This window comes from Stenella coeruleoalba, assembly GCF_951394435.1.
Source record: "Stenella coeruleoalba genome assembly, chromosome: 1".
NCBI classification, from domain to species: Eukaryota; Metazoa; Chordata; class Mammalia; order Artiodactyla; family Delphinidae; genus Stenella; species Stenella coeruleoalba.
Window position 1 is genome coordinate 153,515,825 of NC_137169.1, and position 72,089 is coordinate 153,587,913.

At 37.7% G+C, this 72,089-nt stretch overlaps 1 protein-coding gene across 1 annotated transcript; it reads left to right on the forward strand.

The window, feature by feature from the left end:
• Positions 1-11,756: 11,756 nt before the first annotated feature.
• FH (fumarate hydratase) lies at positions 11,757-54,866 on the forward strand. The gene is made up of 10 exons (XM_079905257.1): positions 11,757-12,019; positions 23,848-23,982; positions 31,990-32,100; positions 33,952-34,128; positions 36,992-37,174; positions 39,354-39,519; positions 40,656-40,859; positions 42,439-42,566; positions 50,663-50,816; positions 53,332-54,866. Exons 1-10 carry the CDS (start codon positions 11,888-11,890, stop codon positions 53,472-53,474), a joined length of 1,533 nt encoding a protein of 510 aa, XP_079761383.1. The 5' UTR covers positions 11,757-11,887; the 3' UTR covers positions 53,475-54,866.
• The last annotated feature ends 17,223 nt before the right edge of the window (positions 54,867-72,089 follow it).

Genomic DNA, 72,089 nt, shown 5'->3' on the forward strand with positions numbered 1-72,089 from the left:
TATTTATGACAAACCCACAGCCAACATAATACTCAATGGTGAAAAGTTGAAAGTGTTCCCCCTAAAATCTGGAACAAGACAAGGTTGCCCACTCTCACCACTTCTATTCAACATGGTATTGGAAGTCCCAGCCACAGCAATTGGACAAGAAAAAGAAAGAAAATGTATCCAAATTGGAAGGGAAGCAGTAGAATTGTCATTATATGCAGATGACATGATTCTATATATAGAAAACCCTAAAGAGTCTGCACAAAAACTAATAGAACTGATAAAAGGATTCAGCAAGGTAGCAGGATACAAGATTAACATACAGAAGTCAGTTGCATTTCTTTACACTAACAATGAAATATCAGAAAGAGAATGTAAAAAAAATCCTTTTTAAAATCGCATCAAAAAAATAAAATACATAGGAATAAACCTGACCAAGGAGGTGAAAGACTTATATGCTGAGAAGTATAAAACATTGTTAAAGGAAATTGAAGATGATTCAAAGAAATGGAAAGATATCCCATGCTTTTGAATTGGAAGAATTAACATTGTTAATATGACCATACTACCCAAAGCAATCTACAGACTTCATGCTATCCCTATCAAATTACCCAAAACATTTTTCACAGAACTAGAAAAAGTAATCCTAAAATTTTTATGGAAACATAAAAGACCCAGAATTTTCAAAGCAAGGAAAGGACAAACCTGAGGAAAAAGAACAAACCTGGAGGTGTAACCCTCCCAGACTTCAGACAACACTACAAGCTACAGTAAACAAAACAATGTGGTATTGGCACAAAAACACACATACGGATCAATGGAACATAATAGAGAGCCCAAAAATAAACCAACTGACCTACGGTCAATTGATCTATGACAAAGGAAGCAAGAGTATACAACGGAGAAAAGACAATCTCTTCAGCAAGTGGTGCTGGGAAACCTGGACAGCCACAAATAAATCAATGAAGTTAGAACACTCTTTCATACCAGGCACAAAAATAAAGTCAAAATGGCTTAAAGACTTAAATATAAGACACGACACCATAAAACTCCTAGAAGAGAATATAGGCAAAACATTCTCTGACATAAATCATAGCAATGTTTTCTTAGGTCAGTCTCCCAAGGCAATAGAAAAGAAACAAAAATAAACAAATGTGATCAAATCAAACTTTAAAGCTTTTGCACAGCAAAGGAAACAAAACGATAAGACAACCTATGGAATACGAGAAAATATTTGCAAACAATGCGACAAACCAGGGTTTAATTTCAAAAATATACAAACAACTCATACAACTCAATACCAAATAAACAAACAAACCAATTTTTAAAAATGGGCATAAGACCCAAATAGACATTTCTCCAAACATACAGGTGGCCAACCAGCACATGAAAAGATGTTGAACATCACTAATTATTAGAGAAATGCAAAGCAAAACTACAATGAGATATCACCTCACTTCTACTGTATAGCACAGGGAACTATATTCAATATCTTGTAATAAACAGTAAAGGAAAAGAATATGAAAAATAATATATATGTATAACTGAATCACTTTGCTGTACAGCAGAAATCACTCCAATCAGAATGGCCATCATTAAAAATCTACAAATAATAAATGCTGGAGAGGGTACGGAGAAAAGGGAACTCGCCTACACTGTTGGTGGGAATGTAAATTGCTGCAGCCACTATAGAAGACAGTATGGAGGTTCCTCAAAAAACTAGAGTTGCCATATGATCCAGCAATCCCACTCCTCGGTGTATATGCAGAGAAGACCATAGTTCAAAAAGATACATGCACCCTAATATTTATAGCAGCACTATTTACAATATCCAAGACATGGAAGCAACCTAAATGTCCATCAACAGATGAATGGAGATATATATATATATATATATATAGTACTCAGCCATAAAAAAGAACGAACAATGCCATTTGCAACATGAATGGACCTTGAGATTATCATACTAAGTGAAGTAAGTCAGAAAGAGAAAGACAAATACCATATATCACTTATATGTGGGATCTAAAATATGATACAAATGAACTTATTTACAAAACAGAAACAGACTCACAGACATAGAAAACAAATTTATGGTTACCAAAGGGGAAAGGGAGTGGGAGAGGGATAAATTAGGAGTTTGGGATTAGCAGATACAAACTACTATACAACAAGGTCCTACTGTATAGCACAGGGAACTATATTCAATATCCTGTAATAAACAGTAAAGGAAAAGACTATGAAAAATAATATATATGTATAACTGAATCACTTTGCTGTACAGCAGAAATTAACACTACACTGTAAATGAATTATACTTCAATAAAAAAAGAAATGATGACTTAAAAAAAGAAAAAGGGCTGCAGTAGTTCAAAGCTTCAGATATCAGTATATTGCCTTAGTATTTCTGCTTCTGCCGAGTGCCTGTGGGTGATTTCCCACTCATTTGATGTGTAGAATTAGCGAGGTCTGTCTGTTTCTAAAATAGGTGTTCCCTTGATGTCTATATGTCCCTTACGAGACTAAACTAGTTATCTTCAACTATTTGCTCTCTTTCAGCCTAGGAGTTTTTTTCCACAACACGTGATGTGCCCATTTTGAACGTTATTCATCTGAAAGACAAATTCGTATGGAAGTACTCATTGGCAGATCAGTCACAAATAACATAGCCTGAAGTTTACATATAATTCTCTGCTTGATAACTGTAAACTTTCTCTTCTACTCAAAAAGCACATCTGGTAGTATATTATTACCTGAGTAACATTCTGACTGCTTTAATTATTTTAAAAAATCATTTAAAACTTTCAAAACCTAACTCTTCTGTATGACGTATTGTTGACCCACGTCACAAATGATCTAGTTAAAACAATGTTTTATGATATTGAGATTAACTATGAGGATGCTGATAACTGTTATTCTATGATGTTTCTAGATCATTAATGAGGTGGATCAAGTAACTTTCCAGGTCTGAGCCAAAGAAACACGCATCAAGCAAGTAGATAAGAGATTAATAATGAATCATGTGGTTCTATGCAGCCTATAAGAAACATGCTAGTGGACTGATAGGTAATGATCATTATTACTTTGGCAGCAAGTCCCAGCTCTTGTCTCAGTTCACTCTCAGTAGAACAAGTAAAATTACTTTGTATTATTGTCTCCCAGGAATTTCCCCAGTCCCTGTAACAGGGAGAGTCAGTATTATTTGACTGTTTCTCCAGTTAGGTGACAATTTTCAAGTCTCATCTTGTCTTTTCCTTTTTTTCTCTTTTTGAAAATACAAAACTAAATGAAATTTGAATTATAAAGTAGCTACATTTCATAACACCTGAATAATGTGGATTTGATATTCTTTGGGTTGGAGGAGAACGAAAGAGATAACTTTTTGCTTGAGGTTGGGCAGGAGGAAACAGATCTGAGTAGAGTAACATAGTCAATAACTTTATAAATTGAAGGATGGCATGAGGGCCTTGGGTGTCTGATAAGAGAAAGGGCATCAAAAGCTTGAACAAAGTTTAACTATTACAAAGCTACAATTTCGACCACGGCTACTTGTCTTTCTATTCTTCCTAAATGTCAGGTAGAAAGAGTTGCCTCAGGAAACTTAAAGATGACCACACTCTTTTTCTATGGAAGGTTTTCTTGAGGGAAAGAAGGAATTAATGAACTTGTTTTCTCCCTCCTCTGAGCCTGAAGAATGTGAGGCTGTGGGACAAGTTAGGGATTTATGGGGTAACTGTTGTGTCAGGAGCAGCAGCATTTCTTCCTCATTGGGATTTGATTATTTGTTAATCCCTAAATCAGGTCCTTCTCCAACAGAATGACTCCAAGCAGAGCATACTTTACAGTATGCTTTACTTTACAGAAGACACTGAATGTTTCCACTTTTCTCTACATATATTTATAAGTTTTAAAAATCTGCATTGTTGGGAACAATAAAAGTTTATTAAAAATTAAAATTTCGAAGAGATTAATTAATACAATATTTGCTCTGTTGTTTTCATCATTGTTATACTGTTGAAGTTGAGATGAACTCAGCTTGCTCAATAATTATTTATTCATTTCACCAGGTCTTTGGCACTTACAGCTCTATGTCTTCTGTCTTTGCAGGGCTGGCTCTGCATGTTTAGGTCTGAAAAGAAAAAAGCTGTAGTGGATGAATAGAAAAGGAAATAAATATTAAAATAAATTAATAATGGACCTTATACTCTATAATGTGCCATAAAGTTAGGAGTGTGGTTAACTTAACCCTCTCTACTTGAGGTCCACTAAAAAAAAATTTTTTTAACAGAAGAAAAAGGAAAGATCATCTAAGACTGAGCCCTGAGGCACTTCCTCATCTTCAAGTGAGGAGCTAGCAAAGAATAGCATGAAGGACTAGCTAATTAGATAAGGGAAGAGGGGGACATTCAATACTGCAAAGATCAGGAAAGAGATATTTCCAAATGGAAGGAGTGTCAGTTGCATCACTGCTGCTGAAAATATCGGACACTGTCCATTGGATTTGCAACTTGATGGTCATTGGTGAACTTGACAAAAGCAGTATCAGTGGAGTGATGTGATCTGAAGGCAGTCTCTAGTAAACTGAAGAGAGAATCAGAGGCGAAGTGTAGATGGTGAGCAAATATGCCCTAGAAATGGAGAGGTAGTTGAAGTGGGATGCAAGTTGAGGGAGTTTTGTTTGGTTTTGCTTTTAAACATGGGAGATAATACAGCAAGTTTACAGTATTAGTTTATGGCAGTGGTCCAATAAAGAGAAATAAACTGATGATGTAGGAAGAAGAGTAGAAAATTAAAGGTGCATTGTCCTTGATGGGGTGTGGAATCCAGCACATTAGTAGATTTTTTTTCTTTATTTTTCTTAGGGAATGGAGAGAGAGTTGCTTAGTTTTATATTTATTTATTTATTTTGGGTTGTTAATTTAGTGTTTTTCAAAGTTACTGTACATCCACATAGCTTTAAAAATCAAAAAATTCTACAAGATAGCCAACATAAACGGTCATCATCCTCTTTATCTCTCTGTAATTTGTCCCTGCACAGAACCATCACTTCCAACTCCAGGGTATATATATCCGTATCTCTAAATAACATGCAATGTTATGACTTTTTGGTTGTTTTAATTTCTGGTTTTAGGTATTAGATCATGACTTCCTATCATTGAAGATGAGGATTAATGTTTTTCACCACCTTTTCTTTTCTCCCAGCACCTATACTCTTTCCATTTCTCTATCAGTATTGTTACATCAACAGTTTGGTTAGATTGATATTTAACATTTAATTTATTATAACTATGGCCTGTCAAATTTAATAATGATTATGTTTACTTTCCTGAAAAATACAACTATTTTTATTTCTCAATTTAAAAATGGTATCTTTTTCTTTGCTGAATTTTCAAGGACATCATAAATTCAATCTCCAAAATCTCCCCCATTTATCTAAATCTCTTATGAATACATTCAAGGGTTTTAGATATTTTATATTCTTGAAGAAATAGCTCCTGGATGCTCTAATCTGCTTCAATCTGGGATGGTTGCTCTCTGTGTTAAGTGCAAGCTGTCATATCCTCATCTAGGGATTTTAAATATCTATCAGATATGTTGGAGACTCTACTTCTTGAAGCCCATGACTTCCTCTTTCTTGGTTTACTCCCTATTTTTGGTGAAGCCCTTTCTCCAAGGATTTTCTGAAAAAGAGTAAATGGTAAGTAAGTTTTTTGAGACCTTGTCTATGTGAAAATATTTTTATTCCATCCTCACATTTGATTTGGCTAGGTATAGAATATTAAGTTGGAAATGATTTTCCTCCAACAATTTGAAGACATCAGTCAGCTATTCTCTAATTTCCAATGTTGCTGTTGAGAAGTCATGAAGATTCCTAATCCTTCAATCGTGACTTATTTTTCTCTCCAGAAGCTCTTCTCTCTGCTCCCAGTGTTGTTACATTTATTGATGACATGACGGATTCTGGCCTGTGTTCCCCATTGTTCTGGCACTAGTGGACTTTGTTAAACTAATTACACAAGGCAACCATTAGACCTAAGTGGCTCTAATGCTTTTGTGGCCTATATAAGCAAACCAAAACCTAAGCCTGTAAGTGCTTCAAGGTTAAGAAAGTGAAACCTAAGAATAACCAATCACAAACAGCCAACTGGCTTTAAGCTATAGCTAATCAGATCATTTCCTTTGCTTCTGCACTTTCTCTATGTAAGTCTTTGTCCTGGCTTCTACCGGCAGATTGCTCCTAATCACTTCTGGTTTGATGCTGCCCTGTTATAATCCAGTTTTTCTCAAATAAACAAAAATTTTAACCTGCCTCCACTTCTATTTTAACAGCTTTACTCTGAAAACTCATTTCTGCTAGTTCTAAAATATTTTCTTGAATTTGTTTAATAGTTTCTTCCTCTTTGTTTTTCAACATTATTCAGATGTTGGACATACTGAACTGTTCCTCTAATTAACTTCTCTCTCACATTTTCCTTCTCTTTGAATATTTGCTCTACTTTCTGTAGACTTTTACAGCCATATATTCCAACATTTCTACTAAATTTTTTCTAAGAAATACCCTAGTAATCTCCCAGGTTGGGAGGTATCTTAAATTAGAATCTTCAGAGTTTTTATTTATTATACATTATTATATACAGTCCTCTATTATTATTATAGGATAATAAGAATATTTTAACTGATAAGCATAGAAACTTACTATAAATTTTGTCAACAAGGTGTTTAGATTTAGAACAAAGGAAAGAGAAAACCACTGCATTGTTCATTTGGCCTTCATGGCAGGACATCAAGTTCCATAACTTGAACAGAAAGCAAAGTCAAAGAGAAACTCAAACAAACCATGCAAATATCAACAAGAATAAAGCAGGTCAATATTGTCATCAGACAAAGTTCAAGGTAAAAAAAGAAAAAAAAGAATTAAAAAACCATGCACACAAATCTCTAAGCAAAATAAAAACGTATTTTGCATAGATAAAAGCTTGCATCCTAAAATGAAGATGTATAGTGTCAACTATTAATTTAAAGGCACTTACATTACATTTTCATTATTAAGTAACAAAAATAAATTAACTAAGTCAATGTTTCCCAAATTTCAGTCATTTGTATAGCACCTTCACAATATACTTAAAGTTTTGTTTCATCTTATGTACATTTTATTTATATAAAAATGTAACATTATACTGCTGCTGGAGAAGGGAAATCAGGTTCATTGATAAATAGAAGGGAAAAATACAAATAAATTCTAAATTGTAGCTGAATTCTTCACCTGTGGATGAACTTTAGCCAAAGGCGTTCCCTCTCTTTTTACAAGAGATATTAGCAAGTGTTGGAGAAGTGTAAAATAAACATTTGCACATACACCTAAAAGACTCTTTCTTACAAAATAGAGATCGAAAATGGGATAATGGCCAATGTTACTTAATGTTGCATTCCTGGGCCATGTACAGGTGGCAATATTGGTTTATATCACACCCTTGCAGAAACTCTGAACTAGACTTAAGTCAGGAAGTTGTGGTGAAGAAAAGGAAATACAAAATAAACCAAAAGAAAATAGGAAGAAATTAATAATCAAAAAAGCACGTTCAAAATAACAAGGAAAAAAGGAGTTGACATATATTGAGCCATTATTTGATCTCTAGAAAACACAAATTGTCATGGGAAATGTGAAATGAAGTGGGCCCCTTCCCTGACAAACTCCTTGAAATGGCTACCTTTTCTCTACTTTGAGAAGTAGGCTCACCAGAAGTCACAGGAAATTAATAAGGTGAGAAAGATGGGTCCAAGAGGGCTAGAGCAACTAGTTGCAACTTTTTAAAAATTAATTTTATAAGTTCTATAAAGCCAGTGTGCAATATCCCCAGAAATTAAGAGGAACAGCAAACAAGGTAGCGCTGGCTCATTGGGCTTAGTGACACAGTGTGCCAACCCAGTAAAAGGCAACCAAATACCCCTGGGATAAATTGTAAACAGGGTTCCAGTGAGCAGGGAGCTACACATATGACTCCTTATATAAAGAATAAATGTAAATTGGTCTTGCTCTTCCTGAAGTAGGCAGAGACTTTGAATGGAAATGAAAATGAAGAATAAATGTAAAGTACTCCTCTCTTAGTAACATAGTACAACTATAACCACATTAGCAACCTTAAGTCTAGCCTGAATTTAAACCTAAGCAAGTCCCTTGAGTGTGGCAGTCAAAATCAGCTGAAATTCTGAAAATGGGACATAATGCTATGAATGTTGAACAAAAAGATTTAATTTATAATCTAAGCTTTATACTATTTAATATTTCTGTTGCAGAAAGCTAAGAAAGAAAACTGAAGAAAAGAACAAGAGCTAAAAAGTATAGGAAGAGAAGGTTGCTAAAGTCTTCTGGGAAAGTTCTTTCTTATTTTTTGGGGACTGTTTCTGGAGAGACCCTCTTTCACTGAAAGTTATTACATGCAGATTCAAGGTTTGGAATTGCTGTAGCCATCTTGTCAAAATCTGAAGATGAAGCCTACACAAAGAAAAGGGCAGAATGAAGATAACATAAGAGAGATAAAACTACAACAGTGAGATCATCTAGTCTGGAAACTGTTCTATCTGTGGATTTGTAACCAAGCAGGACCCTATGTGACCTTCCTGGGACAGAAGCGCTACCAATGTTCTCCACCTGCCTCTTGTTTTAGAAAAGCTTTAGTGTCCCAGGTTCCCCTGAGTTGCAAAAGTCTGGCTCAAGAATTAATGATTGAAAAAATATGAACATGTAGTAACAAAAAATAGTAGTTGAGCCAGGAGAACTGGTGACAATTTGAACAATAAATCAGGCATATAGCAGAATCTTTAGTTCTTCTCTGAAGGGTATAGATAGCAGTATCTGATGCACATTCCTGAGTTGTTTTACAGATACCAAAACCACCACCAGATGGAAGAAGCTAATGGCATGATGACCATGAGCATGTAGCTCCAAGACATGCTGGAGCCTGAGGATTGATAATGTTAATCCCTGTGACACCACCCTGTTACCTCACCATCAATCAATCAGGGTATTGTGCATGAGCTGATCATGCACAATTCTCTGTGACTCCTCTCCCTCATCTCCCCTTTAAAACCCCTTCCCTGAAACCCATCAGGGAGTTCGGGGGGTTTGAGCATTAGCTGCCCATACTCCTTACTTGCTTGTGCCTGCAATAAATGCTGCACTTACCTTCACCACAACCTGTTGTCAGTAGATTGGCTTTACTGTGCACAGGCAAGCAGACACAAGTCCAGTTGGGTAACAGTTTTAGTTACGTGAGTCCATCTGGGCTGGATATCCAAGACAGCTCACTCACATGGCTGAGAATTGATGCTGGGTGCCAGCTGTGAGCTCAGCTAAGCTGTTGACTAGAATGCCTGCCTGTGGCCTCTCCAGGACAACTGTCTTAGGGCAGTCAAACTTTTTACATGGTGGCTGACTTAGCACAGGGTAAGTGTCTCAAAAGACTCATGGGGAAGTAGCACAGCCTTTTCTGACCTATCTTCAGCAGCACTCAGATTCTATTTGTTATCAGTGAGTCATAAGACCAGGCTAAATTAAAGGGGAAGATACTATTTAGACTCACCTGTGAAAAAGTCACACTGTAGAAAAGCAGATGGGATGGGAGATATTGCTGTTGGAAAATAAATTTTGCCACACCCATTTATTTTTTTTTTTAATTATTTTTAATCATTCTGCAGTGCCAAGCTCCATTTCCTGAGAAATATTAATAATGATACAAAAAAAAATCACACTATGTGCCTGCAAAATAGTTAAGATTGTGGGTTAGTTAGATGATACTGGGCATCAATTTTCTCTTCTATAAATAGGAATAATAATAGGACCTACCTCATAGGGTTGTTCTCAGTGTTAAAAGAATTAATACATATAAGTGCTAGAAAATTTTCTAGATCATAACATGTATCAATAGGTGATTGTTAAAAGGGATTAAAATAGCCCATTTATAAAACATCTGTCAGTTAACATTTTAAGTTAAAATGTATGGTGGAAACAGAAGATACACTCAAAATAAAATGAAACAGAATTATCTAAAATAAAATGAGAAACATACATCAGGCAAATAACCACTATACAACTGGCATAGAAAACAATATTTAAAAGAATTTAAAATAACAAGTAACAGAAATAAAGAGTGATGTTCCCAATGAAGAGAGACTACCTATAAAGAAATCATTGGAGCATTGTGTATAACAGCAAAAAATTACCCTTCATTAAAAACTGTATAAATAAAAAGTTTTACATTCATTCAATGAAATACTGTTAAGTTAAAAGATTATTAAGAAAATGTCATACATAAAATGTGCTAAATTCATGTGATGGAATACTATTAAGTAAAAACATCATGGCTAGATGTTAAAAACAGAATCCGGTTATAGAATAGTAAAACTGTAAATTTTTAAAAACCGTTGTTTGCATACCAATATGCAAACCAAAAAATACACTGGTGAATATTATATCAAAACAATGACAGTTTCTGGGAAGATGGGGAAGAAAATGCCACTCCATTATTAGTAATTTATTTTATTTTACAAAGGGTATGAAGCAAATATATCAAAATGCTAGCATTTCCTAGGAAATGGGAGTAATTATTAGTAAGTGCTTGTTTCTGTAGTTTTCTGTCAAACCGATGACAACGCTAACAATATTACCTTCACACTAAACTTTGGTGTGCTGTCTTCTTATTCAGTGTTGTCTGTCTTTTAATGGTGGAAAGCATAACCATAAGGGATGGATGGTTCATTGTTTTCTAAAACCATTCCACTGTCTTTTACTCTGAATTTTTTTTATTCTGAACTTCTAACTTCTAAATAAATCTTGGTTTGTTTGACAGAGGGAGGAGATACTGAGATACAAAGAGGTGAGGGGGGTGGTTCTGGAATGTTTAGATGGTAGTTCAACTATTATGCTCTTTCATTTAAATTTTCAAATTTTAAATATATACGAGTCAAGTTCGTAAGCCACAAAATAACAAACAGTGTTACCTAGAGGTTTTACAGAGACTAACTCTAAGAAGCTTGGCTCTGCAGGTCCTGGACTTTTGACTTCTGGACATCATCCAATGGTTCTCTTTCTTGATTAACTGTCATCTGGTTCCAAACAGTTCAAAGAAGAAACGAGAGAAAAAATTGTGGTTCCTATGCAATTTTATATCTGTTCCTGCTTTCCTATCATCATCTATAAAAACAACATGCCTTTAATCTGAAAATATATGTTATCAATGCAAAAGACTTGGAGAACCTGTATGCAAAAAATTAAAATTCCGAAATCACCTATGATTATGGACATCTTCCCCATTACATTTAAAAAAAGAGTTCTTAGAGTACCTACTAAGAAGAGAAAGGAAACTGTACAGACCTCAAAACAACAAGTTAAACAAACTGAGTAATTAGTGTTGGCTTTTTATGGATAATTATGATTTCAGTCTCTATACTTCGTTTTCTAAAATTTCTGTACTTAAGAGGTAATCTGGAACAGATGAAAAAAGAGCAAATAGAACATGTAATGTTTACATGGTAGATAAATGAATAAGTAAATTCTCCTCTCTAGGCTACGCCACCAACCAAATACTGACTCATTAGCTAATACCTCTCTGTTAGGCACAGTAACACAGTAAAACCAAACCAAACCAAATAAACACTGGTTCAAGGACACCACGAACCCCCTTTCCCATCATTCGTTTCCCAGGAATCCCAGGGCTCTACAGTGAAGAAGTTAAGCCCGCCCCTCACGCTTCACTGGCCATTGGCCACTGGTCCCGCCCCACAAGCTTGTCTTTGAAGCCGTTGATTGGATATGAGTGAGGACCGTGGAGGGGACTGGTACTGACAGCCGGTGCGGAGGCGTGGCCATATCCCCCGGAAGTTCTACCCGGGCCGCCGCGCTATGGATCGCGCGCTACGGCTCCTCGCGCGTTCGCGTTTCCTCTCGCGCGCTCCAGCTTCCGACCCCCGCCCTGGCCCCGGCCCGGGTGGCGCGGCACTCCTGCTGCTTCGGCCTCCGAACGTCTTTCGAATGGTGAGCTCGTGCCGCCCAACCGCCGTGGCCGCCCCGCGGTGACCTTCAGGCCTCCCGCCTGCCGGCCCTAAGGTCCCGATACTCGGCTGCGTGTTGGAACTTCGCTGCTGGCCCGGGGCGCCTCCTCCGCCGGGGGAGCGCCCGGGAGGGGCGGCAGCTGTTGGCGAGAGCCCTGTCGGGCCTCCCCGACCCCGCCCCAGCCGCGCTCACTGCTTCGCCCCTGCCCGCGGCGGCTGCCCTCGGAACGGTGCTGGGGTGGACGGTGTGAAGAGGGGGCGGCGCCGGAATGGGACGGTGTCCGGAGGGGTCTGCTCCGCTTCTGCCTTTGATGGGCCGAGCTGGATCCAGCCCCTCTGAGCTAGCTTCTGGGGTCACAGCTCTGCAGGGAACTGTTCTTAGGCCTCCAGGCGGGTTGAAAGTTCTTGTGAACCCAGGAGATTTTACTTTTCATGAAATTGGCCATTTAGTTTGTTAGGCTGGTTTTCCCCACTTAACTTTTGTATAAACCCTGAAATGTGAAACAGGGGCAGAGTGTCCTGAAGTACGTTGGAGGAAATTGCATGGACCATAACATAACTACAGCTGAATCAGCACTTTTTATTGAGAAAGACCTGCAAGGAACTTAAAGGTCCAATTTCAGGTTGTGACACCCTGACTTACATGAGCCCTTTTGCGCTTTAGAGTGTCACCTTCGGTAATTTGGGCTTCAACAAGCATTAAATACGTATGCTCACATGTGTATTATCAGGAAAAGTTTGAGAAATAAATGCTAGTTTAGGAAGACTTACATTCTGCACTTTTCACTGCTGTATGAGCTTTCATTGAGGGAGATGTGATTTCAGACCCTAGTCTGCTACTCAGAGTTGGGATTTGGAGCAGGTAATATTTGTCCTCAGTGTCTGCCGGTAAAATGAAAATAATTACAAATACTCATCAAGATTGCCCCTGTGAAAGTACTTTCTGAGTTTGGGATATGGTGAGTGCTTATTAAATGAATGCTTCCATCTAAGGTATTTCAAAGGCCCAAGACATTTTTCTGGGCTATAAACTGTAAGATAATTTGATGACATCACTGTACTTGAAACTGCGAAATCAGGGGTGCTTTATATTTCTGCAACTCCCTGCTTGAATAATTTTAGTGCACTTTAGAGCCTTTTAAAAATTTGATTTTCACTTATTTAGTGTTTTGTAAAAGGGAATAGAAGGCTGGAGAACTGACTCTATACCGCTGTCAATGTCAAAAAAATAGCATTGCGTTGCTTTTAATGTTGTAATGTTAGCTAACATCAGATGCGGATAGATTTTTTTTTTATATAATCCTAAATACATCTTTTGCTCTCTAATCTTCTCAGCTCCAAAATCTCTTGAGTTGATTTTATTAAAAGTTTTTCTTGTTGCTAGTGTTAAGAAATAAACTATATTCAATATCCTGTGACAAACCATAATGTAGAAGAATGTGAAAAAGAATATATATGTATAACTGAGTCACTTTGCTGTATAGAAGAAATTACACAATATTATAAATCAACTATACTTCAATAAAATTTTTTTAACAAAACAAAGAAATTCACATAACCCTAAATGCCCTGTTACCTTTTATCTCAATTAAGAACACAAAGAAGTTCATCCAACAGGAAGATTACATTGAATGCTCCCTGTGTGTAAAACAGTCACTATGGGCACAGAGTTTAGAGACTACTGAGGCATATTAAATAAGCAAAGAAGTCATGCACAGCTAATAACACTGTGGTACCGAGGAGAAAAAGTACAGTGAGAGTGAGAATATATAATGGAGACCTGCTGTGAAACTGCCTTGGTAGCATGGTGGACAAGGAAGTCCTACATTTTTTAAAGTTACTTTATTTTATGATCTTCAGGATGGCTATAAAGTCTGGAAACATAGATAATATTCTGTGTCATAATGCAATATCAATAAACCATTTATTACATATTTGTCAGTATTTCAAGACTTAGTGGTCACCCTATATTTTAAGAACAGAAAGACTTTTTAAAAAGTCTGTTTAAAGAAACTGAAAGCCCAAACACAATGAAGTCAAATTTTGGATTTTATCTCTTGAGATAGTCTTTTTGCCTAGGAAATGATTTGGATTTTCTTGAACACTGAAATATTCTTTTAAACCACCTTAGGATAAGAATCTGAAAGGCATTTTATATTTTCTTTAGGAGATACCATGGTTTAGTTAATGGTTATCTTACACATGCATGGGGATATACTATAGGCCTGAGGCCTATATTTTTTTGGCTGGCCTTTCTCATTTAGACTGGCATGCAAATTTGGAGACCACCTCATCAATTCCTGAGGTTACTGGAATTAGTGGTTGGTAATAGCACTTGGTATTTCTAGGGCTAAATAGCAATCATACTACGGTGAACACTGGACACATTAGTCATTCATGCTTCTCCAGGAGGGGAAGTGATTGTGAATAAACATGCATCTCCCAGGACATCAGGAAATTGCACATTTGTGCCTGCCCCATGCCTATCTGGTTAACTCTTTAAACTTCTCCCAGAAATTCTGCTCTCTAAATTACAGGTTATAAAGACATGGTTTTCAAAAAAACTAGTTTTTTGTGACAATGGATTATATTATATGAATTAAAAACATATTTAATAGATACCATCATGACATCATTTTTCATCAAAAGCACTGATAATTTTCCCATTAATTTAGGTGAGCAGCCCTCCTCTTCTTGCCCAAGCCACTGGGAAGAGGTGACATACATTATAATGTGGGAAGGTTTTGAAAATCATACATATGTTTTTCAGACTTCAGGTGGACTCATTAGTGGGTGGAGAAATCAATGTAGTGGGCAGTTAACAGCATTGGTTTTTTGACAGAATAGCATAGAATAGAAAATAGGCATACAGGACAGATTTTTTCACAGAATTTTTGTTTCAGGTTTGTGTGCATCTACATGTGTGTTTATGTACAATATAAAGGGTTTTTCTTCTGTAGGTCATTGGGAAGAACGTTTGAAGAGATTTGGAAGTTACCTGTTTCATTGTTCCTCTATCTGTGTATATGTGCTTGTCTAACAGACACCAACCATAGGCATTGCCTCCACTGACAGAGCCTGGAGCCTTTCAGAGTATTTTACAGGATTGCTTCAGTTTCTGATCTACAGATTTGTGCAACCTGTATATTTCCTGGGTTAAAAAAAGGGAGAACTTTCTGGTTTTTTGGAATAGTTTATTAGCTAGCTAAGCTGCTACAATGTTTGTTGTTGGAAATTTGGGATGTTTATTTTTATTACTGTAAGGACAAGAAGTATATTTTTTGAAGTGTTTACTGAGATTGTGATTTCAGCCACAATTGACATCTGCCATTTTTTAATGGTCAGTGTCAAGATCTAGAATTTGATGTAGACCGTTGTTTCTTGAGTTAGAATTTAAATTTTTCTAAAGTTTAAACTTGAAGAACATAGGTAAAATTTATTCATTTAAATCTTTCCAAAATACTTTGGATATGAGTTTTATCATAGCAACCTGTTATTTAGGTGACAACATTATTCCTGTTTTATGATGAAAATTTAATAATTTTGAACACAAAAAATGATGTTTTAAATTTAAGGAATCGAACTTGATTTCACAAATGACTGATGGAAACCAATCTCCTTTCTTTGGAGCCAGTAACTATTTGCTGTCTTATAACAAGGTGATGGAGAGGAAGAAGAACCTAGCTCATGTGTCCAGTGCCACTGTTGTCATTGCTAATGTTATTGCACCAAAGTATATTTTAACATACAAGGATATTTACTTAGGATATTTAAAACAAAGATCATTATGCAAAAATTTTTTGTGCATTTGAGATATAAAACCCCAGCTGCAAGTTGGCATACAGTGGTGTCAGTGTAAGCACACTCTATTAGAGAAAAATCTAACTGTACATCTTCAGATCCTACAGGGTAGTGGTTGTTGTGGGCCAATCTGGAGTTACTTCCTCCATTTCTTGGTTTATGGAAGTGATAAAAAACAGCTTTTAGAATACGAAAGTTCAGGGTTTGAGTGTTTCAGGCCCTCCCTCTTGCTATCTGGGTGATCTGCTGAGATTATTTAATCTTATGTAGCCTCAGTGTCTCCTTCTTTAACATGGGAATGACGATATTAAAATCTCCTAGGGTGGTTGTGAAATTCAAATAAGGTGATACCTAAAAAGTGTTTGCTACATAGCACAGTAAATGATTATTTTTATTGGCTTCTCCTTATTGGCTTAGACCAGTCCTTTGCAGACTTTTTTTTTCCATTTTTATTGAAATGTAATTGACATACAGCACTGTATAAGCTTAAGGTGTACAGCATAATTTGACTCACGTACATCATGAAATGATTGACACAATAAGTTTAGTAAACATGCATGATATCATATAGAGAATTAAATAGAACAGATTTTTTCTTTGTGATGAGAACTCCTAGGATTTACTCTTTTAACAACTTTCATATATAACATACAGCAGTGATAATTATATTTATAATGTTGTACATTACATCCCTAGTACTTATTTATCTTGTAACTGGGAGTCTGTAACTCTTGACTGCCTTCATCCAATTCTGCCTAACCCCACCCTCTGCTTCTGGTAACCACAAATCTGATCTCTTTTTCTATGAGTTTGTTTGTTTGCTTGTTTGTTTTTGAAGTATAATTGACCTACAACACTATGTTAATTCCTGTTAAACAACATAGTGATTTTTTAAAGTTATTTATTTATTTTATTGAGGTATAGTTGGTGTACAATATTATATAAATTACAGGTGTACAGTACAGTGACTCACAATTTTTTAAGGTTATGCTCTATTTGTAGTTATTATAAAATATTGGCTATGTTCCCTGTTTTGTAAAATATAGCCTTGTACCTTATTTTACATATAATCGTTTGTACCTCTTAATTCCCTACCCCTGTATTGCCCCTTCCCTCTCCCCACTGGTAACTACTAGTTTGTTCTCTATATCTGTGAGTCTCCTTCTTTTCTTTTTTTTATATTTACTCGTTTGTTGTATTTTTTAGATTCCACATGTAAGTGATATTTGTCTTTCTCTGTCTGATTTATTTCACTTAGCAAAATACCCTCCAAGTCCATCCATGGTGTTGTAAATGGCAAAATTTCATTCTTTTTTACAGCTGAATAGTTTTCCATTGTGTATATATACCATATCTTTACCCATTCATCTGTTGATGGACACTAAGGTTGCTTCTGTATCTTGGCAATTGTAAATAATATTGCTATGAACATTGGTGTGCATGTATCTTTTTGAATTAGTGTTTTTGGTTTTTTCAGGTTTATACCCAGGAGTGGTATTGCTGGGTAATATGGTAGTTCTATTTTTAGTTTTTTGAGAAACTTCTTTTCTACAGTGGGTGCACCAATTTACATTCCCACCAACAGTACATGAGGGTTCCCTTTTCTCCTCATCTTCACCAAAACTTGTTATTTGTTGTCTTTTTGATAATAGCCATTCTCACGGGTGTGAGATGATAACTCTTGGTGGTTTGGATTTGCATTTCTCTGTTGATTAGTGATGTTGAGATCTTTTCATGTGCCTATTGGCCATCTGTATGTCTCCCTGGAAAAATGTCTATCTGGGCCCTCTACCCATTTTTTTAATTGGGTTGTTTGTTCTTTTGATGTTGAGTTATATGAGTTCTTTCTATATTTTGGATATTAACCCCTTATCAGATATATTGTTTGCAAATATATTCTTCCATTCAGTAGATGGCCTTTTTGTTTTGTTGATAGTTTCCTTCACTGTGCAGAAGCTTTTTACTTTGATGTAGTCCCGTTTGTTTATTTTTGCTTTTGTGTCTTTTGTTTCCCTTGCCCAAGGAGTCATATACTAAAAAATTTTACCAAGACCCATGTCAAAGAACTTATTGCCTATGTTTTCTTCTGGAAGTTTTACGTAAGTTTCGGGTATTACATTTAAGTCTTTAATCCATTTTTTAATTTATTTTTGTGCATGGTGTGAGAGAGTAGTCCAGTTGGATTTTTTGCATGTAGCTGTCCAGTTTTTCCAGCACCATTTATTGAACAGGCTGTCTTTTCCCCATTGTATATTTTGCCTCCTTTGTCATGGATTAATTGCCCATATAAGTGTGGGTTCATTTCGGATCTCTATTCTGTTTCATTGACGTAAATGTCTGTTTTTGTGCCAGTGCCATACTGTTTTGATTACTATAGCTTTGTAGTATAGTCTGAAATCAGGGAGCATGATACCCCCAGCTTTGGTCTTCTTTCTCAAGATTGTTTCAGCTGTTCAGGGTCTATTGTGTTTCCATATGAATTTTAAAATTATTTTTCTAGTTCTGTGGAAAATGCCATTGGTATTTTGATGGGGATTGCATTGAATCTGTAGATTGCCTTGGGTAGTATGGGCATTTTAAAATTATTATTTCTTCCAATCCATGTCTGTGTCATCTTCAGTTTCTTTCATCAGCGTCTTATAGTTTTTTGAGTACAGATCTTTTACCTCCTTAGTTAGATTTATTCCTAGGTATTTTATTCTTTCTTTATGAGATTGTACATGGGATTGTTTCCTTTTTCTCTTTCTAGTAGTTCATTGTTAGTGTATAGAAATGCAACAGATTTCTGTATATTAATTTTGTATCCTGCAACTTTACTGAATTCATTGATGGGCTCTAATAGTATTTTGGTGGTGTCTTTAGAGTTTTTATGTATAGTATCATGTCCTCTGCAAACAGTGACAGTTTTACTTCTTCCTTTCCCACTTGGATTCCTTTTCTTTTTCTTGTCTGATTGCTGTGGCTAGGACTTCCAATACTATCTTGATTAAATGTGATGACAGTGGGCGTCCTTGTCTTGTTCCTGATCTTAGAGGAAATGCTTTCAGCTTTTCACTGTTGAGTATAATGTTAGGTGTGGGTTTGTGATATACAGCCTTTATTATGTTGAGGTATGTTCATTCTATACCCACTTTGTTGAGAATTTTTATCATAAATGGGTATTGAATTTTGTCAGAAGCTTTTTCTGTATCTGTCAAGATGACTCTATGATTTTTGTTTTTCAGTTTGTTAATGTGGTATATCACATTGACTGATTTGTGGATATTGAACCATCCTTATATCCCTGGAATAAATCCTACTTGATCATGGTGTATGGTCCTTTTAATGTGTTGTTGAGTTTTGTTTGCTACTATTTTGTCAAGGATTTTTGCATCTGTGTTCATGAGAGAGATTGGCCTGTAATTTTCTTTTTTTGTGCTTTGTCTGGTTTTGATGTCTGGGTGATGCTGGCCTTGTAGAATGCGTTCAAAAGTGTTCCTTCCTCTGCAGTTTTTTGTAAAGGTTTGAGAAGGATAGTTGCTACTCTTCTCTAAATGTTTGGTAGAATTTTTCCTGTGAAGCCAATTGGTCCTGGATTTTCGTTTGTTGTTGTTAATTACTGATTTAATTTCATTACAGGTAATTGGTCTGTTCATATTTTCTATTTTTTCCTGGTTCAGTCTTGGGAGATTGTACATTTTAAGGAATTTGTCCATTTCTTAATGGCCATTTTATTGGTATATAATTGTTGGTAGTAATCTCTCATGTTTCTTTGTATTTCTGTGGTGTCAGTTGTAACTTCCTTTTCATTTCTGATTTCATTGATTTGAGCCCTCTCTCTTTTTCCTTTGAGTCTGGCTAAAGGTTTATCAATTTTGTTTATCTTTTCAAAGCACCAGTTCTTAGTTTCATTTATCTTTCATAATTTTTTGTCTCTATTTTATTTACTTCTGCTCTGATCTTTATGATTTCTTTCCATCTGTTGACTTTTGGGTTTTGTTCTTTCTCAGGTTCCTTTAGGTGTAAGGTTAGGTTGATTTTTGATTTTTCTTGTTTCCTGAGGTAGGTGTGTATTGCTATAAACTTCCCTCTTAGAACTGCTTTTCCTCTGTCCCATAAATTTTGCATCATTGTGTTTTCATTTCCATTTGTCTCTAGGTATTCTTTTATTTCATTAATGATCCATTGGTTATTCAACTGCGTATTGTTTATCCTTCATGTGTTTGTGTTTTTTGCAATGTTTTTTCTTGTCATTGATTTCTAGACTCATGGCATTGTGGTCAGAAAAGATGCTTGATATGATATCAGTTTTCTTATATTTACTAAGACTTGTTTTGTGGCCTAGCTTGTGATCTGTCCTGGAGAATGTTCCATGTGCATTTGAAAAGAATGTGTATTCTGCTGCTTTTGGATGGAATGTTCTATATAGAGCTATTAAGTCCATTTGGTCTAATGTGTCATTTAAGGCCAGTGTTTCCCTGTTAATTTTTTGTCTGGATGATCTGTCCATTGATGTAAGTAGAGTGTTAAAATCCCCTACTATTATTGTGTTCCTGTCATTTTCTCCCTTCGTGTTTGTTAATATTTGCTTTATATTTGTAGGTGATTCTGTGTTGGGTACATACATATTTGCAATTGTTATATCTGCTTAGATTTATCCCATGATCATTATGTAATAGGCTTCTTTGTTTGTTGTTGCAGTCTTCGTTATAAAATCTGTTTTGTCTAATGTAAGTATTACTACCATGGCTTTCTTTTCATTTCCATTTGCATAGAATACCTTTTTTCATCCTGTCACTTTTAGTCTGTGTGTGTCTCAGGATCTGAAGTGAGTCTCTTGTAGGCAGTATATATATGAATCTTGTTTCCATAAGCATTCAGCCACTCTATATCTTTTGATTGGAGCATTTAGGCCATCTACATTTAAAGTAATTCTTGATAGATATGTACTTATTGCCATTTTGTCCTTTGTTTTGGGGTTGTTTTTATAGTTCTTTTTTGTTCCTTTTTTCTTACTTTGCTCTCTTGTTATTTGATGACTGTCTTTAATATTACATTTGGATTCCTTTCTCTTTTTTGTGTATCGATTTTGGTTTGTGGTTACCATGTGGTTTATATATTGCAGTGTGTGTGTGTGTGTATGTATGATTATTTTCAGCTCCTGATCTTTTAAGTGCAAAAACACTTTAAGAACCCTGCATTTTTATTTCCCCACACATACTTTTTCTGTTTCTGACATTGTATTTTACATCTTTTTGTCTTGTGTGCCCCTTAACTTCTTATTGTGGATATAGACAATTTTACTGGTTTTGTGTTTCAGCCTTCCTACTAGCTTTGTACATGACTGATTTACTACCTTTACTATATTTAGCCTTACCAATGAGATGTTTTTTTCATAATTTTCATACATCTAGTTGTGGCCTTTTTCTCTTAGAGAAACCCATTTAAAGGTGGTTTGGTAGTGCTGAACTCTTAGCTTTTTCTTGTCTGTAAAACTTTTGATCAGTCCATTTAAATCATAATGAAAGCCTTGCCTGTTGGAGTCTTCTGATTTAGGCTTCTCCCTTTCACCACTTTAAATATATCATGCACTCCTTTCAGGCCTGCAGAGTTTGTGCTGAAAACTCAGCTGAAATCCTTATGTTAAGTACAATTACCTTGTACTTAACTTGTTGCTTTTCCCTTGCTGCTTTTAGTATTCTCTCTTTATCTTTAATTTTTGCCATTAATTAAAGTGTGTCTTGGTGTGGTCCTCTTTGGGTTGATCGTGTTTGGAACTCTCTGTGCTTCCCAGACCTGGATGTCCTTTCCCTTTCCCAGGTTAGGGACATTTTCAGCTATTATGTCTTCAAATATGTCCTCTGCGCCTTTCTCTCTGTCTTCTCCTTCTATGGCTCCTGTAATGTGAATGCCAGTACACTTGATGTTGTCTCTGAGGTCTCTTAAACTGCCCATGTTTCTTTTCATCCTTTTTTTTTTCCTGTTCAATTTCAGTAATTTCCACTATTCTTTCAGCCCACTGAACTGTTCCTCTCTGTCATCTAATCTACTGTTGATTCCTTCTAGTGTACTTTTTATTTCAGTTGTTGTATTCTTTAGCTCTCTTTGGTTGTTGGCTCAGGAGGTCTTAAGGCAGCTGGCCTGCTGGTGGGTGGAGCTATGTCCCTGCACTAATAAGCTGTATTCCAAAATGGTGCTTTCAAGAACTGATGTCCTTGTGGTAGAACAAGCTCCCATTAGTGGCTGCCCCCAGTGTGTAGGTTCCCAGTGTGAGCTCCAGTTGCCTCCTACCTCTCCGGGAGGCTCTCCAAGATCAGCAGGTATTCTGACCCAGGTTCCTTTCAAATTACTGCTTCTTCCCTGGGTCCCAGAGTGTGTGAAATTTTGTGTGCACCCTTTAAGAGTGGAGTTTCTTTTTCCCACAGCCCTCTGGCAAAAAATGAGCCCTGCTAGCCTCCAAAGCCAAACTTTCAAGGAGCTCTTCTTCGCCCTGCTGGGGAGCCTGACATGGGGCCTGGACCCCTCGCTTCTTGGGGAGAACCTCAGCAATTGTAATAATCCTCCAGTTTGTGGGTCACCCCTCCTCAGGGGGTGGGGGGCAGTGGTAATAGGTTTTGACTTTATTGTGTCTTCCTCCCTCCTACCTGTTTTACCATGGTTCCTTTATATCTTTAGTTGTAGAAGGTCTTCTCTCTAATTTTCTAGCCTTACTCATCAATCATTGCTCTGTAAATGATTGTAGTTTTGGTGTGCCCATGAGAGGAGATGAGCTCAGAGTCTTCCTACTCTGCCATCTTGGCCACTCCCCTCCTCTGCAGACTTTTAGGCATAGAAAAAAAATGTACCTCATTGGATATACACCTATATTTCTAACTAGGTACAAGGATACTTTTCTTTTCATGCAATCTAAAAGGCTTTATAATATATAAAGGATTTTTAAATCTTTCTAGTCCCAGGGGATAACTACAAAATTAATTTTTTCTTATTCAGAGGACTGTTTACTAAAATAAGGTTACTTGGCTGGGTGTTTTTAAATCTTTTGAATCATCTGACCATGTTTATTTTATAATTAATGCAAGATGAACATTAATTAAAGTTCTGAGTATCTCTGATACTCTTAATCTCTTTAATGTAAAGTATCATATGTAAACTCCAGATTTGTATATATATTTTTTTAATTAGTGTAAGTTGATGTACTTAGTAGCGTCCTAGGTTCTCCATAAAAGGGATTTGGGGTCCTGGGTTCTTATCCTGGGGAGTGGATTGGTTTCAGGATATAAACTCCTTAAAATCATATGTAAGATTTTACATATATGTATTTATGTTCATTCTTCTAGAGAGAAGATCCATAGTTTTCCTCATATTCTCAAAAGGTTCCAACACCCTGAAAAGGTTAAGAACTGATGTCCCTTTGTCTGTACATTTACTATAACTTATAGATGAGAAAAGCTGACTTGCTGAAGGTGACACAGCTACCAGATGGTGGGCTGTCTCACTGCAAAGCCTGGACTGTTTTGTATGGCACTAAGCTATCTCTCATGCATAATATTTGTAGACCATAGTTGAGCTTTGTTTAAATATATAATTATAATATATATATATATATATATATATATATATATATATATATATATATATATATAACACTTTCAAATTTTAAAGTATCATTCTTAGGTCATTTTCCAAAGTTCCCAGTAAAATAAGCATTAACCTAAGTACATCAAAGCTTGACCAATAATAGGCATACTCCTGAATTGGAAAAGATTATTATTTTTATTTATCATTTGCATAGTGTATGAATTCTACAATCTGTCTTTAACACATGTATTAATAAATTTGTGTGACAAAAATTTCTCAAGAAAAAAGCTGGAAGTGGGGGGAGTAGAATGAGAATCAAAATGGAATTTTTTTGTCTTTTTGGTACTTATTAAGGTTTCTTTACCTGTACATGATGTATTGTTTATATGATGTTATTGTTCTTGATACTTGGTTTCTTTTCAAGCTATAACAGTGTCTTGTCTTTATCTTTAGGCAAGCCAAAATTCTTTTCGGATAGAATATGATACCTTTGGTGAACTCAAGGTCCCAAATGATAAGTATTATGGCGCCCAGACTGTGAGATCAACAATGAACTTTAAGATTGGAGGGGTGACAGAACGCATGCCAGTAAGTGGCTTTTTTGGAAATGTTGGCTTATTTTGGATGAACTTGGCATTATTCAGTGAGTCACCTTACCTTATAAATAAGTATTTTACAGAGTTAAAATGTAAAGTTATTAGAGAACTGGCTTTGTGAATAATAAGATGTTTCTCTCTCAGTAAAGTGTCAAAGAACTTTTTGAAGTTTAGTATACTAATATCTTGAGCTATGTATGACTTTGAGTATTTTGGATTTTTGATAGAACTAAGTGATTTGTCTTTCATTCTTGTTTGGATTTTTCGTATTTTTACTTGAATTTTGCAGTTTGTAAGCACTTTTAATTTTGATACTTAATTTTTTACTGATTTTTTAAATGATTTAAAAGAAAACCAATTTTTCTTTAATATTATACTTTACCTGTCTTGGCTTCAGTTTGTAAAAAAGTATACACAAATTCATAAAAATACTATTTGTCATGATGTCTGGCATATAATAGGTAATATATAAGTATTTGTTCATTGCTAACATGAATGATTTAATGATTAGAAAACTTTCTACCATATTTCATTAAATCCTTAGATTAGAACTGATCCTCAATTAGAACTGATATGTACTACTAAGAAAGAAAAAGTCTGCCAATTAAAGTTGTGACATGTCATTGATTGTAGGATGCATCTTGATTTCAGGGATGTTAAAGTGTGAAAAGAATTGATGGAATATATTACATATCCTACTGGAGCCCAGCTAGGGTATGAAAAATAGTCAGTGTAGGAATGCAGGATGGGCTAGTAAGCCTAGAAGGAACCAGGCTTCATCTGGTGAGATACTGTTTAACATTTATCTTCTAAATATACTTTTTATCTTACAATAAATTTAACTTCCATAGTTTAGCTAATTACTAAGGCTTCAAGACTGAATCTTGACAGGTTCATACAATTTCCCAAGAGACAGCTGAATCTTCTTAGAAGAATCTCTCTGTTATTGCCACCCACAGCCAGTTTAATGGTGAGGTAAACACAGGGTCAGACTACATGGTTGGGAGACAGAGGGTAGCAGATCCTAAAGTATTCTCATATAGTTCAACTCCTGGGATTAAAGAGATCAGTCTTAACCAGTATTGACTGGAGTAAGTATGGCTCATGTTTTGAATTTCCTGCTTCAACCAGCAAGATGTGTGGTTCTGGGAGTGCATGATTGCTGCCACTGCTGCTGTCCCAGAGATAGAGAAGTTGTTTGGATTTGGACAGGTGTCTGTGAAACATGGATACGTGGGTTATCGATTTTTCACATTTGGCTTCATCTGGATGAATTTCCTGAACTATGTTAAATATAAAGCAGACTGTGTGCCTTGAGCTAAGTAGTATGATTAAACCCAACCCTTTGTACCTCAGGTCCATAGGAAAATAAAACCAAAAAAGATTATGAACTGCTATGTGAGTAAATGAAGAATAATGAGACCCTTCTTTCATCTCCAATGATACATTTACTATTTTGTTTTAATAGTGTCCAGTGAAACTTTCTGCTGTGACCTTTGTTCATTTTCATGAGTCCACAAGCACTGTGGGGTCAGTCACTCCATTCTAGTAGCCTGAGTTGATTGGCATTTGGTTGTGACTGTGGCTTGGTTGTGACTTTGGCAGTGGTTTAACCCACTGCAGTGTTCCTGTAGAAAATTAAATTCCCATTTTTTTTCATGTGTAAAGTTTTAAAGCTTCTAATCTTTTGTGCCATATATCTCCATTTCATTTGGGTAAAACACTTGTAATGTTTTAATTTTGATTTCTTAAAATTCAAAGTAAAAATGTTTTGTTTTTCTTTCCTTTTGTTTGCCCTTCAGTTTATCCTCTGTGTGACCCAGGTTCAGTGTGTCTTACTCATTACTTTTTCTTGTTTTTCCACTTTTATTTTCCTCTAAGGACTATACTTCTCTTTTACAAATTTATCACTCTCTTCTTCACCCTTCCTTTCTTCCTTCTTTCTCATTCAAACCTGGTATGGTATCTAAATCACAGTCTATATTATTAACTTTGACAAGAACACATAATTTATTTATCTTGCGGAAAGTTACAGTACCCCAAGCCCAGTGTAGCCCTGCTTCCTGCCCCAAGACTCATTTATCTTGTATTTCATTGAAACCTCATCAGATTTACTCAATTTATCCTGTTAAATTTTATGAGGTGCTTTGGAGTAGAAAGTGAAAAGATCTGAAAACTAAAAGGGTTTGATATGTGGTTATATATATCAGAAGCTATCACCTTTAAGTCTGTAGAACTCTGGGTTTTTAAAAAAAATTATTCTGAGAGAAATGTCCAGTGATTTATTGAGTGTCAAGGCTTCACTGACTAAATAAAATATCATGTTTTTTGGCTTTGGGATGAAATGATACCCATTCAGTAACTGGGTATTTCATACTAATTAGCAGTTAAATATATTATTTCTTTTTATTATTTGTTTATCTAGTTGAGGTATAATTTACATATAACATTAGTTTCAGGTGTACAGCATAATGATTCGATATTTGTATACATTGCAGAATGATCACCACAGTAAGTCTAGTTACTAGTTACTAGTTACATGCCTAGTAACATCCATCACTCTACGTAGTTACAAGAAAATTTTTTTTCTTGTGATGAGGACTTTTAAAATCTCTGCAACTTTCAAATATGCAATACAGTATTATTAACTATAGTTACCATGCAATACATTACATCCCCATGATTTATTTATTTTATAACTGGACGTTTGTACCTATTGACCTCCTTTATACATTTTGTCCACCCCCTGTCCCTGGCAACCACCAGTTTGTTCTGTCTATGGGCTTGGTTTTCTGATTGTTGTTTGTTTTGCTTTTTAAATTCTACATATAAGTGGGATCATGTGGTATTTGTGTTTACCTGTCTGGCTTATTTCACTTGGCGTAATGCCCTCAAGGTCCATCCATGTTGTCACAAATGACAAGATTTCATTCTTTTTTATGGCCAAGTAATATTACATTGTATTTTTTACCACATCTTCTTTATCCATTCATTCATTGATGGATACAGGTTATTTCCATATCATGGCTATTGTAAATAATGCTGCTCTGAACATGGGGATGCATATATCTTTTCGAATTAGTGTTTTCATTTTCAAGTAAATACCCAGTAAATACCTGGAATTGCTGGATCAGACAGTAGACGTACTTCAGTTTTTTGAGGAATCTCCATACTGTTTTCCAAAGTGGCTGCACCAATTTACATTCCTCCCAACAGCGTACAAGATTTGCCTTTCCTCCACATCCTCGCAAACACTTATTTGTTGTCTTTTTTTTTTTTAATTTTGGGAGTAGGAGTTTATTAATTTATTTAATTTTGGGAGTAGGAGTTTATTAATTTATTTATTTATATTTGCTGTGTTGGGTCTTCGTGGGTGCGAGGGCTTTCTCTAGTTGTGGCAAGCAGGGCCCACTCTTCATCGCGGTGCACGGGCCTCTCACTATCGCAGCCTCTCATTGCGGAGCACAGGCTCCAGACGCGCAGGCTCAGTAGTTGTGGCTCATGGGCCTAGTTGCTCCACGGTGTGTGGGATCCTCCCAGACCAGGGCTCAAACCCATGTCCCCTGCATTGGCAGGTGGACTCCCAACCACTGCGCCACCAGGGAAGCCCCTGTTGTCTTTTTGATAATAGCCATTCTAACAGGTGTGAGGTGGTATCTCATTGTGGTTTTGATTTGCATTTTTCTGGTGATTAGTGATGTTGAGCATCATTTCATGTATCTGTCAGCCATCTGTATATCTTCTTTGGAAAAATGTCTGTTCTCATCATCTGCCCATTTTATAATCAGTTTGTTTTTTGCTACTGGGTAGTATGAGTTCTTTATATATTTTGAATGTTAACCCCTTATCAGATATATGATTTGCAAATATTTTCGTTCAGTAGGTTGCATTTTCTTTTCTTTTTCTTTTTCTTTTAAAGGCAGCAGACTCTTTATTTGATGTGGTTTTAAAATACATCAAAATCAAGTCCCTGGCTGTTCTGTATACCAAAAAGTTTTCAGCACACCTTCAAACAAATCTGGGCGGCCAGTTTGGGCCATAAGGGAAGCAGTTACAGGGACAGAAGGCAGCACCCCTCCCTCAGGCAGGTGCCTGGCTGTCCCTGGGGTTACCTCCTCTGTGCTGTGCAAGGTGAGAGGGCTAGAGCACCAACTCAGCAGGCCTCGCCCTCCCCCATAGACATAGGGCAGCTCCACTGGCCTTCTGGTCAGCCTTCCACAGGGCCACCATGATGTGGGTGGAGGAGGGGAAATAACCATCTTTACAGACATAACATTCTCTTACAGAAAGTGCCTGAGCTCAGCCCATGGTCCAAAAACCTCACAGAAAACAAATTTTAAAAAGTACTGCTGACACCTCGTAGAATCTGGTGTACACAAAGCTCTCAGCTGGACAAGACCCTGAACGCAGATTACTGTCAGCAGATCCTCACCTGCTGTGGTCTCCTGCAGGAAAAGCTAGCAATCTAAGAACCCAATACACAACTCTTGGTCCTAAAACTGGGGCATAAGACCTGCCCCAGTGAGGAAGGAACTGGCCTTCACTCATGGATAGGCCACCTCTTCATCTGGCCCAGGACCCTGGCTGGTGTGGGCAGCACCCAGGAGCCTGGGCTGAATTTGGAAAGCAGAGCACCTGTAGTGGTTGATAAGATTTGGTCAATGGAGAGGAAGAAGAAGGGGATCCCCATCCATAGCCTGGCCTGGATGCCTAGAGACAGATGGCTGGAGGTGAGAGCAGAGGTTGTACCCTGCACAGCTGGGACCACCTTGCTCACTGTGGCTCCACAGCAGCTAGACTTGGTTTCTGAGCATTGCTGTCCTGTGCGGCTGTGATTTCCCACACCACACTGGACTCCAACAGTCCCCTCCCTGCCAACATTAGGACTTTAAGAGGTAACTGAAGTGGGGCAGGCAATCATGTGGGCTACTGCAAGCCTTCCTGCTGGGGGCAGGCAGAAACTTCTGCCTCTTCCCCGTGCTTCGTTAGCCCAGCAAACCCTGTATGGGATTGGCAGCTCTTATGTTCCTCAGCAGAGTAGAGTAGTATCCCCTCAGCCAGGGATGGCAGATAGGTCTCAACACTTATACTGGCTGCTGGGGGAATCTTGAGAAATGAGAATATATACCAGGGATTTAGCAGGAAATACTCTGAAGCAGATTAGTGGTACCTACCATGGGGGAAGAGGGGAAGTGATGTGCCATTCATTTGCCATCTCTGGTCTAAGTCCTAACATAATTCAGGAGTACTCTTCATGAACTTAATTATCTGAAGGATTTAAGTTAAGGGCTGAAAGAGTAGGCTATTTGTAAGATAATGAATCGACTTCAAGAAAATACAGGAAGAAGCAAAAACTCAAGCATCTGATTCATCTTGGTCTGTGGCTCCCTCAGGTACAGTGAAGCTGAGCCCCAGATGGAGATGGAGTTACAGTACCCCAAGCCCAGTGTAGCCCTGCTTCCTGACCCAAGACTCATTCTGCTGTTCCAGAACATTGTTCTGTACAAAGATTGGCTAATACTCTGGCAAGTTTGCAGTTAGCAGGACTTTCAGAGTATAGGGTATCATGTATAAGGGGTGGGAGTGGGGGTAGAGAAGGAACAGACATAACTGTCTGCAGCCATTTTTGTGGATTTCTGAGGCTTAGTCAATGGCTGAGTCTCATTCTTATCCATAAGCTGTCAGACAAGACCTGGGGGCTCCCACATAAGAAGAAGTAAGATGTCAAGAAGGACATAGCTCTTATTACTTGGGCAACAAGATCAGAGAAAATCTCAAAAGATTGTACACTGCGGGTATGGGTGTAGGAAGCAGAAACAGACTCATAAAGCCAAGGGGACAGTTGGGCCCGGGGCCCAGCAACTACTGCATGGAGATAGTGGTGATGGCATCAGCAGTGGCCTCCCAAGATTAAAACCACAGGTAAGCTTGTGGCAAAGCCATCAGAAGCCCTTTCCTTTTTCTTACTCTAAACAATCTGATTTCATCAAGCAGGAAACCTCAGCACCAACATGGCAAAGGTACCAGGTGGGGTGCTGAGGGGAGTGGGGCACTAGAGGCCAGGAACCCTGGCACCACCCCTAAAACACCCCTTCTTCCTCAGAAAATCCTCAGTACAAACACTGTCACGTGCAAAACAAAAACAAAGGAAACAAAACAAAACCCAAAAACCTTTAGAAAAAATCCTTTGGGTGATCCCTTGTCAATCATTTGTGCAGGCTAGAGAGGCACCTGTGAATGATAAGGCTACTGCAAAATGTCATTGGCATGGTCCTGGCACTACCAGAGGGTAGAGGAAGTGGTGCCTGAGGGGCTCCCTAACAGCACATCATCCCACACAGAACATTCTCCAAGTCCCTTGTCCTAGGCAGGGAAGCAGTTTCATCGCTGGCTTTGAGCGCCCAATCAACACTCTGCCTGGCAACCCCTTTTCTAGGTCAAGAGAAGCAAAGGAGCTTCCAGGGAAGCTAGGAGAGCCAGAGCTGCCCAAGTCCTGCTAACAGGAGAAACACAGTCAAGGCCTGGATGTGTCACCTGTCTCGAGCCCTGAAGGGCAGGGAGGGAGGGACTGAGCCTCAAATCGGGCAGCGAAACGCTCAAGTCGCTTGTCCTGCCAGCATACTGTGACAGCAGCCACAGATGACAGCTCCGCTTTAAGACTCTTCAGCTCACAGAAGAGCCACTGACTTCATGTGTACACACCCCCATCTCCAAGGCAAGCCCATTTTACACTTACAGATATAAGTGTATGAGCTCTTGCCCATAGGCCATATGTATGTAAAATTGACCCACAAAATCCAAAACTGCAGAGTCAGATGCCAGCTAGGTCAGAGCACCCTGGGCCTCAGCGGTGAGAGCCTCGCACAAGCCAGGCCTGGCTGGGCCGCTCGCTCCCTTCCCAGCATGCCCCTGGCGCAGGCTCCCTCAGCGGTGGTGAAGGTAGACTCCTGAAGCCCCGTTTGGCCTGATGCTCCTGTGCTCAGTGCTCCAGGACAGCAAGGAGCTTCTGTGGCCCTTGGGGAGCTAGGGACTTGGACCCTGGGCCCCTCAGCACCCTGTTCCTTGGAGGCATTGGCAGCCTCTGGCCTCCACACAGGGCCACTGTCAATGAGGGGACCCTGGCTTCCAGCACTCAGGTCCTGCACCCTCCAGCTGCTGCATTTTCATTTTTTTGACGTTTGCTTTGCTGTGAAGAGGCTTTCTAGTTTGATGTAGTCCCATTTGTTTATTTTTGCTTTTGTTGCTTTTTCTTTTGGACTCCTCCAGAAAATCATTGCCAAGACTGATGTCAAGGAGCTTACTGCCTATATTTTCTTCTAGGAGTTTTATGGTTTCAGATCTTAATGTTCAAGTCTTTAATCCATTTTGAGTTCATTTTTATGTATGGTATAAGATAGTGGTCCAGTTTCATTCTTTTGCATGTGGCCAGTTTTCCCAGCACCATTTTGCTACCTTTATTTTATTTGCTACTTTTAGTTTTTTCTAAAGAGAAGGAAAACTTATAATGTAGCACGGGATCCAGTGAGGGGAAATAATGGTGAAGGCTGGTGAAATGGTTATCATTTGTTTTTAAATATATGAAATAAAAACATATACATTATAATGTCTTATAATAAATAGGACGAATGGTACATATGTGTGAATGTGTGTATATGTGTGTGTGAGGCATACGTATATATCTATGAAAAGTCATTGTATTTGCTTTTGTTTGGTTCCCTAAACAAATAGATAAATGATGATTCTTGGTTTTTATATATCTATTTTTAATCTTTCTCTATATCCTAAACATTTTAGGGTCATAATGTTACTTAAGTTATTGTTTTATGTACCTGCATAAGATAGTAATCTTAAACTTTCATGCTTTTTTCTGTACCTGCATTTTTTTTGAACCTGCATAAGATAGTAATCTTAAATTTTTGTACCTGCATAAGATAGTAATCTTAAACTTTCATGCTTAACTAAAGTTGCAAATTTGAGATATTTTTCTGATTAACTCTAGATCCCAGTTATTAAAGCATTTGGCGTCTTGAAGCGAGCAGCTGCTGAAGTAAACCAGGATTATGGTCTGGATCCAAAGATTGCTAATGCAATAATGAAGGCAGCAGATGAGGTAAGAGGTGATAAGTGTGTTTACTTAATGGCATCAGACCCATATTAACTGCTGGATAATGATAAGTGCTGACACGAGGAAAGGGGCACTGTCAATTCTTTAGTTAATGAGTTTCAGCATAGGATGGCAGCATTATTATTTGGTGAGGATATTAATATGGCGCTTAAAATATTGTGGCAAATTTTCTGGGTGATTTTATACCTTTTATTTTTAATTTTCTTTACTTTTCCTTTTAATTTATATAGTTTAAAGAAAACTTTGAAGAGATACCCTTTGAACTTACATATTTGATTTCTTGTTTTATGTATAGATGATTCCTTTTAAAGCTAGTTGGTTATTTGATACTATGTGTGGAGAATGTAATTTCACTATTTCACTAATAACATAATTAATTGCTTACGCAATTAAAGATAAGCAGTCAGAGATAACAGTTTAAAAGCTCTGAATATAATGTTGTTCATTGCAGTACTATTTATTATAACAGCTGCTTATGTAAGTTATATTGTGAAGCCATGGAAATTTAGTTTTTTAAAGAATGTCATAGAACAAACCCTACCATATAAGAAGTGGGGAGGAAAGATTGCAAAATGCATGTATTTTATGATCCTAATTTTATTTAGAAAAAATGAACAGAAAAATATGTTTTTCTACATCTACATATGTACTCCCATTGCTGAAAGTAGAGACTAGAAGGTGATGCCAAAATGCTAATCATCTTTATTTCTGAGGGTAGAACTATGATGACTATTATGCTTTTCTTAGTTCTCAGAATTTTTTACACTGATCACCTGTTATTTTTATACAACTAGGAAAAAAGTTTTACTTTAAAGTGAATCAGTTGTTTAAGGTAATAGATTTCTAAAGTGCATGCTGATTTTTTTTAAGCTAAAATCATTCCAGAAGGTGAAGTTAAGCACCCACTCTCTTAGAAAGCTTATAATCCAAAAACTAACAAATTAACTAAAAGGACAAAAATATGACAAAAATAAGGACAAATCTAGACCATATTTATGTCTATGCTTGGAGGTTGCTACTCATAGGACATGTGTGGGATGCAGTAGCTATTAGTGAGCTCACAGTGTTAAGTCACTCGTTCATTATCATGCTGACTCTGGCTGTAACATCTGTTGGGTATTCTTGCTGAGTACCAACAGTAAATTTATCTAGAGACTTAACACATTTGCCAGCCTTAATGGGTGGGTGGGTCTGTCTGTATATTATTAGAGGGCAGTTGAGAAATAGGAGAAAGATATCTTTGATTCAGTTTTCATTTGGAATCAGTGAAATTGTTATACCATTCACAATAGATAATCTTTCACCTTTTTTTTTTAAATGTTGGGGGTAGGAGTTTATTAATTTTATTTATTTATTTTTGCTGTGTTGGGTCTTCGTTTCTGTGCGAGGGCTTTCTCCAGTTGTGGCAAGCGGGGGCCACTCTTCATCACAGTGCACGGGCCTCTCACTATTGCGGCCTCTCTTGTTGCGGAGCACAGGCTCCAGATGCGCAGGCTCAGTAGTTGTGGCTCACAGGCCCAGTTGCTCCACGGTGTGTGGGATCCTCCCAGACCAGGGCTCGAACCCGTGTCCCCTGCATTAGCAGGCAGACTCCCAACCACTGCGCCACCAGGGATGCCCCAATCTTTCACCTTTTAAAGTAACAGTGGTTAGACTGCAGGAGCTTCAATTTGCTGGACAACCACGAACTATTTGGCACCATCACTAGCATATGAAAAAAGTGAATACCTTTAAAATAGTACTATAAATAGTACCAACTTAATCATATTTGATTTAATTAGCTAAATGAATATTTCTTATTTTTTAAAATTCATTTTGTAACATTTTGCTCTGCAGGTAGCTGAAGGTAAATTAAATGATCATTTTCCTCTCGTGGTATGGCAGACTGGATCAGGAACCCAGACAAATATGAATGTAAATGAAGTCATTAGCAATAGAGCAATTGAAATGCTAGGAGGTGAACTTGGCAGCAAGAAACCCGTGCATCCCAACGATCATGTTAATAAAAGCCAGGTCGGTATACGATCTTTTCTTTGTTATAACTTGAAAAGAATCCTGAGATTTTCCTTGTAAAACAGGCATTAACTTTTTTTTTAATGAGGTTTTTTTTTTTTCTTTAAATTTATTTATTTTTGGCTGCATTGGGTCTTCATTACTGTGCATGGGCTTCTCATTGTGGTGGCTTCTCTTGTTGCAGAGCACGGCTCTAGGGCGCAAAGGCTTCAGTAGTTGTGGCTCACGGGCTGTAGAGCACAGGCTCAGTAGTTGTGGTGCACGGGCTTAGTTGCTCCGCGGCATGTGGGATCTTCCCAGACCAGGGCTCGAACCTGTGTCCCCTGCATTAGCAGGAGGATTCTTAACCTCTGCGCCACCAGGGAAGCCCCAGGCATTAACTTTTGACAGGGAGTGTTCATTCTGCTTATATTCTTTAATGGAAAGGACTTCTCCTTATTTCTTTTAGGAATCTTGAGTCTATGTCTTAAATTTTCATAAAAAGCACCTTTAGGGAAAAAAATCACTTTTAGGACACCTGAATTTAGTATATATATATATTTTCGCTGTTTGATTTATATTTTAAAAACTCTTTCTTTTGAAATATAAAATTATTTATAAGAATTGCAAAGATATTTCAGAGTTCCTATATACCCTTCACCCAGCTACCCTTAATATTAAATATTTTACATAGCCCTGGTACATTTGTCACACTAAGAAATTAACATTGGTACAATACTCTTAATTAAACAGGCTTTATTAGGATTTCCCTAGTTTTCTGTTGATCTCTTTTTTCTCTTAACCAGGATCCAGTCCATGCTCCACATTGTATTTAGTCATCATATCCCCTTAGTCTCCTCTAATATATGAGAGCTTGTCTTTTGTCTTTGTGACTCTTGAAAGCAGTGGCCAGGTATTTAATAGAATGTCCCTCAATATGGGTTTGTTGTTTTCTCATGATTAGACTGAGACTGGATTTTTGGAAAGACTTATAGAAATGAAGGGCTCTTCTTGCATCGTATCAGGGGTACATGATAGCAACATGACTTGGTACTGGTGATGTTAACTTGAATCACTTGTTTAAGATGGTGTCTCCCTGGTTTCTCCATCTTCTATTCTCTATTTGGTAGAAGTAAGCCACTGTGTCCGGCCTATACTCCAGCTACTACACTTAAGCTCCACTTCCTAAACGGAAGAGTATCAAGAAATTTTTGGACATGTGTTAAGATCACCACAGAATTAATAGAGAACTTTGAGGCTATTCTAATAGCCTCTTTCTCCTTAAACTTTTGCCTATTCATTTTAACATTCATCAATGGATCTTGCCAATAACAACTACATTAGTGTTTCAGTAGTGATTTTCTGTTTCCCTCATTCTTTCTACATTTATTAATTGAAATTTTTCTGTAAGGAATACTGTCTTCTCTCTCCCCTGACATTTATTTATTTAATCATTTATGTATATCAGTATGAATTCATTAATATTTTTTTCTTAAGGTTATAATCCAATATTTTTGATATTTATATTGCTACTCATATTGTTGCCACAGAGCCACAGCTTGTTGGCTCCTGTGTCCTTTGGACATGCCACCATCCTTTTTCTTTTTTAAGGCACTGATTAATTTTTTGCACTATAAGATGCTCCAGGCTTCTCATCTTGTATTTTTCCTGCCCTAGCCCTCATAAGCACTCATTTTTCCAAAGAGCTCTTGGAGGATCTTATCACTTATTGGGAAGTGATATTTAAAAACCAAGATCTGGGTTCTGAGTATAATTTAATATATTTTTAAGTAGTGAGGAAGTTTTTTCACATAAATCCATTGTATGAAGGATTTTGTAAACCCAAGGCTTGCCTTTAAATATGAGTTTATCTTATTATTATTATTTTTTTTTGGCGGTACGTGGGCCTCTCACTGTTGTGGCCTCTCCCGTTGCGGAGCACAGGCTCCGGACGCGCAGGCTCAGCGGCCATGGCTCACGGGCCCAGCCGCTCCGCGGCATGTGGGATCTTCCCGGACCGGGGCACGAACCCGCGTCCCCTGCATCGGCAGGCGGACTCTCAACCACTGCGCCACCAGGGAAGCCCGAGTTTATCTTTTACATATACTGAAGTCTGAAATCTACTTCAGAATAATCTAGTGTGTATGGTCAGATGGAGGAGTGAGGTGGAGTTATAGATGAAACAAGATTGGCTATATGCTAGTTGTTTGAATTCAGGTGGTAGATACATGAGTGTTCATTATACCATTCATCCTACTTTTGTAAGTAGTTTGATAATGTCCATAATACAAAGTTTAACAAATGAGTAATGAATATATTTTTTTAAATAGCATCGTAATTTAAAAGTATGGGTTTACAGTTGAGGAAAGAGCATGGAGTTTAGACTACCTGGTCAGGTCCCAGTTCTGCCAACTGTAAAAATTTTGGCAAGTCACATAATTTCTTTGACAGTTTAGCTTTTCTATTTTTAAAGTGGTGACCTACCTCACAGAATTTTCCTCAAGTTTAGTAAAGGAAGAAGTGTTTGTGAAAGACTGTATGTGCTATTTAACTGTAAGATATTTTATTATTGCTATCCTTACATACATTTGCTAGTTGTACTTCTCTATGTCTTGCTGTCATTTCTTAGCAGGCAGATAGAGTAACATATAATACATTCATTGTAGGTGGTATATGTAATACAGTCCTAAATACCTTCCACAAAGGAAATCAGGTTGCTTCTTACTTGATCCTAAGTGACTTGCCACAGGTAAATGTAATTGAGTACTAAATATGCCAAGTTTTGAGTAGTCATTTAGTGAGATTTTTAATTGAGGCATTCAAGTTTGGTTTATTTTTGCCTCTGATTTAACATTTTACATTTCTTTTGAAAATTTTCCAACAGAGCTCAAATGATACTTTTCCCACAGCAATGCATATTGCTGCTGCAGTAGAAGTTCATGAAGTACTGCTACCAGGACTACAGAAGCTACATGATGCCCTTGATGCAAAATCCAAAGAATTTGCCCAGATCATCAAAATTGGGCGTACTCATACACAGGATGCTGTTCCACTTACTCTTGGGCAGGTATATTGCGTGCAATTAGATTTGGTTCAATTGCGGGCTTGGTACAAACGGCCAGCGTATTACCCTCTAAATCACACTGGTTTAAAAGGCCAAATTTATAACAATTCAGTTCAGTGACAGATGATTCTGCATTAACCAGTCAGTAGTTTTTATTGGTATCCACTCAGAAGAGCAGAGCATACTGGCTATGAGCCAGACTCCACATCAGTCTACTTGAGTTCAAATCTTACTTTGCTATGTGCAAACTATTGGACCTTAGGAAAATTATTTAGGCTTTCTGTGCATCAGTTTTCTGAGCTGTAGAATGAGGAAAATATCTCTTTCATAGGATAGTTATGAGGTTTAAATAAGCTGATTCATGTAGAGTGCTTAGAACCGTCCCTGACACATTATAAGCACATGTTGGTGTTAGCTGTCATCATCATCTTCATCAGTATCATTATCATAATTTCTTCCATTGTCTCTCTTACTCAAAATTAGTAAGTTCTTTAAAAATTAATTTTAAAATGATTAAATGGGGCATATCTTACTCTTTACAATTGTTTTGGCCACATGTAAAAGAGGTATTTCTCTCTTTTCCAAAATACCAGAAAGTATTTTTATGTTTCTTTATTGATACTTTAAAGAATGCCTAAAAGTATATATTGCAAAGGAAATACAAGGAACAGTTTTTGTCTCAGTTAAGTTCACTCCAGTTTGGGAGGTAGGACATATGCAAATTCTATATCAAGTATCAAAAGATAGGTATCCAATAACAGTATTTTTGTAGAAATTCAGGTGAGGGAGAGAGTTTGGCTGCTGGTTATTTGGAAAGATTTCATTTGTAGTTTTGTTCAGATGACAGCAGACACTGAAAAAAAACTTGATCATTTACCTTAACTTTATCACGGAAGGAATGAGGAAAACTGGAAATGATTAATTGACATACAGATGATATGACTAAACTGAGCTTGCTAAATTAAGTTGTTTCTTAGGCTGTATCTTATTTCTCTTTACATCATTGGCTCTTAGTACCATGCATAATTTCTAAGGAGATACAATATATGTTTTTGAAACTTTTGAGTATCCCTCTGGATACTCCTTTTTGTGTGTGTTACATGTAGGAAAACCATTATATGCTGAAGTCTGGTTGGGCCATTTACTCAGCCTCCTATGTAAAATCATCATTCTTCATATTATGACAGAAAGTTTTTTTTTTCTCTTTGATTTTATCTTATCAGAAGCATTTATACTTTTATTGTAATTGTCTTTTGAGGTTTTTGAGTGCAGTTTTTTTCCTCAATAAAAATATATTCCTGAAGTGAATCCAGCTGGTGTATATGTAAGTGGTGTTAGATCAGATGGATCAGGTCTACCTGAAAGGAGTTGTATCTTCTAAAACATTTTCTTTAGAGCAGTGTGAAATCCTAGTACTAATCAAAAGTATTCATGATTTTTCAGTGTTTTTAGGCAGGAAAAAAAGATTTAGTTTAACCCTATATCCCAGCTTGCTCAGTTGAGTTCTAGCTTATGCCTTCTGTCCCTGCATAATTCTTGATAGGGCCCTTGCTATGTTCTAAACATGATGAATTCTGTGGTTACTTTACTTAAAGGATGTTATACGGTGGGAACCAGTGTGGCATTAATAGCAGAATTAAAATGCATCTTGAAGCTATAGTCTTAACTCTAAGCTGTTACCTTCTTGTGCTGTTCAGTGAGTCACGTAGCTTCTTGAGTCCCTGTAAAACATCCTCAAATTCCATATCAGGTTTTTTAACTGAAATTGTATGGAGGATATTTCTATGTTTGCATTTTTCTTGAGGGGATTCAGTTTTTTTCTTTCTCAGAGTTGTTTGAGATACACCAAAAAGTAAATAATTTACAAATAAACCAATAATTTAATCTAGTAAAGTTTTTTTTTTAATTTCCTGTGTTGTTTTTCTTTGCTTTCTATGGAAAGACTAGTTTATAAATAGGCCACATGTTATCAGTGGCATTGTCTACCTGATAGGTTTATAAATTCTCTTTCTCTCCTATACTTTGTTTATTGTATGAATCAAATAATACAGTTACCACTTGAGTAGCTTCTAATTTTGTACCTGAAACGTGTTTTTTAAAAACTTGAATTTAATGTAGTTAGAGTAACTTGTATGCCATTAGAAAATTATATATTCTCACCTTAATTTCTTTTGCTTTTCAGGAATTTAGTGGTTATGTTCAACAAGTGAAATATGCAACAACAAGAATAAAAGGTGCCATGCCAAGAATCTACGAGCTCGCAGCTGGGGGCACTGCTGTCGGTACTGGTTTAAATACTAGAATTGGCTTTGCAGAAAAGGTTGCTGCAAAAGTGGCTGCACTCACAGGTAGGTGATAACACGGTTTATTACTCATTTCCATTATACTAGTCTGTATTTTTTTCGGTGTTTCTGCTTTGAATTCTTACAAATTTAAAGTTAGAAATAATATTTTCCCATCAAACATGTACTTTGTGTCTATTTCAGAAGTTGTAATGTTAACCTTTTGCTTTTTTAAAGTTTTCCATCTGTAAGTTCATACAGCATGTAATTATTAAAATCTGTCAGTGCTAATTTGCTTACTATCTGGTAGTATTCAATTATTTTCCATTTAAAGCTGTTTTGAATACTCATTTTCAAAGCAGGAGGAATCAACTGATGGTTGAGAAATTCATTTGAATGACAAATATGTTAGAGATTGACAGGCTTAATTTCTTTTTTTCCTATGGCATGCTGTGACATTTCGTTGAATTAATGACCTTTTTGAATTCTCTTTCCTTTAGTAGAGTACTGTGCTCTTGATAATGATAACTGTTATTAGAGCTATTATCTCCAGAAAACTCTTATTAAGATGCAGATATTACCAGAGAGTTAGGGTACAGATAATTATACAATGCTGCTTATTGCTTACTAGCAGAGATTTTTTTAAATCAAATTTTAATCAAGAAGAACTGTATTATGGGGTTTAGAATATGTAGATTTTTTAAAATTTGAACATGGGAGAGATTGAGAATGTCTAACTCATTCTGGCTCCCTAATCTCTCAGAGGACCTTGTGGGTCCTGGCTAGAGAAGAGAATAGAACACCTAAAATGGGGGAAAAATTGTACTAGGAAAGGAGTGTGGAATAAAGCAGAGTGAATTTTACCTACTTTTCCTCTTTACTCAAGCGTAGTCAGGCATCATACACAGGTGTTTGCAGTAGGATAATATTTTTCTTTCAATATTTTATATTTCTTTCAACATTTATTGTACTTGTTCTTTTTATCTTTTAAGTTTGCTAGTATCATCAGATTTTCTACCCCTTTAGGACTTCTTGAAGAAATGTAGACAAAGCTTGAGTCTTAAGCATTTTTTTCTGAAGTAAGATTTTTATTCTGTTCTTTTTTTGCTTTTCATATACTGGCACTTTCTGTTTAACTTGCTGATATTAGAAAAATGTTGACTTTTACCTGTTAGCTCATATAGGTTATTATTTTTCTTCAGGCTTGCCTTTCGTCACAGCTCCAAATAAATTTGAAGCTTTGGCTGCTCATGATGCTTTGGTTGAACTCAGTGGAGCCATGAACACTGCCGCTTGCAGTCTGATGAAGATTGCAAATGATATTCGTTTTCTGGGTTCTGGTCCTCGCTCAGGTCTGGGAGAATTGATTTTGCCTGAAAATGAACCAGGAAGCAGTATCATGCCAGGTAATCACATAGCTGGTAAATGTTAGAACTGGAACTTGACTAGAACCCAGGCATTCTCATCTACAAAGCATATCTGCTTTTGTTTAACGTGATCTCAAAGTGGATAGGGACATGTGTGGTGCACTTGTTTCACAATGTCTTTGTGGGCTGCTTTTGATCAGGACTTCTGGGGACATCACCCAGCAATATAGGAGAAAAGAATTTTAGTTAGCAGCATATATTTTGATTTCCACCTTAGAAAATATGTAATAGTTCTATCTTTCACAATCCAAAGCAAATAGAATTCTAAAACAGGCTGTTAAAGTGATCTGCATGGGATGAATAAAGATGAATTATATCAAATGCCTCTTATTTCATTTTTTGCTTTAGGTTTTGGCCAGTTAGGTAAGGGAGGCTCCACAAATATGGTTGGGGCCTTGCTTTATTATATGTCTTACTTTATTTAATGAAGTTGGATTTCCTTCTTTTCTTGATGTCTGGATTCTAGTAAGTCATTTGGTGGACTCACTTGATATTCATGGAATCCAGTGGAGAAGTGTGGGCAGTACTGTTAGATGAATGTAGCTGGGTGAACAGTGACATTTAAGGAGTGCCTAATGAGTTGACTTCAGACTGGAGGGATATCTTGGCAGCAAGCTGAAGGGCTGTGCCCTTTCACCACTTTACTGGTGACTGAGGGTGAAGGTAGAGAATATGTGTTGATCATATTAGCAGATAAAGTTGAAATAGCAGTACATCAGATGACAGAGTCTAAATTCATAAGGGACTCTGTAGTTGGACTAAAACTGACAAGAGTGAAAAAGAAAGACCTGACTATAGATTCTTTTAGATCTAGGCATGTGTAGAATGAGAAAAGATCTGATTTTAACATATGTCATGTTGAAAAATGACATGAGTTCAGTTGATTGCAAATTCAAGGTGATTACCTAAAAAAGAGAAATGCAGAGTCACAGATAAAGAACTAATCTTCCCACTGCGTTGCTTTGTACTTGTCAGAGGAATCAGGGATGTTCGGTTCAAACTTGAGCTTGTCAGAGGAGTGTTACAGGGTGGTAGGGTTCTGGAAACTCAAATAGGAAAATTCCAGCTTAACATCAGTTTCGTCTGGGAAGCCTCCCAGATGTTGGTGAGGTGCTTCTTTTATAAGTATTCCCATAGCAGTCTGCACTTCTCTGTATTGACCCCTTATCTATTATAATTGCCAGTTCTCTCTCTCTCGCCTCCAAGTTCTATGAGGGCAGGGGCTGCATCCTTCTTCCTCACTGTTGTATATTCAGTGCCTGGCTCCATAAATATTTCTGGAGTGCATGTAAGCCATGAAGGTGAAAAGAGCTATATTTACTGTGTAGTTGTAGGTACTCTACTTATTAGCCATTGCATGATTCAGAGTTTCTGCCTATATGGTTTGTTTCATTAAACAGCACTGATGGTTGGGACATTGCTTTATTATATGTCTTTATTTAATGAAGTTAGTTTTACTTCTTTTCTTGGTTATTTGATATAAAACCTAATCTTAAACTCATATTTGAAGCCACAAGTGTGTTTGATGTGATTTCTCTCTATGGTGGTTTTCTTGAAGGCAAGGTGAACCCCACCCAGTGTGAGGCACTGACCATGGTTGCAGCCCAGGTCATGGGCAATCATGTCGCCATTACCATTGGAGGCAGCAGTGGACATTTTGAGTTGAATGTTTTCAAGCCATTGATGGTAAGCTTTAAATTTGATTTTTAATGTCATTAACCGAAAGCTAGTTGTCTTGGTTTCTGTCTTCCATTAAGGTTTCCTACAGTTCTTTAGGTACTTGGATAATATACCTAGCAGTTGGAAGTTAAGCATATGTTAATGTTAGAGGACTAATCCTGTATATTTAATTAGGTGACTTTTAGCTTAAGTAATTGGTGGTTTGCTTTTTATAATAGGAAGAAAAATTCTGGAAGTAGGGTATAAGTTTCTTTCTTTTCCCTCACCACTGGGGATGCCAATTGTTAGAAATAAGTTCCAGTCTCCTCAGTTAAAAAAAAAAAAAAGAAACTCTCCTTCCAGCCTGTCTCCTTCTCATGCTGCTGCTTTCTTCCTCTCTCTGAATTCAGCCTTTTTAAAGAAATACCCACTCTCACTCTCATTTGCACTGCAGTCTGGCTTCCACCCCTGCACTTATGTTTGAATTGTTCTTGTAGCACTTGTGACCTCTTGAGTCCAGCAGACATGCCACGGCTCTCAACTAACATCTGACCTTGACTTGTTGCTCCTTGAAACACTCTATGTCCTTGGTTTCTTCAGCACTTTCTCTCCAGTTCTCTTCCCTTTCTCAAGGCTTTCTTCCATTGGTTTTACTCTTCCACATACCTTGAAAACATTGTGTCCACTCAATCTATTCTTTTTCCTTCATCTTTATGAAGACAGAACAAAATGGCATCATCTTTTATCCAGTTTCCCCAACTCCAGATAATGGAGCTATTATCATTTACAATCCTTTATTTGTGTGAAGTGTTATATCTGAGTATATATTAGAGGCTTATTTCCTGTTTGTGTCTGGTGTAAAGTCTGATTTTAATTTGATAAGAATATGCAAATAACAAATATTAAGTGTATTCATTCAGTGTATTCATCAAATATTTATTGAGTACAGGTCTGTGTCAGGCACTGTACTCATTGCTAGTGATAGAACAATGAACAAGACAGATTTTTTGTTTTGCCCTTATGGAATGTACATTCTGGTGGAAAATAGAAAGAAGAGAGACCAAAGCACAACTCAGACTGATAAACTTTTTTTTTTTAATTAATTTATTTATTTTTGGCTGCATTGGGTCTTTGTTGCTCTGCATGGGCTTTCTCTAGTTGTGGTGAGCAGGGGCTGCTCTTCATTGCAGGGTGCAGGCTCTAGGTGCACGGGCTTCAGTAATTGTGGCACGTGGGCTTAGTAGTTGTGGCTTGCAGGCTCAGTAGTTGTGGTGCATGGGCTTAGTTGCTCCACGGCATGTGAGATCTTCCCGGACCAGGGCTTGAACCCGTGTCCCCTGCGTTGGCAGGCGGATTCTTAACCACTGCACCACCAGGGAAGCCCCAGACCGATAAGCATTTGCTTTCAGGTCAAATTCCAAACAGTTAACACCAGCTGCCTGGCAAATATATGTGCATAACAATAAGTGTCTTGCCAAATTTTTTTAAACAAAGGTCTGTTTTGTTTTTAATAGAAAATAAGTCAAGATAATCAACATTTGCCATATAATAAAGTCATTAGTATCAAATTAAACCTTGAAGTTCTGTGTCTTCTACTAGAGTCCATTGTTGGGAGTCTGGTTTTCAGACCCTGGGATTTTAGACCACAGAGATTAGGATGTGGATATATATCTTAATATATATTGGAAATGTTATCAAAAAGAAAAAAAACTGCTAAAACAAACTAATTGACTTTATACTGTTTTAAAATACTGTGTGAAAGGTTATTTTCAAGGGATTATGGAATATTTGTTTTGTTAAGCATAAAAAATGTGATCATTAAGAACTGAGAAGCCCTGATTTCACTGATTGCCTCAAGCTCACGCTGAACTTTTTTCTTTTTGAATTTTATTTTATTTTTTTCTACAGCAGGTTCTTATTAGTCATCCATCTTATACACATCAGTGTATACATGTCAATCCCAATCTCCCAATTCATCACACCACCACCACCACCTACTGCTGCTTTCCCCCCTCAGTGTCCATACGTTTGGTCTCTACATCTGACCTGTGTCTCTATTTCTGCCCTGCAAACAGGTTCATCTGTACCATTTTTCTAGATTCCACATATATGCATTAATATATATTTGTTTTTCTCTTTCTGACTTACTTCACTCTGTAAGACAGTCTCTAGATTCATCCACATCTCTACAAATAACCCAATTTCGTTCCTTTTTATGGGTGAGTGATATTCCGTTGTATATACGTACCACCTCTTCTTTATCCATTCGTCTGTCGATGGGCATTTAGGTTGCTTCCATGACCTGGCTATTGTAAATAGCGCAGCAATGAACATTGGGGTGCATGTGTCTTTTTGAATTATGGTTTTCTCAGGGTATGCCCAGTAGTGGGATTGCTGGGTCACATGGTAATTCTATTTTTAGTTTTTTAAGGACCCTGCGTACTGTTCTCCATAGTGGCTGTATCAATTAACATTCCCACCAACAGTGCAAGAGGATTCCCTTTTCTCCACACCCTCTCCAGCATTTGTTGTTTGTAGATTTTCTGATGATGCCCATTCTAACTGGTGTGAGGTGATACCTCATTGTAGTTTGACTTGCATTTCTGTAATAATTAGTGATGTTGAGCAGCTTTTAATGTGCTTCTTGGCCATCTGTATGTACTCTGGAGAAATGTCTATTTAGGTCTTCTGCCTGTTTTTTGATTGGGTTGTTTTTTTAATATTGAGCTGCATGAGCTGTTTATATATTTTGGAGATTAATCCTTTGTCTGTTGATTCATTCGCAAATTTTTTTTTCCCATTCTGAGGGTTGTCTCTTTGTCTTGTTTGTAGTTTCCTTTGCTTTGCAAAAGCTTTTAAGTTTCATTAGGTCCCATTTGCTTATTTTTGTTTTTATTTCCATTACTCTAGGAGGTGGATCAAAAAAGATCTTGCTGTGATTTACGTCAAACAGTGTTCTTCCTATGTTGTCCTCTAAGAGTTTTATAGTGTCCGGTCTTACATTTAGGTCTGTAATCCATTTTGAGTTTATTTTTGTGTATCGTGTTACGGAGTGTTCTAATTTCATTCTTTTACATGTAGCTGTCCAGTTTTCCCAGCACCACTTATTGAAGAGACTGTCTTTTCTCCATTGTATCCTTGCCTCCTTTGTCATAGATTAGTTGACCATAGGTGCGTGGGTTTATCTCTGGGCTTTCTATCCTGTTCCATTGATCTATATTTCTGTTTTTGTGCCAGTACCATATTGTCTTGATTACTGTAGCTTTGTAGTATAGTTTGAAGTCAGGGAGTCTGATTCCTCCAGCTCCTTTTTATTCCCTCAGGACTGCTTTGGCTTTTCGGGGTCTTTTGTGTCTCCATACAAATTTTAAGATTTTTTGTTCTAGTTCTGTAAAAAATGCCATTGGTAATTTGATAGGGATTGCATTGAATCTGTAGATTGCTTTGGGTAGTATACTCATTTTCACAATATTGATTCTTCCAATCCAAGAACATGGTATATCTCTCCATCTGTTGGTATCAACTTTAATTTCTTTCAACAGTGTCTTACAGTTTTCTGCATACAGGTCTTTTGTGTCCCTAGGTCGGTTTATTCCTAGGTATTTTATTCTTTTTGTTGCAATGGTAAATGGGAGTGTTTCCTTAATTTCTCTTTCAGATTTTTCGTCATTAGTGTATAGGAATGCAAGAGATTTCTGTGCATTAGTTTTGTATCCTGCAACTTTACCAAATTCATTGATTAGCTCTGGTAGTTTTCTGGTGGTATCTTTAGGATTCTCTATGTGTAGTATCATGTGAACTGCAAACAGTGACAGTTTTACTTCTTTTCCAATTTGTATTCCTTTTATTTCTTTTTCTTCTCTGATTGCCGTGGCTAGGAGTTCCAACAACAGAGTTGTTAGAGGAAATGCTTTCAGTTTTTCACCATTGAGAATGATGTTTGCTGTGGGTTTGTCATATATGGCCTTTATTATGTTGAGGAAAGTTCCCTCTACGCCCACTTTCTGTAGAGTTTTTATCATAAATGGGTGTTGAATTTTGTCAAAAGCTTTTTCTGCATCTATTGAGATGATCATATGGTTTTTCTCCTTCAATTTGTTAATACGGTGTATCACATTGATTGATTTGCATATTTTGAAGAATCCTTGCATCCCTGGGATAAATCCCACTTGATCATGGTGTATGATCCTTTTAATGTGTTGTTGGATTCTGTTTGCTTGTATTTTGTTGAGGAATTTTGCATCTATATTCATCAGTGATATTGGTCTGGTATTTTCTTATTTTGTAGTATCTTTGTCTGGTTCTGGTATCAGGGTGATGGTGGCCTCATAGAATGAGTTTGGGAGTTTTCCTTCCTCTACAATTTTTTGGAAGACTTTGAGAAGGATGGGTGTTAGCTCTTCTCTAAATGTTTGATAGAATTCACGTGTGAAGCCATGTGGTCCTGGACTTTTGTTTGTTGGAAGATTTTTAATCACAATTTCATTACTTGTGATTGGTCTGTTCATATTTTCTATTTCTTCCTGGTTCAGTCTTGTAAGGTTATACCTTTCTAACAATTTGTCCATTTCTTCCAGGTTGACCATTTTATTGGCATATAGTTGTTTGTAGTAATCTCTTATAATCCTTTGTATTTCTGCAGTGTCAGTTGTGATTTCTCCTTTTTCATTTCTGATTTTATTGATTTGAGTCCTCTCCCTCTTGACGAGTCTTGCTAATGGTTTATCAATTTTGTTTATCTTCTCAAGGAACCAGCTTTTAGTTTTATTGATCCTTGCTATTGTTTTCTTTGTTTCTATTTCATTTATTTCTGATATAATCTTTATGATTTCTTCCTTCTGCTAACTTTGGGTTTGATTGTTCTTATTTCTCTAGTTCCTTTAAGTGTAACATTAGATTGTTTGAGATGTTTCTTGTTTCTTGAGGTAGGCTTGTATAGCTATAAACTTCCCTCTTAGATCTGCTTTTGCTGCATCCCATACGTTTTGGATCATCGTGTTTTCATTGTCATTTGTCTCTAGGTATTTTTTTATTTCCTCTTTGATTTCTTCAGTGATCTCTTGGTTGTTTAGTAATGTATTGTTTAGCCTCCATGTGTTTGTGCTTTTTATGTTTTTTTCCCTGTAATTGATTTCTAATCTCATAGCATTGGGGCCAGAAAAGATGCTTGATATGATTTCAATTTTCTTAACTTTACTGAGGCTGGATTTGTGCCCCAAGATGTGATCTATCCTGGAGAATGTTCCGTGCACACTTGTGAAGAAATTGTAATCTGCTGTTTCTGGATAGAATGTCCTATAAATATGAATTAAATGTATCTGGTCTGTTGTGTCATTTAAAGCTTGTGTTTCCTTATGAATTTTCTGTTTGGATGATCTGTCCATTGGTGTAAGTGAGGTGTTAAAGTCCTCCACTATTATTGTGTTACTGTCGATTTCCTCTTTTAGAGCTTTCAGCAGTTGCCTTATGTATTGGGGTGCTCCTATGTTGGGTGCATGTATATTTGTAATTGTTATATCTTCTTCTTGGATTGATCCCTTGATCATTATGTAGTGTCCTTCCTTGTCTCTTGTAACATTCTTTATTTAGAAGTCTATTTTATCTGATATGAGTATTGCTACTCCAGCTTTATTTTGATTTCCATTTGCATGTAATATCTTTTTCCATCCCCTCACTTTCAGTCTGAATGTGCCCCTAGGTCTGAAGTGGGTCTCTTGTAGACAGCATATATATGGGTCTTGTTTTTGTATCCATTCAGCAAGCCTGTGTCTTTTGGTGGAGCATTTAATCCATTCACGTTTAAGGTAATTATCGATATGTATGTTCCTATGACCATTTTCTTAATTGTTTTGGGTTTGTTTTGTAGGTCCTTTTCTTCTCTTGTGTTTCCCACTTAGAGAAGTTCCTTTAGCATTTGTTGTAGAGCTGGTTTGGTGGTGCTGAATTCTCTTAGCTTTTGCTTGTCTGTAAAGCTTTTGATTTCTCTATCGAATCTGAATGAGATCCTTTCTGGGTAGAGTAATTTTGGTTGTAGGTTTTTCCCTTTCATCACTTTAGGTATATCATGAAACTCCCTTCTGGCTTGTAGAGTTTTTGCTGAGAAATCAGCTGTTAACTTTATGGGAGTTCCGTTTTATGTTACTTGTCATTTTTCCCTTGTTGCTCTCAGTAATTTTTCTTGGTCTTTAATTTTTGCCAATTTGATTACTATGTGTCTCAGCGTGTTTCTCCTTGGGTTTATCCTGTATGGGACTCTCCGCAGTTCCTGGACTTGGGTGGCTATTTCCTTTCCCATGTTAGGGAAGTTTTCGGCTATAATCTCTTCAAATATTTTATCTGGTCCTTTCTCTCTCTCTTCTACTTCTGGGACCCCTATAATGCAAATGTTGTTGCGTTTAATGTTGTCCCAGAGGTCTCTTAGGCTGTCTTCATTTCTTTTCATTCTTTTTTCTTTATTCTGTTCCTCAGCAGTGAATTCCACCATTCTGTCTTCCAGGTTACTTATCCGTTCTTCTGCCTCAGTTATTCTGCTATTGATTCCTTCTAGTATATTTTTCATTTCAGTTATTGTGTTGTTCATCTCTGTTTGTTTGTTCTTTAACTTTTCTAGATCCTTGTTAAACATTTCTTGCATCTTCTTGATCTTTGCCTCCATTCTTTTTCCAAGGTCCTGGATCATCTTCACTATCATTATTCTGAATTCTTTTTCTGGAAGGTTGCCTATCTCCATTTCATTTAGTTGTTTTTCTGGGGTTTTATCTTGTTCCTTCATCTGGTACATAGCCCTCTGCCTTTTCATCTTGTGTATCTTTCTGTGAATGTGGTATTTGTTCTACAGGCTGCAGGATTGTAGTTCTTCTTGCTTCTGCTGTCTGCCTTCTGGTGGATGAGGCTGTCTAAGAGGCTTGTGCAAGTTTCCTGATAAGAGGGACTGGTGGTGGATAGAGCTGGCTGTTGCTCTGGTGGGCAGAGCTCAGTAAAACTTTATTCCACTTGCCTGCTGATGGGTGGGGCTGGGTTCCCTCCTTGTTGGTTGTTTGGCCTGAGGTGACCCAACACTTGAGCCTACCCAGGCTCTTTGGTGGGGCTAATGTTAGACTTTGGGAGGGCTCACTCCAAGGAGTACTTCCCAGACTTTCTGCCACCAGTGTCCTTGTCCTCACGGTGACACACGGCCATCCCCTGCCTCTGCAGGGGACCCTCCAACACTAGCAGGTAGGTCTGGTTCAGTCTCCTATGGGGTCACTGCTCCTTCCCCTGAGTCCCAATGAGCACACTACTTTGTGTGTGCCCTCCAAGAGTAGAGTCTCTGTTTACCCCAGTCCTGTCGAAGTCCTACAATCAAATCCCACCAGCCTTCAAAGTCTGATTCTCTAGGAACTCCTCCTCCTGTTGCCAGACCCCCAGGTTGGGAAGCCTGATGTGGGGCTCAGAACCTTCACTCCAGTGGGTGGACTTCTGTGGTATAAGTGTTGTCTAGTTTGTGAGTCACCCACCCAGCAGCTATGGGATTTGATTTTATTGTGATTGCACCCCTCCTACTGTCTCATTGTGGCTTCTCCTTTGTCCTTGGATGTGGGGTATCTTTTTTGGTGAGTTCCAGTGTCTTCCTGTCGATGACTATTCAGCAGTTAGTTGTGATTCTGGTGTTCTTGCAAGAGAGAGTGAGAATACGTCCTTCTACTCTGCCATATTGAACCAATCTCCTCACGCTGAACTTTCTAACCTCTGCATCTTTGTTTCTCTTCCTTCTGCACAGAAGATTCTTTTTCCATCTCTGGCTATTTAAGTGCTCTCCATCAAATAAAACTTTATCAACTCCTACAACTGGAATTTACTTCTCTCTCTATGCTCTTTAACATTTCATACCTGTATTTTATAACACCACAGGCTATCTTGTGTTTTATTTATTTGTATTTATGCCTTTATACCTCTTAAAAGGGCACTTTGGTGCCCTCAGACGTTTATAATTTCTTTCATATTTGTTTTCTTGGGTATGATGCCTTACAGGTTGTAGGAGTGCTGTATGTTAATTGTATTACATACTCATTTATGAATTGCAAATAATGTGTTATTGGACAAAGAAAAAAGTTAGGCTTAATAAGTTTGTCTCTCTCTCTTAGATTAAAAATGTGTTGCACTCAGCCAGACTGTTGGGGGATGCATCAGTTTCCTTCACAGAAAACTGTGTGGTGGGAATCCAGGCCAACACAGAAAGGATCAACAAGCTAATGAATGAGTCGCTAATGTTGGTGACAGCTCTTAATCCTCATATAGGTATGTGTTTAAAGAATAATAGTGTCATTTTGAATACAGTTAAAGGCTGAAAAATTTTTAAGAGACTACTGGATCAATGTTTGTGAACAACAGATGTCTTTTGGACAATCTCTTAAGACATTTCACATTGTGTTGAAAGACGCTATATATATATATATATATAACCTTTATGGTATCATATTTCTTTCAAAATCTTGATTGCTTATGCTTCATTTTATTTGAAATGTGCTAAGTTCAGAAGTAGACTTTAAACTTATTTTAATCTTAATGGAATTCAGATCCTGTGGGACACTAAATTCAGATACTAAGTGTCCTCTCAGTTTTTAATGTCACTAGGTGGCACTGGCTGATTAACAACACTGAATGAATTCGTTTTTCTACCTTCTCTAGATGCTGTACTATACTTTGTTTTTGTTGTTTTATTCAACTCAGAAATGGATTAAATTAAAAGAAAAAGGGTTATGTATGCATAGCTTATAGGGAAAGGGGGGAAATACAAATATTTTGTCTAAAACCATGGCTTTTGTGTTGCAAGCCTTTTCCAGATTTATAAATAGTTCATTATGTAGATTCAAAAATGTTAGCTTGGATTATAGACTGACTAGTGATCCCCATTAAATACACTGTTTTGTCATGGATTTTGAGGCATTCGTTGCATTGTTATAATGTGTTAAAAGCCTTTTCCCACCTTCTCCTTACTGCTGAGCTGAGGTTATTAACATATTCTTTGATTTTCTACATCAGAACAAGTTATGATGCAGTCATTTGGTGTGATATGATTACTGTTTTAAAACAGTCTTACTTCAATAATCCTGAACTTTGAAGGCTGATTTTATATTCTTGGCTTCATGTCAAGCTGTAATTTCAGTCTTATAAAGTTAGAGCTCATATAACTGCTTCAGGTAGCTCTGAGCCCAATATGCTATCTGCTCTTTGGAATAGTATTAAGATTGACAGTAATACTGGGTTCTTTTGAAATAATTGTACATCAGCATTCAACTGGAGAGATATACAGAGGAACCCAAAGGCTTATGTGAGAAATGTTTCATCACATATATACTTCAGAATTTGTTACAAAAGCATTTAGAGATACTCCTAAAGCAGAATGATTGATGTCTTTCTTAGACAATTTAATGTGAGGTAAAGGCCATACAAGGATAAGTGGGCAAACCACACCTTACTGGTTGACAAAGCATGAGCCTTACAACTCCACATCATGGGTTCTGTTTGTGCTCATATATAACAAGCTGATTGGTAATCATGTTTTGTGGGGCTTGAAGAAGAGAACTGAAAGGGTTAGCATAATGCATAGACTTTAATGTCATTATTAACATAAAAGTACAGAATGTCTAATATTAACCCCAAAGGTTTGACATGAGAATTCTTTCTCACAAAGTTAGTCTGACCAGTAAATGCCCTTTTCAACATGCTTAGCATTCACAAATTAATTTTATTATTAACTATGTCCTTAATATGTTTATAGGTAGATTAATTGCATATTACACATAACATCTTGTAGGTGGTTGATAATTGCACATGACACATAATGTGTTGCTTGGTCAATAATCAAATTGCTTCAGCAGGCTTCTTCTCTCTGGTCATAGTCCTCTAATCCTGGGTTGGTTTTTTTTGTTGTTTTTTTTTTCTCTTTCACTGGTTTCATTTTTGTTTTTTCCCTTCTTCTGGTTTTTGCCGCCTTTTTTTGTTGTTGTTAACATTAAACCGAGATAACTTGCAGAATTGCCCTGCCCCTATCTTTATTAATTTTAAAAGCAAGTAACTTTGAAGTAAACAGTAGACCTGTGATCTCTTGCACAAGTATATATTTATACTAAGACTTCCCAACTTGTACCCTTGTAATGTCTGGAAGGAGGCCAGGGCATGGAGTGCTGAACCAGAGAGAGATGTTGGAAGCAGCTCATCTCTCAGAGCCCTGCCAGCTCTTCCCTCATTGTGAGAGGACTCTCCTCTCTTTTCCCTCTTAGAGCCCTTTACCATATAGTTCCTGGTTGTGCAGTCCTGTCTTTTCTGTAGTGCTGCAGCATTGAGCTTGTTAATGCTTTGTTAGAAAGATAATTTTTCTGGTTAAGCATGCTACTGAAACAGCACATTTATACTAGTCAGATGTATACTTTTATCTCTTGGTGCCATTATGTGTGTGTGTGTGTGTGTGTGCGCGCGCGCGTTTGTGTATGTGTATACATATATATCGAGAGAGAGATGCATCTATGTGTATATATTTTCCTCCTTATGAAAATATCTGGGTTAGTGGGCAATTTTAATTTAGGGACAAATCTTGTAGAAAGGGAAGTATGTATTACTTCAGAAAAGTAAAAGTTTTAGTCCATATAAGAAACGACAACTATCAAGATAATCCACTGCTAAATATTTTTAAGATTAAAAAATGTTTACTTAAGAGACCAGTAGCATTAAGTAAATAATAACAATTACCTTTTGCTTTAGAAATCCAAGTTTCACTATTAACTCCTACATCGCCTTTTAATTTTTTCTTTAGGGTATGACAAAGCAGCCAAGATTGCTAAGACCGCACACAAAACTGGATCGACCTTAAGGGCAACTGCTATTGAACTTGGCTATCTCACAGCAGAGCAGTTTGATGAGTGGGTAAAACCTAAGGACATGCTGGGTCCAAAGTGATTTAAATAAATTCATAATAAAAATGATTGTCATATAAAATAAAAAGAGAAACAGACTCCTTATATTTCTTAAACAAAAATGGATAAATGTGAAAGGAAACTGCTATTGAACTTGACTGTCTCTAGCAGAGCAGTTTGGTCAGTGTATAAAACGCCAGGACGTGCTAGGTCCAAAATGAATTTTAAAAGTGTAAGATAAAATAATTAAATTGTATAAAATCAAAAGGAAAACAGACTTATTTTTCTTTTATGTTAATTGACTCGTATTATATAGTTGAATCTGTGAGTTTTGTGTATGGGTGTTTACCATTTCAAATGTTTTATAAGAGCCATATCAGCTTTTAAAGAGTTGTAATTTTTTGGGGTGGTTTTTGTTTTTAAAAAATTCCCCTGTAGTAAAAAAGTACTTGTTAGCTCATTCCCAAGTTAAGTCTTCAGACATCTTTTATTTTCCTGTGATTTGGGGGCATAAGCTGACCAAACATTTGCCCTCCTAAGTGGGGTTGTGAGTGTTTGTATGTGTGTACGCGTCATGCACACATGCATGCATATATATGGAATATATATATGTACACATAGATAAGGAAATAGGATAGATTAACAAAATTAAAACATATATATCCTATGTGCTAATTACACAGACACACACCCCTCCTGATCTTATTTAAATTATCCTAGGAAGACTGGAAAGACTGAGTTAAGAATTATAGGACATGGATTAAAAAGGATAAGGGGTGCAAGCAGGAAGCTTGGAAAGAAAGGGAGGGTGTCATGGGAGTGAGTCTTGCCCATCATCTCTCTGTGCACCTCTCAGTGCCAGGATTTTTCAGCAGGAGTTCATTTGACACAACCTCAGGGAATTTTGAATTAGCAGTTCTAGGGAGATCCAGGTTAAGTTGATTTAAACCTGGAACTGAAGGCTTTGTTTAAAATAGACCCAACCTTAATTATGTAGGGAGTTGGAACAATTTGTTCTTTTTTCCCCTCCCACATGTATAATAAATAACAAGATTATGAAGAGAGTGATTCCCACTGGCTAAAGCATCTCATCTGTAAGTAGTGCTCTATCAAGTGTGTTTAAAACAAACAAAAAAAGGAATACTTACTCCTGATACTTATTCTTGGAAAATTAGGCTCATTAACACCAACTCCGCTGTGGTATTTAGAAGATAGCATATATAGCATTTTAAAAAAAAAATTAAAATTCTAATATAATGTTCTATGTCAATTGTACCTCAATTTTTAAAAGTTGTAGAAGTATTGTGATGAAAAATGAAATTATATTCTTACAACTAATCTCTTAAGCCTGAGTGGGTATTTTTTTACTGTAAAAGGGATTTCAAACCTTTTAATGGAGCCCATAGGATCTACTTTTAACCCATGCAGTATTGTTTTTGGCAGTGTTTTTCACATGGTGATGATGTGATGCTTGTGCAGTTTGATTTCCTGTAGCCTATTTTGTTTAAAAAAAATTATTGGAAAAAATCATAAAACAAAATCACATTGTGCCTGGAACTCATTAACCAAACTGGCAACTGTTCTATAGTTGTGGACCTGAATGATGTTTTGCCTGAGCAGGTATCCTCAATCTAAACAAGCTGTCATTGGAGGGCTCAACTAGAAACATAACCACTTATGTAATAAAGATAATAGCAGATCAGGTTTGTAGCCTCAAACAGTCTTTGTACAGCTATCTGCTATATCCTAGCATATTATGAGCCATCATTGAATCCTTTGAGCTGACAATCATCTTTGTGTGATGTTAGTGAAGTAAAACACTGTGCTTTATGGTGAAATCCTACATAAGCGTTTTAGGATTCCCTGTGAGAGGGTTGTACTGAAAATCAACTTCAGTATTTGTACACTGAGGACAGTGTTGTCTCATGGGACGTTTGGCAATGTCCAGAGACATTTTTGGTAGCACTGAGGAAGGAGTGCTGCTGGCATCTAGTGGGTGAAAGAGATGATGCTGAACATCCTATAATGCACAGGACAACCCCCAACAACAAAGAATTGTCCACCCCCACATATCAATAGTGGTGAGACAGAAACTTAAACCCCAAAGCTACTATCTCTGGAAATGCTCACTGTTTAGTTAGGCTTCACTGCTTGTGTGTATTTATATCCTGGCATTGCAGAGACTTTATTAATTGAAACCATGAGGTATCTTAGATGTGAGCATGAACAGAAAAGTGTTAATGAAACATTAAATGATCACAGTGCTCATGGCTTCGAATGACCTACACCCAGCAGGGTATCCAAGGATTTGTGCTGGATAAACATAATGGGGGTGAGGGGCTGTCAAGTACTTGCAAAAACGCCAGGTAAATATGTTTTAAGATGGAGACGAAAACAATCCATTGATCCTTAGCAAACATGTAGAATGCCAAGGGGCTTACTTGAGCAAACACATTTCAGAGGAGGAAAGTCATGGGACTTATGAACAGATCAGTCTAGAACTACACCAAACTTGCCACACAGACGCAGCAGGGAAGTTCATAGAAAGCCACGGGCTAAATTTACTCATTTAACTGTTTCATTTGGTTGACAGCAAAAGTATATATTCACAAAAATTTATGAGAATATTTCATACTCAAGTATATTTTAAAGATCATATGCTTGAATATGGCTGTTATATCTCTTCAACTGTCCTATTGGTCTATAACTACAGCAGCAAGAAATCTTGGAGAGACAAATTTAATGTTTTTTTAAAAAGACAAGATTAAAACTGGTAAGCTAAAACGAATTTTTTTTAGTTTTAGTTTTTTTAATTTTAGTTTTTTTTTAATTTTAGTTTTTTTTTAAGCAAATTCATTAAATTGGCCATTTAGCAACTGACTTGTTGAGCAACTAACCTAGAGCTGCTTCCATCTGCAAGCTGGGTGAGATGAAAGAAGCTGCTGATCATTGTCTGCCATCTGTGATGTCAAGAAGCAGAGCATCAAGATCACAGAACAACTGTGTGAAGCCAGGCAGATGAGGACATTGTCTTGGTATCTTCAGATTACCCTGCAGATAACCTGCTGACACTTTACCCTGCTCTTCAGGGCTTTCCACAAAAGACGTAACTATGGCTACCCAGCCACAGGCCAAGATGCTGAGTACCATTAAAATCTATTTGCTGTATTAGCATCAAACATATTCATTCATAAGCCTATGGAATCTGGGATTGAGAAGACCTCTGTCCCTAGGATTAACGGGTGGGAGATAATGAAATATGTTTCCCATATAAAACACCATACTCTAAAAGACAATACTCTCTAGGAACTTGTGGTCTGGGACTTCCCTGGCAGTCCAGTGGCTAAGACTTCACCTTCCAATGCAGGGGGTGCAAGTTTGATCCCTGGTCAGGGAGCAAAGATCCCACATGGCTCACAGCCAAAAAAACAAAACAGAAGCAATATTGTAACAAATTCAATAAAGACTTTAAAAATGGTCCACATAAAAAAAAAATCTTTAAAAAACAAAACTTGTGGTCAAGTGTGCATCATCTTGCCTCAGGTGAGAAAGGGGTTTAGAATGAAGAGTTTTTGATGAAAGCTACACATTGTCATCAGTAACTTGGGGCTAATTGTCATATCAAGACATTTAAACAAAGGTGAAATTTGAAGCTGTAAAAGAGAATGGCCAAGGAAAAGGCAAAAGGAAAATGAGAGGTAACCACTGAATGAAATAGATGTGGCCATGGAGGTTAAATTAGAGTGGTTCAGTCTAGATGCTAAGGCAGGAGAAGGGGGAAGCTGGTAAATCCAGTGGAGTTCAATTTCACCTCAGCTGCTTACTAGTCATGTTCCTGGCCACCACTTTATGTCTATAAACCCATTTCCTTATCCCTAAAATGGAGTTATTGATAACATATTTCATACTTACAAAGTACCAAGCGCAATCCCTGCCTCAATTAGCTTTCTCGGTTTCCTTCCCTGAAGAGAATGGACAAAATTACTAAGTGTTAAACAGATTTTAAAAGGTAAAATTGGATTAGCCATTTTTTCCTTCAAGAAGACTGTTCAGCCATATAATTTATCATCCAAACTGGAACACTTTGTGTTCCAGAACAAAAGGAGGTGCTAAGCTAATTTAAATCGTATAATTTTTTAAAAATTTATTGACCAAAAAATTTTTATCGTATTGGTGGGCCTATAAATAATGCTACTCAAAAGTTAAGTTTAAAAATAGATTTTTCTCCAAAATACTAAAAACACATGTATGAGTATGTGTGTACATTAAAAAGCAAAATTTTTAAACGATTATCTGAACAATAAAAATTAGAGAAGCAGGGCTTCCCTGGTGGCGCAGTGGTTGGGAGTCCGCCTGCCAATGCAGTGGACCCGGTACGTGATCCGGTCCGGGAAGATCCCACATGCCGCGGAGCGGCTGGGCCCGTGAACCATGCCCGCTGAGCCTGCGCGTCTGGAGCCTGTGCTCCACAACGGCAGAGGCCGCGGCAGTGAGAGGCCCGCGTACCGAAAAAAAAAAAATTAGAGAAGCAGAGTGACATCAACATCATGACTGGGTGAGATGCTCTCTTTATCTCTTCCTCTTCAATCTACAACCAGTAAAACATTAACAACTCAACAAAGATTCCTCTGCCCAACACACTGGGACACTGGAGAATTCCACATATCTGTACATCTAAAGGTGGCTAAACTGGAACACATAGAGGAGGTGGAACTGGAGGAATAGCAGAGGTGGTGCCTGCAATTGGGGCCCTCCGATTGCAGCAGCTGAGCCTACAGCCCCAGAAAACCTGGTAGCAGCAGGGGAGGCTGCACACACAACTCTGGCCTCCCAGCCACAGCAGTGCCCACAGTCACAGATAACTTGGCAGCAGTGGAAGCAAAACCTGTGCTCCCATCCCTCCAGCCGAGGAGGCACCCGAGAATCTGGTACCGCGCTCCCTGACCACACCAGTGCAGCCCATGAACCTGACAACACTGGACATGGCAGGCACCCCCCAACCTTCCATTCCTCCCTATGGTGGTGGAGCCTGTGGCTCAGGAAATTCCAGATGCGACATAAGCGCCCACCATCCTGGTACCCCAGGCAGTGATGCCAGAGACAACAGCAGCAGCAAGGCACAAATGACCCTGGAGCACAGCAACGACAATGAGGGCACTGAGCATCAACTCTGGCAAAGGCAGTGCGTGGAAAGTGCTGGCTCTCAAATATAACTAGAAGTAGCTCAAGCAAGAGAAACCAAAAACTTGTGCTATAGCACCACCTTCTGGAAAACAAAAGAAAAGCCTCTAATTTCTAACCTGTTGAATCCTTAGACTCAAGGGTTTTTTTTTTTTTTTTGGTTTTTTGGGGTTTTTTTTTGCGGTACGCGGGCCTCTCACTGCTGTGGCCTCTCCCGTTGTGGAGCACAGGCTCTGGACGAGTAGGCTCATTGGCCATGCATCACGGGCCCAGCCGCTCCGTGGCATGTGGGATCTTCCCGGACCGGGACACGAACCCGCTTTGCCTGCATTGGCAGGCGGACTCTCAACCACTGCGCCACCAGGGAAACCCTAGACTCAAGTTTTAAAAAGCTTTGTGTAAAGGTGTTCACTACTTCAAATGTGCCTGGGGGGGGGGGGGCAAGATGGCGGAGGAGTAGGAGGACATGGAGTTCATCACTCCCCACAGATGCATCAAGAATACATCTACAGGGCTTCCCTGATGGCGCAGTGGTTGAGAGTCCGCCTGCCGATGCAGGGAACACGGGTTCGTGCCCCGGTCCGGGAAGATCCCACGTGCCCCGGAACAGCTGGGCCCGTGAGCCATGGCCGCTGAGCCTGCGCGTCCGGAGCCTGTGCTCCGCAACGGGAGAGGCCACAACAGTGAGAGGCCCGCGTACCACAAAAAAAAAAAAAAAGAATACATCTGCAAATGGAACAAGTCTCATAGAGCACTGGCTGAACACTAGCAGAGGACCTCAGACACCTAAACGGAGAAGAAAGATCCCCGCATAACTGGGTAGGATGAGAGAAAGAAGGGAAAAAGAGGAGAGGAAGTGGGACGGGAACGGCAGCCCTTTGGAGGGCAGCAGAAGGAAAGGAGAGGTTCCTGCAACCGGGGAGACCCCTCACCGGCAGCGAGATCAGATGGGACAGAAGGGGAGCTTTGGGGGCTCTTGCAAGACAGTGCAGCACCAGGTCTGTGGCAGGACAGAATGAGACCTACACAGACAGTCCGTGCCCCAGCCTGAGATGTGTGTCCCCAGTGCAGACGGGGGCTGGGTGCTGGAACGAGGGGTTTGGGGAGCAAGCCCAGGGAGAGGACTGCTCTTGGTTTCGAGGAGACAGCCTGAGGGGATAGGAGTGAGGAAATCCGCAACCGGAGAGTGTGGAAGAAACCCGACTGCCATGAAAGTGAAGCGCCATTAGTGACACGCAAGGGGCAGAGCTGCCATTACATCCTTTCTCCCCATGCACTGGCCCCTGCCTCCCTGGCCACTAGGAGGGGCCCCCACCAAGGTGGCTCTCTCGCGCCTGTGACCTGACGCTAGGAAGGGCCCCTGCTGGGGCCTCTCTCTCACACCCACAACTGGGTGCTAGGAAGGGCTCCTGCTGAGGACAACTCTCTCATGCCAGTGGCCACTGGCTCCACCACACACCTGTCACTGCCAGGGCTCCAACGACCCCAGCCACCATGGTGCCTCTGCACCCCCTCCTCACTGGGGTAGACTCCTGTGCTCCAGGGAAGCCTCAGGAGCAAACCCCTGTGGGTGGCCCACACGTGGAGGTGGGACTGAAAACACAGCCTAGCCCCAGGGACCATGCAACTAAGGAAGAAAGTTTGGAATCTTTCCTCACAGCTGCACAAACTGCAAATTGGCACCTGTTCAACCGGCCTTGTAAACTTAGCACCTACAGAACACCTAAACAGACGACAAGTGCTCCTGCAGCCAAGACAGGCTTAGCTTTAGCAGCTATAGACTTTGTGAGCACATACACATGGGGGTTGGGCCAGGCTAGAGTTGAAGCTGCCCCATAGCATGCACAGCAGGTCCAGATCCATGATTACTGCAGTCCTGGGACCTGACTTAGGTGGATCTATGCTGGTGGCCTGGTGAAAACAACATCTGAGAGACACCAGAGTCAATTGCCAGCATACCCACAGTTAAGGTGGGACCTAGAGCAGTGCCAACAACAGTGTAATCTGAGAGCTCACACAACGGGTGAAAGGTGACGCAACAGAGCACAGCCACAGGTGAACAGGTCCAGAGAAGGAATACTCAGTGGCTTCCCTCCCAGTGGGGGTGCTCCAATCCCACCTACCTCATACCGCAGATCAGATACACAGCTAAGAAACAGATCTGGGGGCCTACTCCAACAAATAAGGAACAGATCCTACCTCTGACAGGGCAGCAACAACCACAGAGCAAAGGGGAGGCCCTGCTCAATATCCAGTGCTGGCTCTGTTTACCACAACATCAGTCACACCTCCTATAAAGGAGATAATGGCCAGCATACACTGAGGAAAGAGGTGGCAGACATCTATGGTAAAAACAACGCTCACACCAAAACCTATTAAACCCAAACAGGCTACACAGGGAAATTCCCACATAAAATAGCCCTCCAAGACAGTCTGAGGGTCTGGCATTGGGCAGAAGAACCCCCAGAGCATTTAGCCTTGAAGGCCATCAGGGCTTGAGTGCATGAGCTCCACAGGGCAGGAGAAACAGAGACTCCACTCTTGGAGGGCACACATAAGGTCTCATGTGCACTGGGATCTGGCACAAAGCAATAGTGCCATAGGAACCTGGGCTACACTTACCTAGGGGTCTTAAAGTGTCTCCTGGGAAGGTGAAGGTCGACTGTTGCTCACTGTGAGCACAAGGACACTGGTAGCAGAAGTCCCAGGGAATATTGATCAGAGTGAGATCTCCTGGAGGTCCACACTTCTCCACCAAGACCCGGCCCCACCCAACAAACTGCAGGCTCCAGAGCTGGAATGCCTCAGTCCAGACAACCACCAAGATAGGAACACAGGCCCACCCATCAGAAGACAGGCTGCCTAAAGTGATACTGAGCTCACAGCCACCTCAAAACACACCCTTTGACATGGCCCTGCCCATCAGAGGGACAAGACCCAGCTCCACCCAAGAGACGGCAGGCACCAGTCCCTCCCACCAGGAGCCTGCACAAGCCCCTGGACCAACCTCACCTACCAGGAGACAGACACCAGAAACAAGAGGAATTATGATCCTGCAGCCTGTGGAAAGGAGACCACAAATACAGAAAGTTAGACAAAATGAGATGACAGAGAAATATGTTGTAAATGAAGAAACAAGATAAAAACCCACAAGAACAACTAAATGAAGAAGACATAGACAATCTATCTGAAAAAGAATTCAGAGTAATGATAGTAAAGATGATCCAAAATCTCAGAAAAAGAGTGGAGGCACAGATGGAGAAGATACAAGAAATGTTTAACAAGGACCTAGAAGATTTAAAGAACAAACAAATAGAGATGAACAATACAATAACTGAAATGAAAAATACACTAGAAGGGATCAGTAACAGAATAGCTGAGGCAGAAAAAGGAATAAGTGAGCTGGAAGACAGAGTGGTGCAAATCACTGCCACAACAGAATAAAGAAAAAGAAATGAAAAGAAATGAGAGTCTCGGAGAATTTGGGACAATATTAAATGCACCAACGTTTGCATTATAGGGGTTCCCAAAGGAGAAGAGAAAGAGAAAGGGCCTGAGAAAATATTTGAAGATATTATAGCCAAAACCTTTACCAAAATGAGAAAAGAAACATTCACTCAAGTCCAGGAAGTGCAGAGAATCCAATGCAGGATGAACCCAAGGAGGAACACACTGAGACACATATTAATCAAACTGACAAAAATTAAAGACAAAGGAAAAAATAGTAAAAGCAACAAGGGAAAAACAACAAATAAAATAAAAGGGAATCTCCATAAGGTTATCAGCTGATTTTTCAGCAGGACAGAAGGGAGTGGCACAATGTATTTCAAGTGATGAAATGGAAAAACGTACAACCAAGAATACTCTACCCAGCAAGGCTCTCATTCAGATTCGAAGGAGAAACTGAAAGCTTTACAGAGAAGCAAAAGCTAAAAGAATGCAGCACCACCAAACCAGATTTACAACAAATGCTAAAAGAACTTCTCTAGGTGGGAAAGAGACCAGCAACGTAAAAAACATTGTACATACATAGACTGCTAAATCAAAACCTCATGAGAAATGCAAACCCAAAAACCACAATAGATACACACAAAGAAAGGAAAAGCAACCCAAACACAACACTAAAGATGGTCATTAAACCACAAGAGAAGAGAACAAAAGAGGAAGGGAAGAAAAAAGACCTACAAAAACAAACACAAAACAATTAAGAAAATGGCGATAAGAACACACATATTGATAATTACCTTAAATGTAAATGGTTTGCTCCAACCAAAAGACACAGACTGGCTGAATGGATACAAAAACAAGACCCATATATATGCTGTCTACAAGAGACCCACTTCAGACCTAGGGACACATACAGACTGACGTGAGGGAATGGAAAAATATATTCCATGCAAATGAAAATCAAAAGAAAGCTAGAGTAGCCATTCTCATATCAGACAAAATAGACTTTAAAATAAAGACTGTTACAAGAGACAAGGAAAGACACTACATAATGATCAAGGGATCAATCCAAGAAGAAGATATAACAATTGTAAATATATATGCACCCAACATAGGAGCAGCTCAATATATGAGGCAAATGCTAACAGCCATAAAAGGGGAAATTGACAGTAACACAATAATAGTGGGGGACTTTAATACACCACTTACACCAATGGACAGATCATCCAGACAGAAAGTTAATAAGGAAACAAATCCTTAAATGACACATTAGACCAGATAGACTAAACTGATATCTATAGGATATTCCATCCAAAAGCAGTGGAATACACTTTCTTCTCAAGTGCACACAGAATATTCTCCAGGATAGATCACATCATGGCCCACAAATCAAGCCTCAGTAAACTTAAGAAAATTGAAATCATATCAAGCATCTTTTCCAACCACAAAGCTATGAGATTAGAAATAAATTGCAGCATTATTTACAATAGCTAAGCTATGGAAACAACCTATGTGTCCATCAACAAATGAATGGATAAAAAAGGAGTAATACATAAATATATGATGAAATATTACTCAGCATAAACAAAGATGAAATCTTGCCATTTACATCAACATGGATGGACCTTGAAGATTAATACTAAGTGAATGCTTCACTAATGCTAAATGAAATAAACCAGACAGAGAAAGGCAAATACTGTGTGATTTCCCTCATATGTTGAATATTAAAAAATAATAATAAATAAAATAAATGAACAAACCAAAACAAACTAAAACAAACATGTAGATACAGAGAACACATTAGAGGTACCCAGAGGGAAAGGGTCAGGGGAAGGGTGAAATGGTGATGGATGGAAACTAAATTTTTGGTGAACATTCTGTACAGTATACAGAAGTAGAAATATAATGTTACATACATGAAACATATAATATTATAAACCAGTTACTTCAATAACAAATTTTTAAAATAACAGAAGCAGAACTATTATTCATGGTACATATTAAAGTAATTTGATCAGTGTCTTATTATCTGTCTCTAATAAAGCATCACTTGTGTTTTCTAAAGAATGTACTTTTTTCCAATAGGGTCTTATTATTTTGAATTTTTCCACAAAATTGGCTATAATCTTTAAAGCTACATTTGTGGTGAATAATTATAAATCTTTTACATTTTCAATTGACTCTTTGTAGACTACAATATTTTTAATTGAGCAACTAGTCGCTCTATAGCTGCTGATGTACTTGATAAGCTCAGAGCAAATTCTAAATGAAAGATACTTTAAGTACTATATTTTGTTTGTTTTTGCTTTTTTCTTAAACATCTTTATTGGAGTATAATTGTTTTACAATGGTGTGTTAGTTTCTGCTTTATAACAAAGTGAATCAGTTATACATATACATATATTCCCATATCTCTTCCCTCTTGTGTCTCCCTCCCTCCCGCCCTCCCTATCCCACCCGTCTAGGTGGTCACAAAGCACGGAGCTGATGTCCCTGTGCTATGCAGCTGCTTCCCACTAGCTATCTATTTTACATTTGGTAGTGTATATATGTCCATGCCACTGTCTCACTTTGTCCCAGCTTACCCTTCCCCCTCCCCATATCCTCAAGTCCATTCTCTAGTAGGTCTGCATCTTTATTCCCATCTTGCCCCTAGGTTCTTCATGACCATTTCTTTTTTGTTTTTTAGATTCCATATATATGTGTTAACATACAGTATTTGTTTTTCTCTTTCTGACTTACTTCACTCTGTATGACAGACTCTAGGTCCATCCACCTCAATACAAATAACTCAATTTCGTTTCTTTTTATGGCTGAGTAATATTCCATTGTATATATGTGCCACATCTTCTTTATCCATTCATCTGTTGAAGGACACTTAGGTTGTTTCCATGTCCTGGCTATTGTAAATAGAGCTGCAATGAACATTGTGGTACATGACTCTTTTTGAATTATGGTTTTCTCAGGATATATGCCCAGTAGTGGGATTGCTGGGTCATACGGTAGTTCTATTTTTAGTTTTTTAAGGAACCTCCATACTGTTCTCCATAGTGGCTGTATCAATTTACACTCCCACCAACAGTGCAAGAGTGTTCCCTTTTCTCCACACTCTCTCCAGCATTTATTGTTTGTAGAATTTTTGATGATGGCCATTCTGAGCGGTGTGAGATATCTCATTGTACTTTGGATTTGCATTTCTCTAATGATTAATGATGTTGAGCATTCTTTCATGTGTTTGTTGGCAATCTGTATATCTTCTTTGGAGAAATGCCTATTTAGATCTCCTGGCCATTTTTGGATTGGGTTGTTTATCTTCTCAAAGTACCAGCTTTTAGTTTTATTGATCTTTGCTATTGTTTCCTTCATTTCTTTTTCATTTATATCTAATCTGATCCTTATGATTTCTTTCCTTATGCTACCTTTGGGGTTTTTTTTTTTTTGTTCTTCTTTCTCTAATTGCTTTAGGTGTAAGGTTAGGTTGTTTATTTGAGATGTTTCTTGTTTCTAAAGGTAGGATTGTATTGCTCTAAACTTCCCTCTTAGAACTGCTTTTGCTGCAACCCACAGGTTTTGGGTCATCGTGATTTCATTGTCATTTGTTTCTAGGAAATTTTTGATTTCCTCTTTGATTTCTTCAGTGATCTCTTGGTTATTAAGCAGTATATTGTTTAGCATCCATGTGCTTGTATTTTTTACACATTTTTTCCTGTAATTGATATCTAGTCTCATAGTGTTGTGGTTGGAAAAGATACTTGATATGATTTCAATTTTCTTAAATTTACCAAGGCTTGATTTGTTACCCAAGATATGATCTATCCCAGAGAATGTTCCATGAGCACTTGAGAAGAAAGTGTATTCTGTTGTTTTTGGATGGAATGTCCTATAAATATCAATTAAGTCCATCTTGTTTAATGTATCATTTAAAGCTTGTACTTACTTATTTATTTTCATTTTGGATGATCTGTCCATTGGTGAAAGTGGGGTGTTAAAGTCCCCTACTATTATTGTGTTACTGTTGATTTCCCCTTTTATGGTTGTTAGTATTTGCCTTATGTTTTGAGGTGCTCCTACGTTGGGTGCATAAAGATTTACAATTGTTATATCTTCTTCTTGGATTGATCCCTTGATCATTAGGTAGTGTCCTTCTTTAACTCTTGTGACAATCTTTATTTTAAAGTCTATTTTGTCTGATATGAGAATGGCTACTCCAGCTTTCTTTTGGTTTCCATTTGCATGGAATATCTTTTTCCATCCCCTTACTTTCAGTCTGTATGTGTCCCTAGGTCTGAGGTGGGTCTCTTGTAGACAGCATATATATGGGTCTTGTTTTTGTATCCATTCAGCCAATCTGTGTCTTTTGGTGGGAGCATTTAGTCCATTTACATTTAAGGTAATTATCGATATGTATGTTCCTATTCCCATTTTCTTAATTGTTTTGGGTTCGTTATTGCTCTTCTGCAGGACTGATTCCTTCTGGGGGGCCCTAAGGAAGCACCTGTTGCCTTGCCTTTTCCAGCTTCAGAGGCTGCCTTGCATTTCTTGGCTCACTGGCTCTTCCTTGCAATGCTCCATTGTCTTGCTTCTGTCCTCACATTTTCTACTACTCATTCTGGCAGGAATGACTACATCAAACACATCTTCCCTCTACCACTGAGTATTTTAAATTATTATTACAACACTGTCATGAACTACTGCATACTGTAAATTTTGGCCACTCTTTTACTTTTTTTCTTACATAAAGCAGTAGGGGAGAATTTGGAGGCAAAAGGGCATGAACTTATAGATATATACAGTTGATTCTCATTATTTGTGGCAGTTATGTTCTACAAAAGTCACAGCAAAGACTGATTTAATGAATACTAAAGCACTGCTCCCATGAGAAATAGAAAGTTAGGATCTCACAAGCCCTTGGGCAACATATTTTCGTCAACTAATTAATATATAACCTTGTTTTATGTGTGTTTCTGTTTTAAAATCTCTTATTTAATGTATATAAGTTTGATTCATATATATATGAATATATGTATATATACATATGAATATATATGTGTATCTATGGTTGATTCATTAACATTGAACTCATGCCAACAGCGCTGTAACTCATGCCTGAACCAAGCTTATCTCATGCACATGCTTTCTCAGGAAGCCAAGTCACAGCCTTCTTGTGCTTGGGAGTACTGGACAGCACTGCATTTGGGGGGCATTTTAAACAGCAAAGTGACCAACAAAAAGCACAAAAATGAGAAAAACATAGCACTAACTAGACAAGAAAAGGACACTTGTTTACAGAATGAGAGCTAAAACAAGAAGGCCAAGCTTACCTTATTTGAACTCAGCTAGGAGCATGTGTGTCAAGCAACCCAAATTTTTCACCACTCTGAACATGTTCACAAATGAACCACAAAAGCACTATCAGTATTAATTTGGGGTTACAAATAAATTTTAGTGAGTAGGTGAACTACTCACTATTACTATTTGAACTACTACTATTCTATGGAATCTGTAAATAATTAAGGTTGACTGTATTACAAAACACTTTTCTACAAAAATTGTACAAATTTTTACAACTAGTAATAATTGTATGGGGATAATCTTTCAGCAAACAATGAGGGTTTTCATTTCAAAAAATTGCCCAACTAACAGTTTCGTTTTTTGACGGTATCTCATCATTAGTTTAAATTTCTTCTGTTACTACTGTAGTCAATTTTTTAACCCATTTATTAATTTGGTTTTTTGTTCCTGAACTTTGTTAATTTTTCTAATGGGTTTTAGTGCTTTTGTACCAATTTGAATGAGCTTTGTATGTATCTAGTTTATCAAGCTTTGATATAATGAATGTAAATATTTTTTCCAATTTTTCTGTTTGCCTGATAGCTGAATTTGTAGTATATTTTGACATGCAGGGATTTTTCATTTTTTATGGAGCACTCAAATCTGTCAACTTTTCCCTTTGGCTGTTTCAAGATATTTGGAAGCAAAAGAAAGAGACAGGGGTATAATTTGAGGGACAAGGAGAATCCAGGGAAGTTTTATTCCAGTGTCTTTGCTCTTCTTCTTTCTCTCCTTCTCTCTTGCCCTCCCTCCCTCCATTTCTCCCTCCCTCCAACCCTCTCTCCCTCCATTCCTTCCTTTCTTCCTTCCTTCCTTCCCTCCTTCCTTTCCTTTTTTTTTAAATGCTAAAACTTAAACTTTTTATTGACATAGAAGTAGATTTGAAAAGACAACAAAGATACAAGAGAAAAAGTGTTGGATGGAGTAAAGTCCCAGAAGAAACCAGAATGAGTGTCATGGATAGTTTAGATTTGGCAAGAAATAGGACAGAGTTTATATTTTCAACTGGGGATACAGAAGTGAGGAGCAATTAAGGGGACCCAAGGAAAGGGATCTTATTCTTTTCTGGTGTCTCTATTCTTCAGAGGGCCTGGCACATGGTTGGTGGGTGCTCAACAAATCCTTCAGGGGTTGAAGGTTTAATGTGTAGCTGGGTTATAATCAAGGACTCTCTCCTAAACCACATTTATAAAAGGATTGCAGCTTTACTGAGGTATAACACAATTTTTTTGTACTACAATGAGTCTTTTGTTTCTTTGAATACCATGCCTGCCAAGTAAATATTTGAAAGAGTATTTTATTGACTGAAGCAATACAGCTAAGGATGGGTGCATCCTTAGCTCATTGAGATGGAAAGTCTCAATCATTATCCCCTAAAATTTTCTTTAGAAACCGAAAAGACTGCTATTTAGTCTGTTCCTGCTCAATAGCAGATGGATAACTGCCTTTCCAGTCAAAAAACCTCACTTATAGGACTTTACTACTGTCCTGCAGACTGAATTGCTGAGAAAACCATCACCCAGAATTCTGTGGATCAAGCCAGATTGATTTATCACATCAACCATGTCCTGTACAGTGTGCAAGGAGGATGGCAAAGGCTAGTTTAAATAAAACGTGTATGTCCTTGCAATTGTCAAACCAACCAGAAAAGATGATGAAAATAGTTACTTCCTCACAACAGTAGCAAAAGATGTGTTAATTTTCATTTTAATTTAAGCTATTCCTAATGTATTTCACAGTTTTGACAAGATGAGAAGTGCTTTGCACTTTGTCTTTTTTTAATCATTAATCATGAAAATTATCAATATAACTTATGAATTTTGATTTTGGATTATGTATCTATATATGGTTCTATTTGATGTATGAATAAACACACAAAACAAAACTATGGATTTAGATTTATACTCTGTAGTTATTTTTTGGGAGGGGGGCTGGAATTTAAACTGACCACTTTTTATTTTTAATTGAAGTGTACTTGATTTACTATATTGTGTTAGTTTCAAGTGTAAGAAAAGGGATTCATTTATATATATTTTTTCAGATTATTTTGCATTATAGGTTATTATAAGATATTAAATATAGTTCCCTTTGCTATACAATAAATCCTTGTTGCTTATCTATTTTTATGTGTAATAGTTTATATCTGTAATCTCATACTCCCAATTTATCTGCTCCTCTCCCTTTCCCCTTTGTTAACCATAAGTTTGTTTTCTATGTCTGGGGGTCTGTTTCTGTTTTGTATTATTTTTAGATTCCACATATAAATGACATCATATAATATTTGTCTTTCTCTGTCTTACTGCACTAAGTATAATATTATTTAGGTCCCTCTCTGTTGCTACAAATGACAATACTTCATTCTTTATGGCTAATATTCCATTATATATATTTATATGCCATATTATATATATATGCCACGTCTTCTTAAGCCAGTCATCTGTTGATGGGCACTTGGGTTGTTTCCATGTCTTGGCTATTGTAAATAGTGCTGCTGTGAACATTGGGGTGCATGTGTCTTTTCAAATTAGAATTTTCTTCTTTTCTGGACATATACCCAGGAATGGGATTGCTGGGTCATATGGTAGTTCTATTTTTAGTTTTTTTAAGCAACATACCTACTGTTTTCCACAGTGACTGCACCAATTTACTTTCCCACCAACAGTGTAGGAGAGTTCCCTTTTCTCCACACCCTCTCTAGCATTTATTATTTGTAGACATTTTGCTGATAGCCTCTCTGACCCGTGTGAGGTGATACTTCATTGTGGTTTTGATTTGCATTTCTCTAATTAGTGATGTTGAATATCTTTTCATGTGCCTATTGACAATCTGTTATGTCTTCTTTGGAGAAGTGTCTATTTAGGTCTGCCTATTTTTTGATTGGGTTATTTGTTTTTTTGATACTGAATTGTATGTGTCATTTGTATATTTTGGATATTAATTCCTTGTCAGTCACATTTTTGCAAATATTTTATCCCATTCAGTAGATTGTGTTTTTGTTTTTGTTGATGGTTTCCTTTGCTGTGCAAAAGCTTTTAAGTCCCATTTGTTTATTTTTGCTTTTATTTATTTTGCCTTGGGAGACTGATCTAAGAAAATATTGCTGTGATTTACATCAGAGAATGTTATACCTATGTTCATTTCTAGGAGTTTTATGGTGTCGTGTCTTATATTTAGGTCTTTAAACCATTTTGAGTTTATTTTTGAAAATGATGTGAGGAAGTGTGCTAACTTCGTTGATTTACATGCAGCTGTCCAGCTTTCCCAACACCACTTGTTAAAGAGACAGTCTTTTCTCCATTGTATATTCTTGTCTCCTTTGTCACAGATTGGTTGCCCATATAAGTGTGGGTTTATTTCTGGGCTCTCTATTCTCTTCCATTGATCAATATGTCTGTTTTTGTGCCAATACCATGCTCTTTCGATTACTGTAGCTTTGTAGTATTGTCTGAAGTCTGGGAAGATTATGTCTCCAGCTTTGTTCTTTTCCCTCAGGATTGCTTTGGCAATTCTGGGTCTTTTCTGGTTCCATATAAATTTTAGAATTATTTGTTCTGTGAAAAATGTCATGAGTATTTTGATAGGGATTGCATTAAATCTATAAATTGCTGTTGGTAGTATGGCCATTACAATCCAAAAGCATGGGTTATCTTTCCATTTCTTTGAACTATCTTCAAGTTCCTTTATCAAAGTTTTATAGTTCTCAGCATATAGGTTTTTCACTTCATTGGTTAAGTTTATTTCTAGGTATTTTATTTTTTGACTCAATTTTATTTTATTTATTTATTTATTTATTATTTGCAGTACGCGGGCCTCTCACTGTTGTGGCCTCTCCCGTTGTGGAGCACAGGCTCCAGACACGCAGGCTCAGCGACAATGGCTCACGGGCCTAGCCGCTCCGCGGCATGTGGGATCTTCCCAGACCGGGGCAGAAACCCATGTCCCCTGCATTGGCAGGTGGACTCTCAACCACTGCGCCACCAGGGAAGCCCTGACTCAATTTTAAACGGGAGTTTCTTTTACATTCTCTTTCTGATATTTCATTGTTAGTGTAAAGAAATGGATTTCTGTATGTTAATCTTGTATTCTGCTACATTGCTGAATTCATTTACTAGTTTTAATAATTTCTGTGTGGAGATTTTAGGGGTCTCTATATAAAGTATCATTAAACTAACCACATTTTTTATACCAAAATAATCTTAAATGAAATAGGATGAATTTCCATTCTACTGGGATGAGATGATAATTAACTAAATTCTGATTTTAATTATCTTTTGGTCATGTTTATACTTATAATTATTTAGATTCAATTTATTTAGCATATTTCTGCCTCATTTTCTATTACATTGCTTCTAGGAGTAAATTATTGTATATTTGCCAAAATGTAATTTTTGACTATAGTATTTATCTTGTATATCAAATTACAGACATATTTGAGCAAAAAGCAACAGTAACAGTGATTCTTACCCCAGTTGGTAGTGGGAGTGACACATTAGAATCTTTGGGGGAAGTTTAAGAAGTAAATCAATGTCTTACTCCATCCTCATGTATTAAATCAGTTTCTGAGGGAGGGCCCCAGGCATTGCCATTTTTGTAGAAAGCTTCCCAGGTGATTTTTATGTCTAGCCAGGATAGGTAACCACCAACCTATATAACACAATGGTAATTTTTTCCATATATAAATAAGCAATTCACTACATCC

Coding starts and splice junctions, on each gene's coding strand:
- FH (XM_079905257.1), top strand. CDS start 11,888: ATGGATCGCGCGCTACGGCTCCTCGCGCGTTCGCGTTTCCTCTCGCGC. Junction 39,520..40,655: donor AAAAGTGGCTGCACTCACAG/GTAGGTGATAAC, acceptor ATTTTTCTTCAG/GCTTGCCTTTCGTCACAGCT. Junction 50,817..53,331: donor AGCTCTTAATCCTCATATAG/GTATGTGTTTAA, acceptor TTTTTTCTTTAG/GGTATGACAAAGCAGCCAAG.